Source organism: Phaseolus vulgaris, chromosome 1 (genome assembly GCF_051622355.1).
Source record: "Phaseolus vulgaris cultivar YP4 chromosome 1, ASM5162235v1, whole genome shotgun sequence".
Taxonomy (NCBI): domain Eukaryota; kingdom Viridiplantae; phylum Streptophyta; class Magnoliopsida; order Fabales; family Fabaceae; genus Phaseolus; species Phaseolus vulgaris.
In genome coordinates this window covers 32,002,509-32,074,597 of record NC_143498.1, presented here as the reverse complement: position 1 = coordinate 32,074,597, position 72,089 = coordinate 32,002,509, and the positions used below count along the sequence as shown (strand labels likewise).

At 46.6% G+C, this 72,089-nt stretch overlaps 1 protein-coding gene across 1 annotated transcript; it reads right to left on the bottom strand.

The window, feature by feature from the left end:
* Positions 1-37,584: 37,584 nt before the first annotated feature.
* LOC137813804 (histone-lysine N-methyltransferase, H3 lysine-9 specific SUVH1) lies at positions 37,585-41,883 on the bottom strand. The gene is made up of 3 exons (XM_068616233.2): positions 41,631-41,883; positions 38,917-41,305; positions 37,585-38,002 (listed from the first exon to the last, which is right to left on the bottom strand). The coding sequence occupies exon 2, from the start codon at positions 41,111-41,113 to the stop codon at positions 38,969-38,971; it is 2,145 nt and encodes a 714-aa protein (XP_068472334.2). The 5' UTR covers positions 41,114-41,305; positions 41,631-41,883; the 3' UTR covers positions 37,585-38,002; positions 38,917-38,968.
* Positions 41,884-72,089: the final 30,206 nt, after the last annotated feature.

The following is a 72,089-nucleotide window of genomic DNA, read 5'->3' as shown; positions in this document are numbered from 1 at the left end:
GGAATTCGCACCAAGAGTCTTTACGAGGCCCTAACACCTTGTCGGTCTTCGCCGGTCGCCTCAGCCTCTCAGCTATGTTAGGCATGGCGATCAAATCCTTCAACTCAACCACGAAGTTGTACCTCGCCGGTCTCGCTCTTTCTCTGGCGGGGCGTTCGCCTCCTGTTGGACCCTAGGGCTGGGGCTTTCTGGCCTCGTAGGGGCGTCTCGCCTCTGGCTTCTTTCTTCCCGTCGTGGTCTCATTGACCCTGACGGGTTGGGCTCGCGCCGGTCCCCTTGGGCGTGAGGGCACGGCGCTGGTGCGCTTCACGCATACCTCCCCTTCAGAGGCAATATGCTCTACCGCCCTACGCCGTAGTTCAGCGAAAGTCCTAGGGCGGTGGCGGATGATGGATTCTCCAAAAGGACCGGGGCATACGCCTTTCACAAATGCGTACACGATCATAGGCTCCTCTGTCGTACCAACCTTCACGACCTGGGCCCCGAAGCGATTGATATACTCCTTCAGGGTCTCCCCTTGATACTGCTTCACATCGAACAGGTCGTAAGAGACTGGCGGCGGGGCCTTGTTTGCTAAGTATTGTTCCCTGAACAATCGCGACAATTGGCGGAAAGATGTGATATGACCCTCTGGGAGGCTAATGAACCAGTCCATAGCCATCCCGGTCAGGGTGCTCATGAAGAGCTTGCACTTGGCAGCATCAGAACTGCCTATCAGGACCATCTGTGTGTGAAATGCAGCAAGGTGCGTCTCTGGGTCCTCCATCCCGGTGAAGATCACCTTGGGTCCCGCGAACGTGTTCGGGATCGCTGCGTCTAGGATCTCCTGCGAGAAAGGAGTGGAAAACTCCCTTGGTGGGGAGTGGTTCTCCATCTCGTCATGCCCAGGCCGCCTCCGATCATTTCTCAGGCCCTGGCGCAACTCCTCATTCACACGGTGGAGCTCTTCGTTCCGCTCATGCGAGGCGTCAAGATATGCCTGCATGCGTTCCTGCTCCATTTTCGACTCCGCCATGTCCTGCTGCAGCCCCCTCATTATCTCCAGGACCTGTTGCATGGATAATTCTGCTGGGGCTGCGCGTGCTGTACTCCGTCTGGTGGGGGCCATTGTCACTCCAACCTCCTTCAACGTTCAGCAGTTCCTTCAACGTTACTGTAACTTGGTAGATTTCCTCGAACTTGTGATGGGACTGATGTTTTATATCGGCCCCACGGTGGGCGCCAAATGTTCCGTCCGGTTGACCGGGACGTCTTCGTGCGCGACCTCAACCGTCAGCTAGGGACTCCTTCCCACTGATTGCCTGTGGATTCCTGCAAAAAAGAGGACAAAGAGGCGCCCTAGCTGCCGTTTGCACTCCGACGCTCAAGTCAGCCAGCAAGAAACACCAAAACTGTTCACCTCCGTCTCTGAGCACCGCGTATGGCACTCTGAAGGTGGTGAGAAATAACTGTGTATTGTGTGTCTGTGTTCTCTCTCTCAGGCAAAAATATTCCCCAGTCCCTTGTTCGTAACCTTGAAGCACGAGCAAGCAACTAGAAGGTTCTGGTAAATTTGCCAAAAGTTCGAACCCCCTTTCCAACATTCTCCGCGCTATTTAAACTACCCAAGCATTTAAAGCGCCTTAAAGCGCTTTTAATCAAACGTAACGCACTCATTAAAGTGTTTAATTAGAAAACGTAGCGCATTTAAGACGTTGAAACGCTTGGGAGCCATTATAACACCTGAATGCTCGAAAGGGAAACTGTATTGAAGGACTTTAATTACCTGGCACCTGACTAAAGGGTGTTTCTATTCTGGCATGGTTGTCGTACACGTGGAGGTCCTCACGACGCCATGACCCCATCTGGGGACGTTTCTATGTGTGAGTCCTCCTGCTTGGGAGTGCTACTGCGCTAGGGGTGACTTTTTGGGTGCCAACTCATGCCCCCAATTATCTAGTCACTTACTTTGAGAGCGTATCTGCCTTCCTCTTGTACCCTGCACCCGGCTACCCTGGGCATGACCTTCCTCTTGAGTCGTATCTATCCCACAGGCGTCTCTGGGGCGGCAGGAGCACTTCACGAGTCAGGCTGCCTTACACTGGTACTATTACTATGGCCTTGAAGCCACCTTTTCCTTCTCTTTATCACTGCCCCGGGCTATCAGGACCTGAGGCCTCCCCACGGCGTCGCTCCCTCCATGGTCTTTCCTACCCATGGGTATCGGGGAACCACACCGTGATTGCCTTGCTTTAGCACTGTTTGATCTGGCGACGCCCTGGTTGGGCGACGCCATCACCTAGGCGACGCCTTGTCCTGGCGACGCTTCCTCTTGGCGATGCTGGCACTTGGCGTTTCTCCACCTAGGCGACGCCTTGTCCTGGCGACGCTTCCTCTTGGCGATGCTGGCACTTGGCGTTTCTCCACCTAGGCGACGCCTTGCATTGACTTTGACTCTCCAGTCGTTGACTTTGACCCTCCAGTCGTTGACTTTGACCTTGACTTAGTCAACGCCCGGATACGGGACGGTACAGGTTTATTTGGGCCTTAACTATTATTATTGTTAATTTTTTGTTTTTAGAGTAAATTATACGGAGGAAGCATCTACCTTTGTGAATGGGCCAAATATGCAAAGTCCAAGTTACTTATTGAACCAAAACAGGAAACAAATTTTGAGGAGAAGAAAGAGAAAATAAAATCTACAATATCCTAGAAACAGAATTGGAAGCAAATCTTCTGCAAAATACAAGAATTATGGAAAAGTTGGAAACTTGGAAACTATTAACAAAATATAAACTACAATATTATCCAAGATCCTTGGAGCAGAAAAGCCTATAAAAGGACACATGCATCAAGGAGAAAAGGGGAGAGCTTCATAGGGTTTTCTTAGTTTACTTTCTTCTTTGTAACTATTTTGTTTTGCCTCCGCATGGAAGGCTAAACCTTTTTGGTTGATTCTTTTGTAATTCCCCATTGAATTCTGAGGTTTTGTTCAATAAAAGTTTCGATTTTTAATTCTCTATAGCAGTTGTTTTAATAGTCTAATCTCATGGAAAACTGGTTTTTGTGAGATATTGTACTTGAACGCATGATTGGGAGTCTTCCTTATCTTAAACTTTGGTTTCTTAGTTAGTTCGCATTGTTCTAATTAATTTCTTGGGCGCATGATTCAAGAGAGAGAAGGTAAGTATTCCCATGGAGTATACGCATGGAACAAAGTGGGTATTGATTAAACCAGTAGACACATGTTTTACTGGTGAGTTTCAGTTGAATTAGATTGACGCATGTTCAATCTGGTTTAACTCTGTTGGAGGATTGAGAAAGGATTAATCTTTAGAGAACCTGTGAAGAATTCAATGGTAGAAGAACTTGGGGAGCAACCGCTTTTTATTTTCTATTTCAATTTCTTTTATATTTTCTGCATAACTATCTTAACCCTCTTTTTATTATTATTGTTATTACTAACTTTTCATTGCTTGTAGATAGATTTTGAATTCGATTAACTGAATCACTATTGGATTCGTTGGGAGATGACTTGAGGTCATCTGGCCACAATTATACTATCATCTCTCTAGTGTTAGACAAGTCTACGCTAGAATCATATTAAATTGACAGCAAAACAACAGTTATCACACATCCTAAAGCTATTTCTATATTATTTACAAATTTATACAAAAGAAATTACAAAAAGAGATATTAATTGGAGCCCATTCTTGAATGTTTGTAGTCTTCTTGCTGGCTTTGGGCTTGGTCCTCTCTTTATTTAATTCTTCTTTATTTTTTAGAAGACTAGAAGGAAGAACTTTAAATGTTTGGGTGGATGGCCTCTTCCTCCATTAGTGAAATCCTCTTCTACTTATCTCCATCAATTTCTCCCTATCATAGGGGCGAGAATCCTATCCATCAACCTCTGGTAGGTTGCGTCGGTGTTCTTCAACCCAAAGGGCATAACTTTGTAACAGTAACTGGAGAGCTCCCTCCTGAACGCAGTCTTACTCTCATCGCGGGGGTGCATATGGATCTGGTTGTACCCTCGAGAATGTGTCTAGAAAATTGAGAAGTCGGCAACCCGAGGCGTTGTCAACTAGGGCGTCAATGCTAGGTAACGGATATGAATCCTTAGGACAAGCCCTGTTCAGATTTGTGAAGTCGACACACATCCTCCACTTCCCATTGGCCTTCTTAACCAACACAACATTCGCCAGCCACTCAGGGTACTGGATCTCCTTTATGTGGCCAGCGTTAAACAGCTTCTGGATTTCTTCCCTGATGACCAAGCGTCTCTCATCATTGAACTTCCTTCTCCTTTGTATGACGGGCTTGACCTTCATTTCCATCGTCAGTCGGTGGCACAAGAAGTTAGGGTCGATGTCGGGCATGTCCGAGACGAACCATGCAAAAGCGTTTAGGTGCCTCGCTATTACTCCAACGATCTGATCTTCCATCTCCTTACCCAGCGACATGCTGAGCTTGAATTTCTTTCCCCCAATCTCTTTCTCCTAAACCTCACCTGTAGGCTCAGGTCGCCTCTTGTTGGCGATCTCTACACGGGTGGTCCCTTCAGGCCCTTGTGGCTGGGTGGCGACCACACATATTCCTCTTTTGTTCTTTAGGCTGTTCTCATAACACTTCCTTGTCGTCTTCTGGTCAGACCTAATAACGATTACCCCTACCTATAGGGAGGGTAACTTCATCTTCATGTGCCTCATTGAGGCCATCGCGCCTAACCTGTTCAAGGAAGGTCTGCCCAAAAGCATGTTATAAGCTGAAGCTGCATTAACAACTAAGTACCTGATATTGATTGTGCGAGATTAGGTGCCATCTAAAATGGTCGTCCTCAACTCCACATGTCCCCTTACTTCCACCTGGTCCCCATTGAAACCAAACAAGCAACCATCGTAAGGTCTCAACTGGTTGGATGACAACTACAACTTGTTGAAAGTCACCCAAAACATCACGTCGGTCGAGCTCCCCTGGTCGATGAGGACCCTGTGTACTCTTCTTCCCACAATCACTACTGAGATCACCATTGAATCGTCCTCTTGTGGGACTACATCTCTCAAGTAAGCCTTGGTAAAACAGGGGTCGGGTTCGGCCAACTGATCAAGCTCTCGCGCCTCTACCGTCATGACTTCCCTCGCGTACTTCTTACGTTGGGAGGCGGTGCACCCTCCTCCTGAAAATCCTCCTGAGATTGTATTAATCTCGGCATGGACACGCACCTCGTGCCTTTTTTCCACTAATTCTAGCTCCTCCTTTGATCTTTCTGGCTCCCTTCTAAGTATTCCTTCACCAGTCCTGCTAACTGGTAGTCGAGGGCTATACAGTACTCCACATCATGCCCGAAGGCCTTGTGCAAATCACACTAGATCTCCTTGTGTGGCCCCAAATTCCTATCAGATTTTGGGGGGAACCTCAGCTGTTCTGCCATACCTGGCATAGCCAGCAACTCCATGTAAGACATTCTGAACTTGGGTAGAAAAGACAAGTTGTCCTTCACCTTTGACCTAGCTTGGTTCTTTCTCGGCGCATAAGGTGCTCGTCGGGTGTCTAACCTTTTCCCGGTCACAGCCTCATGCACTCTCATTGGTTGGGCTCGACCACCTTCTCTAGGTTTGGCCTGCCCTATGTACGAGCTCTCACGCTTTACTGTTACAGCTTCTTCCACGGCGATATGGGCAATAACTCGTCGTCAGATCTCCCCGAAGGTCCTTGCCCGATTTCTGATCAATGAGTCGCTAAATGGACCTGACATGATCCCTTGCCCCAAGGCATGAACCATCAAAGCCTCGTCCTGAGTCTGGAGTTTTACCATAAACGCTCCAAACCTGTTCATGAAGTCCTTCAAAGGCTCTCCTTGCCTCTGTTTCACCCTGAAGAGGTCGAAAGGGACAGGCGGTCGGGCTCAGTTGACAATGAATTGTTCCTTGAACAGAGCAAAAAAACTAATCGAAAGAAGTGATGTGGCCATCTGGCGGTTGGGCTCAGTTGACAATGAATTGTTCCTTGAACAGAGCAGAAAACTAATCGAAAGAAGTGATGTGGCCATCTGGGAGGCCAACGAACCACTGTAGCGTTGTGCCTGTGAACGTGCCCATGAACAACTTGCAATGCACGGCGTCCGTTCCTCACGAGATCATCATCTGAGCATTGAATGTTGTGAGATGGATCTCTGAGTCTTTTGTACCTGTAAAAACAATCTTGGGCATCATGAAACTAGTCGACATGACGGCGTCCATGATCGCCTGTGAGAACGGCATGGGGCGAGCCCTTTCTTGAATCGTTAGGCTTCGCTCTCCCATGGAGCATTCTCCCAGTCGTTTTAGGTCCCTACGCAATTCTTCGTTAGCTTTGCGTAGTTCCTCGTTGCTTGCTCGTGACGGATCTAGCTCCGCCCTGAACTAGTCTTGCCTAAGTACCTGTTCAACTCGAACGTCTGCCATGAGCCTTTCCTGGTCAGCCCTGGATGTCGCCACTGTCTCTTGAAGGGCGCTAACGGTCTCCATGAGTTGTTGTAGGGTGGGGTTGTCACTCCCTTCTGGTCCTGTCAGACCTTGCCTCGTATTCCTCATCATGCCTAAAAGCTTGAGCACAACTGCGGGTGGGACCTGGTTTTATCGGGCCCCACAGTGGGCGCCAAATGTTCTTGCCGGTTGACCTAATCGCCGGTTGACTCCAATCCCAAGCTCTAACTCTGTCTATCTCTGTTGGAATCTGCCCTTCCCTTTTGAACGTTGGAACGCGGCTCCATTGAGACAGAGGGGGTCATACCTATTGATTGAACTCCGACGATCAAGTCAGTACAGGGCTTATAAGAAACAAGAAGTAACTAGTTTCAGTCTTAGAACCAGCATACCTTTACCTGGGATCTCAGGTCTATTTTATAGCCTACCTCTTGTAACAACTTTCTATCACGAGAGTATCATCTAAACTGAAAGCCTATGCAATAGGAAGATATTCTGTTTTAGGGCACACTCTCTTAGCGTCGCAACTGAACATAACTTTTCCTCTTTGGAGTGCATAAAATCTTAACAGAATAACCACCAGGGTACCAACTCATGTACCAACTTCAAGGGTTCAATCTGTTTCACGTAGGCACCCTCGGCGAGGCGCTACGCATCATGCATGCAACCTAACTCATCGTGCCCTAGCACACATGGGCTTAGGTTTAGAGAAGACAGTTTTGTTAGAATATATGGCCTTAAACGAGAGGGGGGTGAGTTGTTTAAGAGGGATTTTTGAAAACTTTTTCGGCTAGAACAAAATCCTTTGTGTGAAACCAGATCAGAATTTCAGTTAGCCAAGAATTTAAGCACAAAACAGCAAAGCACCAGAAAAACAATCGGTTGTTTTTGCCAAACAAATGGTTTCTTATACCAGTAAAGCAATAATAGCTAAATTTAAAGGAGTTTAAGGAAAGAAAGATATACACAAACAGTTTATACTAGTTCACTCTTAAACCAAGAGCTACATCCAGTCCCCATAAGCCACTGGGCAATCCACTAAGCAATCAACACATATTACACTCAAACAACCAAAGTAGTGACCTTGAACCCTTCAAGAAACACACTCACTTTGGCACAACACACACCAAGAATGTTGATCTTGACCACCTCAAGAGCACACAACACTCCTTGGTAACAACACAGAAGATTCAGAACGAATTACACTTGTTTACAGAACAATCTGAAATCAATACAGATGCAATCTTATTCCACTCTTTCTTGAGAAAACTCAAAGCTTGATGTGAATGTTCAAAACTTGAAATCAATCTTTCTCACAACTAAAAAACTCAAATTTGTTTCTCTTGTTTGTTTTAAAACATAAATAAACCATTTATACTTTTCAAAGATTGGTCAAAGCATTTAATAGAGGAGCGTATTCAGTTGGAAATCATTTAAAGCACACTCAACCACCAAAACAGAATTCTGTTAGAATTTTCAAAGAAACAATCGATTGAAACCACGAAACAATCGATTGTTTTGGTGTGACAGCAAGTCAACCAACCAAAACAGTTTTCAACCTTTTCAAAAACACCCAAGAGTAAAACAATCGGTTGTTTCGACAAAACAACAGGTTGTTTTTCACTTAGTTTGAAAAACACTTTAAACTTCAAAAAGGTTTTAAAACACATTAGCTTTAGATTCAACAAAGAGTGAATTACACTTTTAAACTACCCAGATCCTATCCTAAACACAGTAGCAACTTCAGCCTTGCATCAAACACTTGGATTTGAATTCTTCAAAGCCTTTGATCACTCTTAGATCAACAATTTTGCTCGTACTAGACTCATACGCACTAAGCACACCCGTAGGTTCATTAATACCCCTTGTTGACCCCCTAGGCCTTGCACACAAGGGTTACGTTAAGTATACAAAAAAGAGTTAACACACACTTCTTGGGTCCAACCACATGGCTCATCAACTCGGCCCAAAAGTCGAGCTGATGGATATCCACTAGGAGAGGATTTTATTAATGAAGGAAGAGGATTTTCACCTACACATTTGAAGTTCTTCCTTCTAGTCTTCTCACAAATTAAAAGAAGTCAAAGAGAAGATCAAGCCTAAAGATAAAGAAGTCTACAAACTCTCAAATAATAGGCTTCATATTAAATATCTCTCTTTATAGTTTCGTTTAAATTGTAAATAATATAGAATAATGTTTAGAAAGGTGCTTAGAGGGAAACATGAGACACCTCTTTTGTAAAAGCATCTTTAGGCTTTAGTTTAGCAAATTCTAGAAGCTTGGGGAGTGAGCTTAGTAAGGGGGGGGGTGATCTTAGGAGTTTTTTGGGTAGCTTAGGGAATAAGCTATGTAAATGACCAGCCCTTACTCCTATATAAGGAGGGCTTAGGTCCTTCACAATTCAGATTGGAATTTTATAGTAGAGAGACTATACTCAAATTTGGTGAGAATTTGTGAGTTTTGAGTCTTCTTCTTCTTTGCCTTATCTTGTGAGCTATGGTGAGCTTCAAGTGGTGGCACTCCATCACTTATCTTGGTTCAAGGTTCCAAGTGGCGTGAATGGCTTCTTCCAATTCTCAAAATCCAGCAAGCATCTTCCTATAAGTGTTCTTCTTCCTTTTCTTCAATTTTCCATTCGGTAGTTTTAATGCCTAGTGTTCTTCCTTCATTTTCTACCGTTTACATTTACTTTTCAAGCTTTGTTATTAATTTCTTTTCGGTTCAGTAGCTAGCTTTTCAAAAGTCGAGCTGACCTGTCTGAGGCAGATGCTGAGCTCCGACCAACGAGCGCTGAGCTCTGAGTGCTCTGGTCCAGTACAAAAATTATAATTTTCATCTATCAACCTGATCCTGCCGGCAACTCGAACGTGGAGGAATCGCTTCGTAGCACTCTCTGCCCCGTCTACGCGACTGCGTCTTCTGCAGAATCACCCTCAGAACCTTCTCTTGCTTCTCCAAACGTGACCTGCAAAACACACAGACGGCGCCTCTAGCGGCCGTTTGCACTCCGACGATCAAGTTAGTCCACAGAACCACCAAAGACTAGAAAACTAGTAGCGTGTGTGAGAGAACTCTTGCACTCTGTTTTTCGTCTCTTTTTTTCTCCTCCTTCAGTCTCACCCTGATTCTCTCTTTTATCTCTCTTTCCCTGCTTCTGGGCATAACAGAATTCTGTTATGCTTTTCTGGCATGTGTCAGAACCCTGTTATGCTTTTCAGAGAAAGCGTACCTTCAGAATTAGCAGTGGGGAGCGTGAGAGTCTGAGCATGTCTGCGCGTCTCTGCGCTTGGCTGCGCCTGTCTGTACCTTCAGTGGTACGGAGTGCTCTCTTGTCTGGACCGCACCCCTCTCAGATGATGACACGTGGAGGCCTGCAACTCACATCTAACCACACACGTGTCACTTACTGGAAGGGCTCTAGCGCCTCTCTTTGTGTGCCTAAGTTACGCCCTTGCGGAGTAACTCGGGATGTTTCTCTTATCTGGGTAAATCGCATACTCTTAGGAGAACGTCGGGTGTGGTTGGTCTAGGCACACTCACCAAACGTTGCTCTCTGCGTAGGCGACTTACCCTTCACGATGCCACGCACGTAATGGGTTGAGGGAATCACCAATCACTGACTGGCTTACTAGTTCCCTCAGGCCATTCTCGTGCATGATTCCCTGAGGTGTGCTCATGCGAGATCCATGCGTAACGCTCTCGCTGGGAACCTCAGTCCCAGTTTAACTGCGTGTAACACGAGACCCCGATGACTGATCAGTGTTTATTCGCTTCTCGCGCTCTGCCTCCAGGCGCGAGTCTGGGAACTGGTCTGCTGGTGGCCACTTGGCTACTGACCACCGATCACCATTCTGGGTGATCTATCCCCCGACCTCTCTGCCGCCTGATCTGTCGGTGGTAACTTGGTTACTGACCACCGATCACCTCTCTTGGCGATCGTCCCCCCGATGACAATACACCCGATGACTGATCAGTGTTTATTCGCTTCTCGCGCTCTGCCTCCAGGCGCGAGTCTGGGAACTGGTCTGCTGGTGGCCACTTGGCTACTGACCACCGATCACCATTCTGGGTGATCTATCCCCCGACCTCTCTGCCGCTTGATCTGTCGGTGGTAACTTGGTTACTGACCACCGATCACCTCTCTTGGCGATCGTCCCCCCGACCTCTCTGCCACCTGGTCCACGTGTCACCCTTCGAGTGGTCCACGTGGTTCTCTGATGCTGACGTCATCGACTACCGATGACCGATCGGATCAGAAGCCCCCCAGTCTCGAGTCGAGAACTCGTTCTCAGCGAAGAGACTAAGTGGTCGTGCCCTCAGTCCACGTGGCAAGTGGGGCCGCCTCACGTGCCACCTCACGTGCTGCTTCTTTAACGTTTGGACTCCCTCTCTTAATCTCGCGACACGTGGCCCCATCAACGGCCAGCGTTGTGCGTCGCTAGCGCTTCCCTTATTCAAATTGGCGCTCCCTTTCACTGTTCCTTCATCTTCTTCATTCGACTCCCAGACTCTCTGCGAACTTCTCCTCCGCGCACCCATCTTTCTTCAAATTCTCTGCTTCCCAATCTCTTGCGATCATCCAAAGGTATGGTTTTTCTTCTTCCTGGCCCTTTTTCGGTCATCTTTACCGATTGCATTTATCATTCTAGTTATCATGCATTCATCTTCTCTATTTCCCTCTCTCGAACCCGCGCTAGGGTTTTTTCATGCTCTTACCCTGGCTTCTGCTTCTTCTTCTTCTTCTTTTCATTTGGGCATCTCCTTCTCTTTTCCCCTCTCTGTTTTCACCGAAACATTCATCATTCCCTCTCCTTCCATTCATTCTGACTTTTTTCGTTTTTCTCCATTTGCAGCTATCTCACGATGGCTCGCTTGAAACAAACTGCGTGCATCATTGCCTCTTCTTCTGGTGCACAGCCTTCCGCGAGTGCGCCAGCTCCACCACCGCCTGTGGCTACCTCCTACCACGACAATGCCAGGGTCTACGAATGGGCTCCCCTGGCATTGCTCGCTGAAACCTCCACTCTACTGCCCGAGGGCCACCTCAAGTCCCTGCTAAGTCGCAATCCTGATGAGCCTTCCTGCTCCGTCGACAGGGAGAATGACTTCAACATTCAAATCCGCATTCCTCCTCGAGGAATGCCTATCTGCGCGGATGACAGGGCCACCAATGGGGTGCCCTTCGTCTTCATCTTCTCCGCCATTTTCAAGAGACTAAAGTTGCGCCTCCCTTTCACTTTCTTCGAAAAAGAGCTGATGATGGAGTTAAACGTCGCGCCCTGCCAACTCCATCCAAATGCCTGGGCCTTCATCCGGGCGTTTCAAATCCTCTGCAACTATTTCGGGCACAACGCCTCCGTGGGCGTGTTCCTCTATTTCTTCGAAGCGAAGAACCCTGGGGACAGGTCCTGGGTCAGCCTGAACGGGGTTGCTGGACGGGTGCTCCTGGGCCTGTGCCAGCAATCCTTCAAAGATTGGAAGGGCAGATTCTACATGATATCTGCTACCCCTCAAAATCCAAGTCTGCTCGAGAGGTACCCCCTCTACTGGGTTCCTGGAGTTGAGTTCAAGAAATCCAGGGACCTCGAAGCCATGGCCCCCTATGAGCGCGAGCTGTGCGGGCTGCTCCTGGGGGCCAAGTACAATTCTGCTCGTCTCATCAAAGACGAGTTCGATGTGGTGGCCTTAAAAAAGTACATAGGTAGCTCTTTTTTCCTCTCTTAGGATACCTGCACCTTTTCATGCATGTTTTTATGTGTTTTTTAACTTACTTGCATACCTTGGTCAACTAACCCCTCCTTTTCTCGTCTATGCAGACTCAATGACGGGGAAGGACAGGAAGCTGGCCCTGCTGGAGCTTGCCAAACGTAGGGGAGCCAAGGGCACTGGCTCCTCTTCCTCTACAACTGAGCCCATCGCAGCCCCCCCACTCTCGGTCGCGCCAGCTGGAGGCCCCGAGCAAGGGAAGAAAAGGAAAAGGCTGGTGAAGGCTTCCACTTCAACTGCTGCTGCTGCTGCCGCTTCGACTGAAGAGGAGAGCTCAGGCTCTCCTCTTGTACACCGCCAGAGGAAAAGATCAGCAGCTGAGGGGGCCTCATCTCTCCAGCCTGGAGACATTGAGGTGGTAGAAGTAGAGGAAGGGTCTTCCCCTCCTCCCCGCGCTCAAACTGCCACAGAGCCCATCAACCCTCCTTCTCCAGGCCAGCAGTTGCCTCTAGCTACCAAGCTGCCATCTTCCCCCCCAGCAGGCCAATCACCTGGTCCATCCGCTCATCCTGCTGGGGGTGCTTCTGCCCAAACTGGGGGTGCACCACCGCTGCCAATTCCTACCGCCACTGCTGAATGTGGTGGGTCTAGCTCGCGCCCAAGCGCTTCTGGGGCCACCCACGAGAATTTCAGCAGGGTCATCACCCTGGTTCGACAGCTCATAAGCAACCGGGAGCTCGTCAAGTGGAATGGTGATGAGGTGGACATGCACCTGGCAAGGCAGGTAGTGCTCTCACTGGAGTTCTCCACCCAGCATCGCAAGCAAATAGCCCTGGAGAAGAGGGTGAAGGAGCTTGAGCACGACAAGGAGTCACTGCGAAGTGACTTCGAAGCCGCTCAAGGGTCCGTTGAACTGATGCGAGGCATGGTGGAGAAGGCTAGGAGGGAATACCTAGCGCAGGTCCAAGAGACCATCAAGACGGAGATCTTGATGGGCCAGATGGTGAGCTCTTTGGACTGCGAGGTAGTGGAGCTTAAGGCCGAGACTTCCTCCCTGCGCCAACAAAACACTCAGCTATTGGGGGAGCTCGAGTCCGCCAAAGAAGCAGCTGCTGCTGGGGAGAAAAGACTTGAGGAGGTGGTGGGCAAACTGTCTGAAGCTGCCTCCTCCCTTGCTGCTGTCACCACTGAGAGAGATGCTGCGGAGGCTTCAAAGCAAGAACTGGAGGTGGAGAAGGCTGATTTGATGAACGTGGGTGCTGATGCCCTTACAGACGGATTCGAGCTAGCACTCGAGCAAATCAAATGCGTTCTCCCAGACCTGGACCTCTCTCAGTTCAGCATCTACCATGAAGTGGTGGATGGAAAGCTCATCCCCCCTGTACCGCCCTGCTGGTCGGGTGTGATGACGTGGCACCCTGCTACAGTGTAGGCGTGTTAACAAGGTGCCAGGTTGGCAGATAGGAAGGAAGTCGGGAGGCACGTGTAGCCGCCGATTGTTAAGTTGGCGTGTTCCGATTTCCAGTTTACCAGAATAGGCGATCGCCAGGTTGAAGATGAAGTCGCCAGATGTAGACTCAGGGACCAAGCAGTCGGAGATCGCCAGAACAAGCACATCGCCAAAGATGAAAGAGAAGCAGATTGTGAAGGCGGCCGGCGAGACCACAGGGAAGGTGTATGAAGGCCCTAACTCGCCAGTTTCAGTAGAGATCGCACTCCTAAGTTTGCTATGCACTGGGCAGTACCATGCATACGTAACTTAGCCAAAATACGAGTAGAAGCAGCGCCAAGTCAGGGAGCCTTCAGATGATGGCACGTGTACGGTTGGATGCGGGCCACGTGTCCAAGTCTGCAACTGCCAGGAGAGAGAAAGTCACCAGGTATATAAGAGCTCTTAACAAACTTTCTGAGGTACGCACGTTCAGTTCATACACTTTACGCTTGCGAGTGACAGAGCTGTTTGTGAGAGGATTTGCACGGTTCTAGTTCTTAGTATTTGGTGATACCGTCACTGACTTGAGCGTCGGAGTGCGATCGGCCGCAGCGGCGCCGTATCGTTTCTTTGCAGGTTCTTGAGATAGATCCCGAGGAGGAACGAAGGTGAGAAGCGGTGCGCACGTCGATCCTTTGACGAGGCATTCTCCAGCGCTCCGGTCAACAGGCAGGATCATCAGGCGCCCACCGTGGGGCCGTGTAAAACTTGCTCCCATCCACAGCGTGAGTTCGTGGAAGTTTTCGAGGTTTTCTGCGCGGTTGTGTGCTGGTGCAACCGTCGTTCGCAGTTTCTTTGAGTTTCGTTCGGTGAAGTTTGCGTTTTGAACCGTTCGTTCGGCTTTTCGATCGGCGGAGTGAGGTTTTTTGTTGCTTGCACGCAATCTGTTCGGTGGATTCGAGTTCTTTCGTTTGTTTGGTTGTTCGCGGGGAAACGGTGGTTTTTGGTGAAGCTATGATTTTCTACGAAGGTTTGCGGTGTTCTCTAAGTTCTTGCGCAGTTTCTTGAGTTTTCTCCGGTTGATCGTTGCTTCGATCGTGGTTGAAGTGTTGTTTGCTGTATTTCTGTGGTTCGCTGAAGTTAATGAGAAAAATGAGAAGCAATCGTTCCAGTCCCGTGGCGCCTGTCGCAGCTGAAGGCGACGCCGCCATGACCATGGCGCAGATGGCAGAGATGATGCGCGCGTTGCAGGCAACTGTGGAAGCCTCGCGCGTCGAGCAGGCAAGGATACATGAGGACCTGGTCGCCTCTCGCGCCAGGAACGAGGAGCTCAGCAAGGTAACCGAGGAGCTGCGTCGAGCTCTTCAAGAGCAGCAGGGACGTTCTTCTGTTGAAGAGGCGGCGCCGTCGACGCCACCTCGTGTTTTCCCAATGCCTTTTGTTCAGGCGATTACCGACACGCCTATTCCCACAAGCGTGGTTCCGGTTAAAGCTGTTTTTACCGGCGTGGAGGACCCAGAGGCTCATCTGACCACGTTCCACACGCAGATGATGCTGTCGGGAGGGTCAGACGCCGTCTACTGCAAGATGTTCGTGAGCACGCTCCAGGGAACGGCGATGGAGTGGTTTGTGAGCCTGCCTAACGGCCACATAACCAATTTTCAACAATTCTCGAAAATCTTTGTCGAGCAGTACATTGTGAATAAGGCACCGCCGAGGGTATCCTATGATCTGTTTGATATAAGGCAGTACCATGGGGAGTCCCTCAGAGACTACCTCAATCGCTTCGGAGCGCAGATGGTCAGATCGCCGGCCAAGGATGAAGAAATGCTGGTCTATGCCTTCAAAAAGGGCGTGCAGCCAGGGCCATTCTGCGAGGCCTTGATCAGGGCTCATCCAGCGACGTTTGCTGAAGTCAGGCGACTTGCAGTGGCTCACATCGCCGACGAGAAAGAAGTCGCCGAGAAGAGAGGCAGCGTGGCTCCCGCCAGGCCACGCGCCCAGACCAGGATCCAACCGCAGAGGGTGCTGGAAACGGCGGCGGCGGCCAGGAAAGACCAAAGGACTCGCTATCCTTACGATAGAAGAAATAAGGGAAGAAGCCAAGCGCGCCAACAACCAGCACGCCAACAACCAGCACGCCGGGAATACAATCGCCCGCCTAAGCACAAATTTGTCATGGGACTAGCGGACCTGATCGCTATCCCTAACATATCTGCTAGGTTGAAGGCGCCCGAGAAGGTGGGAGACAAGGTGCTGGGGTCGAAGCCGGACGCCTGGTGCGAGTTCCACCAGTGTTTTGACCACAACCTGGACTCGTGTTTGTCTTTAGGATACCAGCTCGACGATCTGGTTAAGAGCGGGTTCCTAAACGACTATCTGCTGGATAGAAGGACGGGGGGAGCGTCGAGTTCCCAGCCAGCAGGTGGAGAAGCCCAGCAACACGAGATGCCTATCCACGGGGAGATCCACACCATTGCAGGGGGTTTCTCAGGTGGTGGATGCACCGCATCGCAGAGGAAAAAGTATGCGCGATCGGTGATGGCAGTGGACATGTTTGAAGATCACTCGCCGGAAGTGGACATTACGTTCACAAAGCAGGATCTTCGGGACGTTGTGCCTCACGACAACGATCCCATAGTTATTTCGTTGATAACAGCAGGGAGGAAGGTCCACCGAGTTCTGGTGGACCAAGGAAGCTCGGCAGACGTGATGTTCTGGCCGACTTTCACACAGCTGGAATTGCCCCTTGACCAGCTAAGGCCCTATGGAGGGTGCTTATATGGGTTCGCTGGTGACCAGGTCGAGGTCAGGGGGTACATTGAGCTGAGAACCACGTTCACAGATGAGGCTGGGTCGAGGACGGAGAAAATCAAGTACCTCATCGTAAACGCCCCTTCAGCATACAACATCCTGTTGGGTAGGCCCACTCTTAACAGGATAGGCGCCATTCCATCGACTCGGCACATGAAGGTGAAGCTGCCGTCCATGGAAGGGGTGGTGATCACGATCAAGTCAGATCAGAAAGAAGCGAAAAGGTGCTATGAGAATAGCCTGAAAAACAAAAGATCAGTGAGCTATGTAACAACCACCCCACCTCCCGGCGTGAAGCCCAGACCGCCGGTATCAGAGGAGGCCGCCGGAAGGGATGTGGAGATGATAGACGCTGAGCTGGGGGAAAGGAATGTTGGCCTGGAGGAGGAAGAGGCGCGGAATCGCCCCGAGGAAGCGAGAGAGCTGGGAATCGCCAAGGCGGTGATCGCCAGAGAATCCAGGCCCAAACCTGTCGAGTAGTGGCTCGAGAAGGAGATCGGAGGGAAAGTTTTCAAGCTCGGAAGATCTCTGGAGGTCGATCTCCAGGACCAGATCGCCAAGGTGATTGAGCGGCATCTGGACGCGTTTGCTTGGTCCGCTTCGGACATGCCCGGGATCGATCCCGACTTCTTGTGCCATCATCTGGCGATGGACAATATGATGAGACCGGTGCGACAAAGGAGAAGAAAATTCAACGAGGAGAGGAGACAGGCGATCAGGGACGAAACCCAGAAACTCCTCGCTGCAGGCCACATCAGGGAAGTCCAGTACCCTGAATGGTTGGCAAATGTCGTACTGGTGAAGAAGAGCAACGGGAAATGGCGCATGTGCGTCGATTTCACCGATCTGAATAAAGCTTGCCCAAAGGATTCGTACCCCTTACCAAGCATTGATGCCCTGGTTGATAGTGCTGCAGGGTGCAAGCTGCTGAGTTTTCTGGATGCCTTCTCGGGCTATAATCAGATCAAGATGCATCCCATGGACGAAGAGAAAACAGCCTTCATGACGGAGAGGTCGTGCTACTGCTACAAGGTGATGCCGTTTGGGCTGAAGAACGCGGGGGCCACGTACCAGAGGTTGATGGACCGAGTACTTGCACCAATGCTGGGAAGGAACGTACAAGCCTACGTCGATGACATGGTTGTGACCTCGCAGGAGAAGAGCAAGCACGTTGCAGACTTGGAAGAATTGTTCACGACGATCGCCAAGTTCAAGTTAAAGCTCAACCCGGAGAAATGCATTTTCGGCGTGGAGGCTGGAAAGTTTTTGGGTTTTCTCTTGACTGAAAGTGGAATAGAAGCTAACCCGGACAAGTGTGCCGCCATCTTGGCGATGAGAAGCCCGACTACGGTGAAAGAAGTCCAGCAGCTGACAGGTCGGATGGCAGCCCTATCTCGCTTCGTGTCAGCTAGCGGAGAAAAGGGGCATCCCTATTTCCAATGTCTACGGCGCAATAACAAGTTCACTTGGACGAAAGAATGCGAGGAAGCTTTCGTCAAGCTAAAAGAGTATCTGGCGAGCCCGCCGGTTCTGTGCAAACCGCTGGCGGGTACCCCTCTCAGGTTGTATTTCGCTGTGACTGAGAGGGCGGTGAGTGCGGTGCTCGCCCAGGATCAAGATCAGGCTCAGAAGCCTATTTATTTTGTGAGCAAAGTGTTGCAGGGCCCAGAAACGAGATATCAGGCCCTGGAGAAGGCTGCACTGGCTGTGGTGTTTTCGGCGAGGAGGTTGCGCCACTACTTCCACAGTTTCACAATACTGGTGATGACTGACCTGCCCATCCAGAAGGTCTTGAAGAAACCTGACGTCGCGGGAAGAATGGTGAAGTGGGCAGTGGAGTTGTCAGAGTTTGACATTAAATATGAGCCTCGAGGCCCGATCAAGGGGCAAATCTTTGCAGATTTTGTGGTCGAGCTCTCATCAGAGGCGATGCGGGTTGAAGGAGACGATTTCCGTTGGGTACTCTCGGTGGATGGATCGTCGAACCAGCAGGGCAGCGGTGCTGGAGTTATATTGGAAGGACCCAACGGCGTGCTGATCGAACAATCGTTGAGATTTGCCTTCAAAGCCAGCAACAATCAAGCAGAATATGAGGCGCTGATCGCCGGGATCTTGCTGGCCAAGGAGATGGGAGCTAGGGTGCTGATGGCTAAGAGTGACTCGCTGCTAGTCACAGGGCAAGTAACAGGCGAGTTCCAGGCTAAAGATCCACAAATGGCGGCTTACTTGGCGTATGTGCAGGAATTGAAGAGTTCCTTTGCCTCTTTTGAAGTAGTGCATGTGCCCCGAGAGCAGAATGCCCGAGCTGACTTGCTTGCTAAGCTCGCCAGCTCAGGCAAGGGGGGTAGGCAGAGGACGGTGATTCAAGAAACTCTGAAGACGCCGAGGGCATTTGTAGCAGATCACCTGGTCCTTCAGATAAGCAAGTCGACGGAGAGAGCAGCGAGTAGCCATAAGTCTTTGACGCAAGAAACCCTGAGATCGCCGAGAGTTAGAGCATGTCGAGGAGAGAAGGTGGACGTGATGCAGGTCTGCGCCACCCATGAGCCAGACACTTGGATAACACAGTACAAGCGGTGCTTGGCTGATGGCCTCCTCCCGCTAGATCCAACAGAAGCTAGGAAGGTGAAGAAAAATTCCAGCAAGTATACATTGATTGATGGCGATCTGTACAGGTTCGGGTTCACTCACCCACTCCTGGAATGTATACACGGCGAGAAGTGCACGAGAATTATGGCAGAGCTCCACGAAGGTATATGTGGAAGCCACGTCGGGGGTCGAGCTCTGGCCGCGAGGACTCTCCGTGCAGGCTACTACTAGCCATCCATGAGAGAAGATTGCAAGAAGTATGCCCAATGCTGCAAACAATGCCAGCAGCACGCCGATTGGCATAAGGCACCTCCCGAGGAGTTGAAGTCGATCTATAGCCCTTGGCCGTTTCATACTTGGGGAATCGACATCCTGGGACCTTTCCCGCTGGCGATCAGGCAAATGAAGTACTTGGTGGTGGCAATTGAATACTTCACCAAGTGGATTGAAGCAGAACCAGTGGCCCAGATCACCGCACACAAGATCGAAGGCTTTGTATGGAAGAACATTGTGTGCCGGTTTGGAGTGCCTAAGCGCCTGGTGTCAGATAATGGGGCACAGTTTGCAAGCCACCTGTTGAAGAAGCTTTGCGAAGGGGTAGGAATTCAACAAGTGTTTGCATCCGTCGAGCACCCCCAAACAAATGGCCAGGTGGAATCAGCTAATCGGGTGTTGTTGAGAGGTTTGAAGAGAAGGCTTGAGAAAGCCAAGGGAAGTTGGGCTGAGGAGGTGCCCCGTATAGTTTGGGCGTACCACACCACCGAGCAGTCAGGAACCCATGAGACCCCGTTTAGCTTGGTCTATGGGTGTGACGCCATGATTCCGGTGGAGATCCAGGAGAGCTCGCCGAGATTCCAGAACTTTGTAGAGGAAGACTCGAATGAAGAGAGAAGGCTGAACCTGGATCTGCTGGATGAAGTCAGGGAAGAGGCGAGGCTGAAGGCTGAGGCGGTGAAGAGGAGGATCGAGCGAAGATACAACTCAAAGGTGATGCCAAGGCAGTTTAGAGAAGGCGATCTGGTGATGAGGAAGGCCCACCAGTACGAGATGGAGAATAAACTATCACCCAAGTGGACTGGACCGTTCAGAATAACCGAGGCGCTCGGGAACGGGGCCTACCGCTTAGAGACGCTGGAAGGAGGGGCGATTCCTCGCACCTGGAACGCCACACACCTGAAGTTGTACTATAGTTAAGAGCTTTGTAAGTAAAGACAAACACAATGTTATATTACAATGTCTCTGTTAAAACAGTTTGAAGGGGGCACTCTTTTTTCCCTAAGGAGGGTTTTTAATGAGGCTACCCAATAAAAGAAGAGTTTTCGAAGTATAAGGTGTTTTCAGATTGCATGTGCGCTATTTTCAAAAAGTTTTGAAGAAAGACCTTGTCATTTGTACATGATTTAAGGCAAGAAAGGATATATCGCGTGCTTTCTAAAAGATTTCAAGTCCTCATCGTTTTTCGGCGATTAGAGGCACCAGTTAAGTTTTCAAGTCCTCATCGTTTTTCGGTGATTAGAGGCACCAGTTAAGTTTTAAAGTCCTCATCGTTTTTCGGCGATCGGAGGCACCAGTTAAGTTTACAAAGTCCTCATCGTCTTTCGGCGATCGGAGGCACCAGATGAAAGACCTCAACGCCCTCGCGCGTCCTGAGGCAAGTAAAAGACCTCCTCGCCGTTGAGCGAGTGCAGGCGAGAAAGAGAAAAGGTCCTCCGTGTTTCTGGGAGCGAGAAGATGTAACTCCTGGGGCAATGTAGAGGCAAGTTAAAGACCTCCTCGCCGTCGAGCGGGTGCAGGCGAGAAAGTTCCTCAGTGCATCCAGGGGGGAGGAGATGTACACCCTGGGCAAGTTGAGGCACCATATAAAGTCCTTATCGTCGTTGCGCGAGCTAAGGCCAGTTAAAGACCTCCTCGCCGTCGAGCGAGTGCAGGCGAGAAAAAGAAAGGTCCTCAGTGCATCCAGGGGGGAGGAGATGTACACCCTGGGCAAGTTGAGGCACCAGATAAAGTCCTTCTCGCCGTTGAGCGAGTTAAGGCCATTTAAAGACCTTCTCGCCGATGAGCGAGTTCAGGCGAGTAAAAAGTCCTTCTCGCCGATGAGCGAGTTCAGGCGAGTCAAAGACCTTCTCGCTTACATGCGAGCGTAGGCAAGATAAAATCCTTCTCGTCTTGAACGAGTTCAGGTGTGGCGAAGAGGGTGGAAGAAGCTTGAAAGGTGGCTAAGGTAGGTTCGAAGAGAACGCCTAGTCAGCCGATCTTTTGCTCTGAAGTTCAAGGGGGCAAAGGAAGATCCCAAAGGGCGTTTCTACCCCAGATAAAGAAACGATTGCCGAAGCACGGGGCCAGGAAAAGCTGGTGTTGCCAAGAGGTCTTGGCGATCGGGAAAAGTTCAAACACGGCGAGAAGATTGAAAGACTTGTTTGATAAAGCAGGTCGAGTGGGACGTTGTTTGAACCAATGATTGAGTTACAGTTTGTTGCTTGGAAGCTGTTCTTATGATCAGGTTAGTGCCTCAAGAGCACGAGTTGTTTAAAGCGATTATTGCTTAAGTTTGAATTGGCTCGAGGCAGTTACGTCAAAGGCCGCGTTTGCAAAATCGCTAAGTTAAAATCGACAAAGTTAAACATACAAAGAAGGCTAAAGCGCTCAAAAGAAGTCAGAAGAAAGAGTATCCTAGTTTTGTAATTGAAGTAAGTAACTGTTCAAAACACATGTGCACGAGTTTTTGTTACAAGGTGTATACAAGCAAAATTATAAAGTAGCAGATGGGGTGGAGCTGGTTGAGCCTTCGGCGGGAACGACCTTTCCATCCACTACTTCGTTGTTTAACGACACCATGCTGAGGTCGAGATCAGGGAATAGGCATGCGAATTGCTCCCGAGCGGCTTCGAATCCAGCAACCAGAATCTGAGCGGAGCTTAGCTTAAGTTCTTCAATTTGCCCTTGAAGTTCTTCAACCTGTTTCTTGAGCTCCTTGTTCTGCTGCTCCAGCTCTTCAACCTGCTTTCGGAGTTGTTCGTTGGTCTCTTGAGCGTGAAGAAGGTCGTCAGCAACCTTCTTGGATTCTGTTTGAGCTTGGGTCAACTCGGCAGCCATCTTCCCTTTCTCCTTGTTTGCCTCGGCGAGATCAGCCATGGCGTCGTCCCTTGCTTTCTCTACTTGCCCAAGTAGCTTCTCGCGTTCGACCGACCTCTGCTCCAGTTTTTGTACCTTATCGGCACTAGCTTGAATGTGAGCCTCCAGGTCGCTCGCCTTGGTGCGCAGAGGCACGATTTTGCTTTCTAGCTCAACTTTCTCTTGGGCAAGATCATGGATTCTGCGGCGGAGGTCAGTGGCCTCCTGGCGCGCCAATCTGAGCTCGGTGCTCATCGCGTCTTCTACTCGGGAGTGTTCCATCTCCGCGAGCGTCAGATTGGCAGACAATTTCTCCACCTCGAGCCTCATGGTGCTATTGTCAGTCCTGAGGTTGAAGAGATCATCTTGAAGCCTCCTGGTGGAGCTCTCCACAGCCCTCGTTATGATCGATGGGATATCCTCTGCGATGGTTTTCAGTTTAGCAGTCAGGGGTTCCCACATCCTTGTGACCTCGAGGGAAAGGTTTGCGGCTTGGAGAGGCGCCAGGGGGGCTTGTTGAGGGTTCTCGCCGCCACCTTCCTTAGCAATATTTTCAGTGGTTGCTTCTTGGCGTGGCGACGCAATCGGGGATTCGGTAATTAGAATTGGAGAGGTGTGAGCAACCTCATCCCCGATTGGAACGTTCTCTGCAGCTGAAGCGTTTGAAGGGGGGCCCCCTCCAGCTGAGATATGAGGCGTAGAGGCACTTGGGGGGTCCTCCAGAAAGTTTGGCTCTTGAGCCTCAGCTGCTAGTGGCGCAGTGGCCAGTGGAGTTGCTTGGACTGGTGGTGAAGGGGCTTGTGGTGTTGGCGATGAGGGAGGAGGAGCAGGTGTTGATGGTGGTGGTGAGTTTGGAAGAGGAGGTTGAGCAGGTGGAGAAGGTGGTGCCACCCTCTTCCTTTTCGTGACAAGGCCATCCTCTGTGACCTAGTCGTCCTCTTCTTCCTCCTCTTGGACGATTTGGGGGGCTTTCCGTTTTGGCCTCTTAAGGACCAGCTTCTTGCGCTGGGTGGGTTCCTTGGGCGGTGATCGCCCATGAACGATAGCCTTCTCGACCGCCGAGTTGGGAACCGTCTGGGAACCGGTCGCCAACCCGTGGTTTCGGGCGAGCGCCTTTAAGTCGGCGAGCATGTTCTTTCCCAACATGGTGTCTGCATGAAACGAAAATACATGAGTTAGCTCAGAGAAGAAAAAGATAAGTGCAAGAGGTAATGAAACAGCGAAACAGGTATATGCAGAAAAGGGAAAACCAAAGTCTTGTGCGTATCGCACAAGACGCCCAGAAGCAGTATCAGAAGCAATATCAAAACAAGAGTGTAGCGTCCTAACCTATTTGGAATTCCAACTGGTCCTCAAAGAACTCGAAGGAGATCAGGGTGGGGGTCAGGAATGTTATGTTGGCATCTGCCACCCTCTTCCAGAATAGACAGAGGTCTCGGTCCAAAGCTCCCATGCTATCAGGACTTCTGGGCCTCCTGAAGCAGCTCTTGGACTCCTTTTTCCCCTTGTCCACCCAGTACAAGGGGAAGCCGTCGAGAAGGGAAGTGTCTTTATCGTTTGCGCGTACTTGAATGAACTTCCCCTTCCGGTCCTTGTACGATTGCTGGAAGATGGTAAAAATGGATCTCCCAGCAATTGCGTTTAAGCTGACCCACAGGCGGTCGCCTGGGTGCTTGGCCTCAAACAGGAACAAAAACACGTCCACCGACGCGGGCAACCCCAGGTGGTCGCACGTGATTTGAAAGGCTCGAACAAACGCCCAGCTGTTGGGGTGAAGCTGGGCGGCAGCGATGTTGAGCTCGGTCAAGAGTTCCCTCTCGAATCGGGTGAGAGGGAACCTGAGTTTTACCTTCTTGAAGAAAGTGGTGTAGACAAAGCAGAAGGGCCCGTCGGCGCTTACTTTGTCATCGGCACACACTGGCAGAGCGGCGGGGCAAGGCAGCACCATCATTCTCTCATCGTGCTCCTTGTGAAATGATTGATAGGCCTCGTCCCCCTTAGTCAAGCGCAGAACTGCTCCCGCAGTGTTCACCGACGAGGTCTCCTTTAGAAGGGTTGGGTTAGCCCAGGGGTATAGCGTTTTGAAGTCTGGCAGAGGGGCGGGGGCTCCTCCAGTGTTAGATGGAGTCGCCTGAGCCAGGGCAGTTTGGGAAGATGCAGGCCTCTCAGCCTGCGAAGAGGAAGCACCACGAACTTGTGTTGAGTCGTGTGCTTGTGAAGGAGGGTTTCGCGCTGATGGAGGGGGGTTCGGGGTAATCTTGGTGCGAGTCATGATAGCAACTGCAAAGGAAGAAGAAAGAAAAAAAATAGTCAGGAGGGTTACAAAGGCTGACTCGATCAGAGTAGGAAGGTGAAAGACGAACGAACGTGAGTTCGTTGCGACGATCGACAAAGCCCTAAGTTACGCAGAAGGAGAAATGGAAAACAACCCACAGCGTATGCACCAGGCAGTTACAGGATGATGCAAATCGGTGAAAATGCAAGGAAACCCAGCAGATGAAGGAAAGTAGTTACCTTTCGATGATCAGGAAGACGGTGAAGGAAGGTGGTGATCTAGGGCGTTGAAGAGCGTCGAGAGTTTTCACAGAGGAAAGTGAGAGCGTTTTGCAAGCACGAAGAAGGTGATGGAACAGTGGAGCGTAATGGGTTTAGGGGTTTTCGAAATAAGTTAGGAAGCGCTAACGGCAGATGAAGAAAGCCGTTGATGAAGCCACGTGTCGAACGATGGGTGAAGGGTTTGGTGGAGCGTCAGAGCAGCAGAAAGTACAATCGCTTGGAATTCTGCGTCAGTGCCACGTAGATCGGTGTTAACGAAGGCTCTTTCAGTCTTTTCGCTAGACAAGTCTTCGCTTAAGACTGGGGGGCTTGTGTACCGCCCTGCTGGTCGGGTGTGATGACGTGGCACCCTGCTACAGTGTAGGCGTGTTAACAAGGCGCCAGGTTGGCAGATAGGAAGGAAGTCGGGAGGCACGTGTAGCCGCCGATTGTTAAGTTGGCGTGTTCCGATTTCCAGTTTACCAGAATAGGCGATCGCCAGGTTGAAGATGAAGTCGCCAGATGTAGACTCAGGGACCAAGCAGTCGGAGATCGCCAGAACAAGCACATCGCCAAAGATGAAAGAGAAGCAGATTGTGAAGGCGGCCGGCGAGACCACAGGGAAGGTGTATGAAGGCCCTAACTCGCCAGTTTCAGTAGAGATCGCACTCCTAAGTTTGCTATGCACTGGGCAGTACCATGCATACGTAACTTAGCCAAAATAAGAGTAGAAGCAGCGCCAAGTCAGGGAGCCTTCAGATGATGGCACGTGTACGGTTGGATGCGGGCCACGTGTCCAAGTCTGCAACTGCCAGGAGAGAGAAAGTCATCAGGTATATAAGAGCTCTTAACAAACTTTCTGAGGTACGCACGTTCAGTTCATACACTTTACGCTTGCGAGTGACAGAGCTGTTTGTGAGAGGATTTGCACGGTTCTAATTCTTAGTATTTGGTGATACCGTCACTGACTTGAGCGTCGGAGTGCGATCGGCCGCAGCGGCGCCGTATCGTTTCTTTGCAGGTTCTTGAGATAGATCCCGAGGAGGAACGGAGGTGAGAAGCGGTGCGCACGTCGATCCTTTGACGAGGCATTCTCCAGCGCTCCGGTCAACAGGCAGGATCACCCCCTGCCCCTTAAACCCTTCTTTTCTCTGTAAATTTATCTTCTTCACAATTTTTCTTTGTACTTTAAAATTGTATAAGACTTGACTGTGAATATAATATCTCAATGCTTCTTTTCTTGCATAAGTTTCTTCTTTTGCATTTTCTTTGAACTTCACTTATCTTTATGTGCGCGACTAGCTAGCTTAGGTTCAGCGCGATCTTGGGCTTTACCTTTCCTTTCGCACACGACTAAGTGTTAACCGGCTTAGGCTTAGCGCGATCTTGAGCTTCGTCTTTCACTTTGCGCACGACTAAGTGTTAACCAGCTTAGGCTTAGCGCGATCTGCTTCTCTTGTTCTTTTGCTTCTACTTGATCACGACTGGCTATTCCCTCAGCTTGGTGTTTAACAGTCCTCGTGCGCTGCTTTGCACCCCTAGCCAATTACTGACGACTCATCAGTGATCGTTCTTTAATCTTTACTTAGCTTTCTCTGTCGCTCTAGCGCTAAGTGCATAAAGGACTTTGACATCGACCGCTCAAGGTGATGCCTCGTCTTGGGGAAAGAAAAGTGTTTCTCGCTAACCCCTCTTACTTTCCCCAAGGTCATCACCCTTTGGCGGGTTGAGTCGCTCATTCCCTGCCTCACTCCTGGGGTGAGAAGGGTTTCGGACTAAGAGTCTTACTGGGCCAATATTGGTGTATGCCAAGTGGGTAAGGACGTTTTGTCAAAACCTTTCCTTTCCCTCCCTTGGTCTTACTAGCACCCCTGGCTTTTCAAACCTTTAACTGCTTGCGCTCACACCTGGGGTGAGGAAGACTTAGATCGGTGCCAGTACTTGCGCCTAGAGCAAGTAGGGCCTAACCAATCACCTGCACTTGCACCTGGGGCAAGGAGGATTTTAACTTTAATACTTGAGCACACTTGATATGCTGGAAATTTTTCTTTAATTGGGTGGCCTCGTTAAAAACCCTCCTTAGGGAAAAGAGTGCCCCCTCGTCTGTTCAACTGTTTCCACCACATACAAAGCATGTATCTTTTAGCGCGAGAACGCCATTACTGTACAACTTTAACTGAAATAAAATTTTAAATGGGTGGCGTTCCACGTTCTGGGGATTGCTCCTCCCTCCAAAGTCTCTAGGCGATAGGCTCCGTTCTCCAATGTCTCCACCACTCTGTACGGGCCTGTCCACTTTGGGGATAACTTGTTCTGCATGTCATTCTGATGCGCCTTTCTCATCACCAGATCACCTTCCTGGAAGCGCCTGGGCCTTACTTTAGAGTTGTGCCTCCGCTCTACTCTTCTCTTCACAGCTTCAGCACTGACTCTGGCCTCCTCTCGCACTTCGTCTAGCAGATCCAGATTCACCTTACGCTCTTCATTGGACTCTTCAGCAACGAAGTTCAAGAATCTGGGGGAGCTCTCCTGTATCTCCACAGGAATCATGGCGTCTGTCCCATAGACAAGGCTGAAAGGTGTCTCATGGGTGCTGGACTGTGGGGTGGTGTGATAAGACCATACAATTCTGGGGACCTCCTCTGCCCAGCCTCCTTTGGCCTTGTCTAGTCTTCGCTTCAGCCCCCTGAGCAGCACTCGATTTGCTGACTCCACCTGCCCATTGGTTTGTGGGTGCTCCACTGAAGCGAAGACCTGTTGTATCTTTAACTCTTCACACATCTTCCTCAGCTGATGACTTGTGAACTGGGTGCCATTGTCGGAAACCAGCCTCTTGGGTATTCCGAAGCGGCAGACAATGTTCTTCCAGAAGAAGTGTTCAACTTTCTGTGCGGTGATGTGTGCGACTGGCTCTGCCTCCACCCACTTGGTGAAATACTCGATGGCCATGATGAGGAACTTCATCTGCCTTGTCGCCAGGGGAAAGGGTCCTAAGATGTCAATCCCCCATGTATGGAATGGCCACGGGCTATGGATGGACCTCAACTCCTCAGGGGGTGCCTTGTGCCAGTCTGCATGCAGTTGACACTGTTTGCATCGCTGAGCAAACCTTATGCAATCTTCCTTCAGCTTTGGCCAGTAGTACCCCGCGCGGAGTACTCTACTTGCCAAAGCGCGACCACCTACGTGGCTTCCGCACACCCCCTCGTGCAGCTCAGACATGAGCCTAGTGCATTGCTCGCCGTGTACACAGATCTGCACAGGGTGAGAGAATCCAAATCTAAATAGGCTTCCATCTATGAGAGTAAACTTACTTGAACCCTTCTTTATTCTTTTTGCCTCTGCCAGATCGAGCGGGAGTACACCATCTTCTAAGTATAGCTGGTATGGCGTCATCCAGGTGTCGGGTTCCTTCTCCGCATGGACCTCCATCGACTCATCGGTCTTTGAGGGTCGCGATCTCACCCTCGGTGCTCTTAGCGTTTTTTGGGTCAACAACCGATGACCGATCGTTAGACGCTCCATTGACTTGCATACATGAAGCACCTGGTTGTCCGATACGAACGCGCGCGGCACCTTCAGGGTCTCCTGAATGACGGTCCTCTGCTTCCCCCCCTTGCCTGAGCTGGCCAGCTTAGCAAGCAGGTCTGCTCGGGCATTTTGCTCTCTTGGCACGTGCACTAACTCAAACTCGGCGAAGGACGTCTTCAGGAGCTGCACATACTCCAGGTAGGCTGCCATCTGGGGATCCTTTGCTTGGAACTCCCCCGTAACCTGCCCGGTGACCAGTAACGAATCGCTCTTGGCCAGCAGATTTCTTGCTCCCATTTCTCTTGCTAGCAACATTCCTGCGATCAGGGCCTCATACTCCGCCTGATTGTTGCTAGCTTTGAAGGCAAAACGGAGGGACTGCTCGATCAGTACCCCATTTGGTCCTTCCAGGATGACTCCAGCGCCGCTTCCCTGCTGGTTAGAGGAGCCATCCATCGATAACACCCATCGGAAATCTAGCCCTTCTGCAGGTGTCGCGATTGATGATAGCTCGACTACAAAGTCCGCGAATACCTGTCCCTTGATCGGTCCTCGGGGCTCGTACTGAATATCAAATTCTGACAATTCTACTGCCCATTTGACCATCCTGCCTGCTACATCAGGTTTCTTCAATACGTTCTGGATAGGCAGATCAGTCATTACCACCACTGTGAAGCTGTGGAAGTAATGCCTGAGTCTTCTGGCTGAAAACACCACCGCCAGAGCAGCCTTCTCGAGGGCTTGGTACCTTGTTTCAGGGCCTTGCAGCACTTTACTCACGAAGTAAACAGGCCTCTGGGCCTGGCTCTGCTCTTGCACCAGGACCGAGCTGACTGCTCTCTCCGTCACAGCAAAATATAGACGAAGAGGGATGCCTACCTGGGGTTTTCGCAAGACTGGTGGGCTCGCCAGGTACCCCTTTAACTTGATGAAGGCCTCCTCGCACTCCTGTGTCCAGAGAAATCTGCTGTTGCGTTTGAGACACTGGAAGTATGGGTGACCTTTCTCCCCTCCAGCGGACATAAACCGAGACAGAGCTGTCAAGCGACCGGTGAGTTGCTGCACCTCCTTCACCGTCGTTGGGCTCCTCATTGCCACGATCGCCGCACACTTCTCCGGGTTAGCTTCGATTCCCCGCTCTGTCAAGAGGAAACCCAAGAACTTCCCAGCCTCCACACCGAAGATGCATTTCTCAGGGTTGAGCTTCAGCCTGTACTTGGCAATGGTGGTGAATAGCTCTTCCAGATCAGCTGCATGATGCTTCTTCTCTTGGGACGTAACCACCATGTCATCTACATAGGCGTGTACGTTCCTTCCCAGCATGGGCGAGAGCACCCTATCCATGAGTCGCTGGTAGGTAGCCCCCGCATTCTTTAACCCAAATGGCATGACCTTGTAGCAATAGCAAGACCGTTCCGTCATAAACGCAGTCTTGCATTCATCCATTGGGTGCATCCTGATCTGGTTATACCCCGAGAAAGCGTCCAAGAAGCTGAGTAGCTTTCCCCCCGAGGCGCTATCAACTAGAGCATCTATACTGGGTAAGGGGTAAGAATCCTTGGGGCACGCCTTGTTGAGGTCAGTGAAGTCCACGCACATTCTCCACTTGCCGCTTGCCTTTTGAACCAGTACCACATTCGCTAGCCACTCGGGGTACTGGATTTCTCTGATGTGCCCTGCGGCAAGGAGCTTCTGCGCTTCGTCGTGGATCACCTTCCTCTTTTCCTCGTTGAATTTCCTTCGCCTCTGTCGCACAGGTCGAACCATGGGGTCCATCGACAGACGATGGCAGAGGAAATCGGGGTCGATTCCTGGCATGTCTGATGCTGACCATGCGAAGGCATTCATGTGCTTCTCAATCACACTCATGATCAGCCTTCGCTCTTCTTCAACGAGGGATCCCCCTAACTTGAACTTTCTTCCCCCGACGTCCACTTCGACCCAACCTTCAGCTGGGTGGGGCCTTCTCTCACCGGCGATGACCGCCCTCGCGATCCCTGACTCGCGAGGAGTGATCGCGCCTTCCTCTTCTTCTTCAACTTGGGCTACCTGGGAGCCCCCCACCGCAGCATCCTCCATCCTCTGAGCGTTTTGTGTCTCCCTGACCATCGATCGCTCTTCGCGCACGCCTGGTGGTGGTTTTGTGGTGACGTGGCACACACTTCTCTTTTGTTTCAAGTTGTTCTCATAACAGCGTCTTGCCTCAGCCTGATCCGACTTGATGGTTATCACGGTCCCCTCCATCGACGGCAGCTTCAACTTCATATGCCTTGTCGATGGTATCGCGCCCAGTCTATTGAGTGTTGGCCTTCCCAACAAGACATTGTACGCAGAAGGGGCGTTCACCACCAGGTACTTTATCTTTTCAGTGCGGGTTGTCGTTCCGTCAGTGAACGTTGTCCTCAGCTCGATGTATCCCCGCACCTCTACCTGATCTCCTGCAAAATCGTAGAGACAACCAGTATACGGTCTTAACTGATCAGGGGACAACTGTAGCTTGTTGAATGTTGGCCAGAACATGACATCCGCCGAGCTTCCTTGATCCACGAGTACTCTATGCACTCGTCTTCCTGCTGTGATGAGAGAAATGACCACGGGGTCGTTGTCGTGCGGGACAACGTCCCGTAGGTCAGCTTTCCTGAAGATAATGTCCACTTCAGGGTAATGACTCTCATTCACTGCATCTACCGCCATCACCGATCGAGCGTATCTCCTTCTTTGTGAAGCCGTGCATCCCCCACCAGAGAAGCCTCCCGCGATCGTCTGCACTTCCCCATGCACAGGGACTTCATGCTGTTGTTCTCCAGTCTGGGATCCTGACGCGCGATCACCGTGCGGCTCACGCAGGTAATCTGCTAGAAAACCAGACTTCACCAACTCTGCCAGTTGGTGTCCCAGCGCCAAACAGGAATGAAGCGTATGGCCAAAGGCCTGATGAAACTCACACCATTCATTCTTCTTCCTTCCAAGTACCTTATCTGTCTTCTCTGGTACTCGTAGTCTTGCTGCTACAGCAGGAAGGGCGATGAGATCCGCCAATCCTACCATGAAGTTGTATCTCGGGGGTGCGTTATTCTCCCTTGCACGCCCCCTGCTCTGGTCTTTGCCTGGTGCATAGGGACGAGGTTTTTCCCGCACCTTCTTCCCCTCCTTGGCCTCATGCACCCTTGCTTGCTGTGGCTTTCCTTGCCCTCCACGCGGTCTGGGTGGTGCAGCATTTCCACTCTTCTCAGAAACCTCTGTTTCTGCCACTATGTGCGCCACCGCACGTCGTCGAATCTCTGCAAAGGTGCTGGGATGGCTCCTGATGAGAGACTCGCTGAAGGGGCCAGGCAGCACTCCCTTCTTAAACGCGTGCACCAGCATATCTTCATCTTTGCTGGGCAGTCTAACCACTTGTGCTCCAAAGCGGTTGAGGTAGTCTTTCAGCGACTCACCTTGGTACTGGCGCACGTCGAACAAGTCCTATGACACTACTGCAGGTGCCTTGTTGACGATGTATTGCTCAATGAAGAGCTTCGAGAACTGAGAGAAAGACGTGATGTGTCCTTCTGGTAGGCTTACGAACCACTCCATGGCGATTCCGCTGAGCGTACTCATAAACATTTTGCAGTAGACAGCGTCTGAACCCCCAGACAACATCATCTGGGTGTGGAACGCCGTCAGATGCGCCTCCGGGTCTTCTACCCCCTTGAACGATGCCTTCAACCCCACCAGGTTGGGAGGCACCATGGTTCCCATGATCTCAGGGGAGAATGGCATGGGGAACGCTCTTGGAGGTGAGGGCTGTCTAGACACCCTTTCGTCAACCATGTGTTCCCTCTGCGCCTGCAGCGTCCTTCTCAACTCCTCATTGACGCGATTCAGCTCGTCGTTCCTGTTCTGCGACGCAGCTAACTCCGTCTGCATCCTCTCTTGTTCAACCTTTGACGCTGCGGCGTTATCCTGCAGCGTGCGCACCATTTCCAGGACCTGCGCCATTGTCACAGCTCCTTCGTCAGCGGATGGCGCAGGTGATGGCTGTCTGTTTCTAGGCATCTTTCTCTATCAAGGAAACTGATAAAAACTCTGGTAAGTCTTTGAAACTGTGGTATATATGGGACAACGATTCACTCGAGCCCCACGGTGGGCGCCAAATGATCCTGCAGGCAACTCGAACGTGGAGGAATCGCTTCGTAGCACTCTCTGCCCCGTCTACGCGACTGCGTCTTCTGCAGAATCACCCTCAGAACCTTCTCTTGCTTCTCCAAACGTGACCTGCAAAACACACAGACGGCGCCTCTAGCGGCCGTTTGCACTCCGACGATCAAGTTAGTCCACAGAACCACCAAAGACTAGAAAACTAGTAGCGTGTGTGTGAGAACTCTTGCACTCTGTTTTTCGTCTCTTTTTTTCTCCTCCTTCAGTCTCACCCTGATTCTCTCTTTTATCTCTCTTTCCCTGCTTCTGGGCATAACAGAATTCTGTTATGCTTTTCTGGCATGTGTCAGAACCCTGTTATGCTTTTCAGAGAAAGCGTACCTTCAGAATTAGCAGTGGGGAGCGTGAGAGTCTGAGCATGTCTGCGCGTCTCTGCGCTTGGCTGCGCCTGTCTGTACCTTCAGTGGTACGAAGTGCTCTCTTGTCTGGACCGCACCCCTCTCAGATGATGACACGTGGAGGCCTGCAACTCACATCTAACCACACACGTGTCACTTACTGGAAGGGCTCTAGCGCCTCTCTTTGTGTGCCTAAGTTACGCCCTTGCGGAGTAACTCAGGATGTTTCTCTTATCTGGGTAAATCGCATACTCTTAGGAGAACGTCGGGTGTGGCTGGTCTAGGCACACTCACCAAACGTTGCTCTCTGCGTAGGCGACTTACCCTTCACGATGCCACGCACGTAATGGGTTGAGGGAATCACCAATCACTAACTGGCTTACTAGTTCCCTCAGGCCATTCTCGTGCATGATTCCCTGAGGTGTGCTCATGTGAGATCCATGCGTAACGCTCTCGCTGGGAACCTCAGTCCCAGTTTAACTGCGTGTAACACGAGACCCCGATGACAATACACCCGATGACTGATCAGTGTTTATTCGCTTCTCGCGCTCTGCCTCCAGGCGCGAGTCTGGGAACTGGTCTGCTGGTGGCCACTTGGCTACTGACCACCGATCACCATTCTGGGTGATCTATCCCCCGACCTCTCTGCCGCCTGATCTGTCGGTGGTAACTTGGTTACTGACCACCGATCACCTCTCTTGGCGATCGTCCCCCTGACCTCTCTGCCACCTGGTCCACGTGTCACCCTTCGAGTGGTCCACATGGTTCTCTGATGCTGACGTCATCGACTACCGATGACCGATCGGATCACAACCTAATTAAAAATAACAAACTTTGCAAAAATTAATTTAAAGTTTCAAGTACGATATAATAAGTTTGTCTAAACTAATTCAAGACGTAGAAAAGAAAAGTATAACATAATTTGTCTATAAAAAAAATAAAAAAGTGAGTATTGGTTGTTTTTACTAAATTCATCACTCAACCTCTATAAGAATGAATTAGTTTGGATTAGGTTGAATTTGACGTAATCATAAATGAAATTCAACTCAATCTAATTGAGTTGAATTATGTAAAGTTGGGTTGTAATATAATCTGATCCAATAAACACTTATTAAATTTGATTTGAGATCATAAAAATATGGTATAAATTATTAAAAAGGGTTTGGAGTGGCTCTTTTAATAGCTCTAATTCTGATTATTTGGTATTGGTTTAGATAAATTTGTTCATAAGTTTTCTTATAGATAAAATTAATTCAGCATAAGTTAAAAAATAAATAAAAAATTATAATTAACTTATAAGTTAATTTTAATTTATAATAAAAAAATAATTTTAATTTTTCTTCTTATTTTTCTCTGATGTTCCGTAAACAAATATTCATTTTCTAAAAATATGTATTTCTTTTTTTAAATAATTTCTAATATATAAAAAAATTTCAGTCAACTACTTTTAAGGGGAAACAAAACTAAACCAACCTTAATCTGTCCTGGCGTGAATGCCCGGATTTAAGTCTTTCTCATAATTACAAGTTTTTAAAAAAGAAATAAACCCAAGTAAACTTCAAATAATAATAATTATAAATTATCATAAGTCATTTTGAAAGTCTTGACTAAATAGTTTAAACATTTCAACTTAAGCGCATGAATCATAATTAAGAGAATTTAAATTGTAAATAACCATAAACATCATATACTAAAATAGCTTTTCTAAATATCAAATTCAAAAAATTCTCAAAATAATGGAAATTTTAGGAGAGTTTCTTAGAAAAAATTTTAATTCTTTTATTTTGTTTCTACTTTTTGATAGATTCTTTTATAATTTAGGATTTAGGATCATCATTCCTTTACGATCCTGAAAATTATGATTTTAAAAATTAATCAAAATTTATTTAAATGGTGAGCAATATGCCTAAAACTACTAATATTGTTTCTTTAGAATTAAAGAACGATATGTTACTTTTAATAAAAACTTTCATTCTTAATCACAGTAAATAATTTAATAAAATAAGAATACTTTTCATGCAGTAAAATTTCCATTTTACTAGAAATTAAAAATTAGGATAGTCCAACTCTATCATTATCTTATGGACATGAACAAATATCATTCCTAGAAACATTATTTCTTGGAAATATTTTTTTAAAATTAAATAAAAAAAGAACATATTTTCCAAAACTTCATATTCCCACTAGACAAAAAAAAAATTACTTGATTTATAGGATCTTGTCACAACATCTTTCTTTTACAATATCTCCTACTAAAGCAACCTTGAAGATCTACAGTACACTGAAATGATTATTGTGAAAGAACTCAAGAAAATTATTTTTTTTATTATCCTCATACCAACAAAAATAAATAAAAATTAATTTGAGAACAAAAAAATTTGGATAAATTCCCTATCTAGCACTATTTACACTTTTATTTCCCTAACTAGCACTCTTTTGTTTTTATTTCCCTATCTAGCACTCTTTTATTTTTATTTCCCTATCTAGCACTCTTTTATTATTTTATTTCCCTATCTAGCACCATTTCAAAAATAAATTAAAAAATAATAAATTAATTTTTTTTAATTTTAATTTTTGAATGCATTAAAAAATAAATATTTTTAATGTTTAAAATAGTTAGAAATATAATTAATGAATAAAGAAATGTGTTTTTACAAAATAAAAATAAAAAAGTAATAAATTTAAAATGTTTAGTTTAAAAATTATTTTTTTAAGAATGAATAAAATAAAAAATTAAACTCTACAACAACATAAAAGTTAAATATATAAACATAAATTAGTATTTATTTTTATTATTATTGATGATGTAATTATGTTAATTTGAAGTAAAAAATACATGACATAATTATAAAAAAACAAAGTTAAATAAGGAATGATATGGACATAAAAGAACAACATAATCGAATAAAAAATGTTCATATTGTCAAACACCAAGACAGACATAAAGAATATGTCCCAACATTACTGGATTGTGCACTTCTCGTCATTAATTATGTTTCATTTCGCACAAACTATTTAATGTACCATTGAAGAAAATATTAAATGAATTATCATCTTTCATTTATATTCATTTTTATTATCAACATATACTTATTTAGTATCGTCTTATATCTCTAATATTTATCTTATTTGAATTTATTTTTATATATCTTTATCTTAATTTGTTTTGCCTTTATTTTATATATTTTATGTTTTTAGTTATTATATTTTTTCTACCATTCTTTTTTTTTTATTGTTGCTGTTTTTATTTTCTAGACTTTTTTTTTCATTTTTTGCTTCTCTTTTTAAGCATTAAGGGTAAAATTTGCATTAGTTTTTTTTTAGGATTTTGCATTTAGGATAGACACTTCAATATTACTTGTATATCCACTATTAATTAATACTAATTGACTTTGGTTTTTTTGTAATTATGTCATGTATTTTTTACTTGAAATTAACATGATTACATCATCAATAATAATAAAAATAAATAGTAATTTATGTTTATAGATTCAACTTTTATGTTGTGTAGGGTTTAATTTTTTATTTTCTTCATTCTTAAAAAAAATAATTTTAAACTAAACATTTTAATTTTTTTTAGTTTATTTTATAAAAACTCATTTCTTTATTCATTAATTATATTTCTAACTATTTTAAACATTAAAAATATTTATTTTTTAATGCATTCAAAATTAAAATTATCAAAAAATAAATAAATTATTATTTATTTATTTATTTTTGAAATGGTGCTAGATAACGAAATAAAAAATAAAAGGATCCTAGATAGGGAAATAAAAACAAAAGAGCACTAGTTAGGGAAATAAAAACAAAAGAATGCTAGTTAGGGAAATAAAAGTGTAAATGGTGTTAGATAGGGAATTTACCCACAAAAATTTACTTTAATTAGATCATTTTTTCATATGTGGACTTTTTTTTTCCAAATGGCATATTTTTTAATTAATTTCGTAAATAACACCCTTTTGTATTTTATTTTCTGGATAACATAATTTTTATGCATGGTGAGCATTCAGTTTTAAAGATTTGTTTCTTATTTATTTTTATTTGGTTTTGAGGAAGAAAGTCCGGGAATAATTTTTTATAATGAATGAGTGGAGAAAGTTCTTTTAGTTGGTTGTACGAATATTCATTCAAAATTAGTTATGCGGTAACCAAATTTTGATGTTTTTATTTCTTTTTACTTTGTGAAGAGTGAATAGGAAAAAAAAGAAAAGAAAATATAATATAAAATAAAATAAATTTAAGAAAAATAAAATAACTTTTAAAAACTTTTTTATAAGTAAGAAATGTTTTAAATTTTTAAATTAATTTTAAATGAGAGAAAAATTAATAAAGTTTACAAGGTTAAATTATTAAATTTTGTTTTATAATGAATTTAAATATTTATAAAATTAAAATTGAAGGAAATATAAAATTTGAAAATTAAAACTTACAAATATTTTTTGCTCCTATTCATTATCAGAAAAAAAGAATACCCACAAAATTTGGCTCTCAAAAACCAAATTCCGAAAACCTCTTATTTTACGATTTTGCGAAATAAAAAGCAAAGATGAGAGTTCGGTTTAACCAAATTCTCACCATGAACAAAAATGATGTTATCCAGGAAATTAAATATCAAATGATGTTATTTACTAAGTTAAATATCATTTGCAGAAAAAAGTGTCATGTGACACAATAACCATAAAGTAATATACCATCTCAAAATAAGACCTTATAAACCCTTATAAATTTCTTTTTAAACATAGATTTCTAGTAAGTATTCAAATATCCATTTTCTGTAGTTTCAACATCAAAAAGAGTACATCTTCAGAACTTTCTAACCAGAGCTATACTAGTAAGTTTAAACTATCGGTTATTTGTAGGATTGGATCATCAACAGGCAAAAAATGCAAAAGAATAGAAAATTAGGATGATTTCTGGAAATGATTGTAACAAACTTAAATATCCAATTCTACAGATCTAGTTCAATATGTGGACTGATAACAGCACTAGTCAAAATCCATCCCACGAAGAGAAAAAAAAAATGTATCTAACAGCAGAAAAAGAATCTACACAAACTGTGTCTTACAGTTAACTTTTACAACTTAACTTACCCACATCAGTAAATAGACAACTTGATTTTTCATGTGCCAATTTACTAGGTTTGCCAAAAAGAAAAGTTTGTCTGCTAAACATCTTTCTACATAGTTCCATCCTGATTCCTGCTGTCTGGCTTTACAGCTAGAGCTGAGAAACAAGTAGCAACGGCATAAATCATGTTCTACATTTATGCTATTTCTACGCCACAAAGACATAAATTATACACCTGAAAGGACAAGTTAAATATTGGTTAAGAATGTAAGAAACACCTTTTAGCTTAGAAAACAAATACATTGTCAGTTAGTCCTGTACTCAATCAATACACTTCAATAAGTAATAATTGATTCATTATTGCCATGGTTGGATCAAATATAGGATTTCAAGTATACATGTTATGTTAGTCATAAAAACATTCATGCATCAGGATTCAGGGATGACACAATAAAGGAGGAAAATATATTTCAATGATAATAAAAGACGGGAATAACAATATAATTAATTTAATAAACAAAACTGCACAAGCATAGTCTTGCTTGCAATTAAAAAGGGATAACTAAGGTTTTGGTACCAGCTAAATTGGTCCATATTAAAATAGGTACCTCCAAAAAACATTCAGTGATTTTGATACTCTTCAATAAATATGTGAATTTGGTCCTGATATTTATTCTGTTACTTTTAACTTAACGCACATGCCAACATTCCTTCAAATATCTTACAAGATGATTACATGTAAACACAGTTAATTCAAGAGTAATAAAGTTCCTGTTAAGAGCTTTGCATATTTATTAAATGTTGGGTATCAAAAACACTTAAAAAATATTAGAGGTACCAATTTCAATATAGACCAATTTTGAAAGTACCAAAAACTTATTTAACCCTTTTAAAATCAACGTGTATTTATCTCAAAATTACATAAATCTACTAAACACCTAGTTCTTCGTTTCAGTATTGAAAAAACGGGGGTTAGAAATTAGAAAACTGGAGGTCACAAACTTCCTGATGTCATAAATTAATAAATCACCAATACCAAAGCTTGATCACTGATCCCGAAAGATGTGAGATAGAGATAAAGGGATGGATAAGGTAAAAAGAAAAATTATTTAGTTTATAACAAAGTGATTTAGAAAATTGTAGACTAACCTTATCCTTATCATTCAGAGACCTCCTTATCCAAAATTCATTAGACAAATAATTAACAAAAGTAACCCCTGCATTTCACAGATTCACATAAGCATTTCTTTTTCCTGTGACCTGCTTTGAGAGGAAGAACCGTCCCATAATCATAGGTTAACTCCATCATAGGAGGGATATGTCTAATTGCATAGAAAGCAATGTGGAGATCTGACACATTCTTATTATCATGTATGACTGGACGCCATAATACATTTGGAGAGCAGCTGTGGTTCATAAACCGAGCAACATTCCCTTCATATATTGCTGATATATATAGAGGGGATGGGATTTTTGGAGCTTCAGTGTCAGCGGGAAAAACTTCCAGTTGCTGATAAATGCGAGTAGAATCAAAAATGTAATCGTCAGGATTTTCACCACCAAGCTCCTCCTCCACTCTGGCACTATCTATGACTTCCCCTGCATACTCACATATGAAAGATCCTGCTCGAATAGCATCCCATGATCTAAGAGCCCATCCTTTATTCTTGGTTTTATAAACCTCCAAACGAAACTTCAAGCCACCTTGAGAAACCCGGTTTCGGCAATTAGAAGGACATTGACAAGAAGGACCACACTCATATATAACAGATTTTAGGTCTGCAATTAACGAGGCTGAAGAATATGGTAAATAGCCACCATTCGTTTGAACACAAGGACAGTTAGAATTGTTAGGTTGGCATCCACCAACACAAGAACATCCAGTAGAAGATTCCAACGGAGGAGATGGCCTCAAATTTTTAAGATTTGGGAGGTAAGTGAAATATGCAGGGCCCTTCTCAGCATCAACATCATTCACAAGACAAACAGGTACTTTTTCAGCCCCAGAAGTAAGATCAGGCAATATAACCCCAGCTCTTGAAGCAGATTTCTCAGTCCATTGTTGAATGGATTTCCAGATCATATATGCTGGAGGCTGTCCAGGCAACCTTCCTAATTTATGCTTGAATACATTGAAACCAGATTTTGCTTTGTCCACCCAGGAATCTTGAATCTTGTAAAGGCCATCATAGACATATACCTTCCCAGTCGGATGATGCAAATCCTTCAAACCCCTAATTACCCTCACTTCGTTACCTCTATGGGCACTATTATCCAAAGCAAGATTTCCCCTTTCAAGCTTTTGATCACTTGCTCCCTTGTCACGGTTAACCCCACCTTGGCCACTGTAAATCAGCACATCCCCATCCTCCACATCATCTTCATACCCTCCAGATGAGACAATACTTACAGCTAAGGGCTCTTCCTCTTGACTGGTTTTGGTACCGATATAATCAATTCCAGCCATAGAAGGTGCATGTAAACCCACTAAGCACAATTCAAATCTGAAAAAGAAAATATCCCCAATCTCAACACCAGACACAGATCCAATATGTTTCTTGCTGTTGGTCCGAATCCCTTTATTCATCATAAGTGCACCTGCCTTCAAATCAGGTCGTTTTGCTCCAGAGTTAGCGGCCCTATTTGAATCCTCAATTTGTCCAAGCTTTCTTCGCATTACTTCATATATCATGAGTGTATATGCAACTGAGTCCCTGCTACCTTCCGGTTGATTTAATACCTCGAAAATCAATGGGTTAAGTGACTTGAGAATATCAGCAGCCACTGCATCTGGATCAACATCCCCAGAAACACCACTCTGCGGTCCCTTTATCTTCTTCTGCAACTTGCGCTTTGACCTTCCACTCCTAGTTCTTGCATCTGCATCAACTTCCTCTATCACAACATTACTGTAGCCATCTTCCTCTGTGACCTGTCCCCAACTTCGGGTATTTCTTCGCGATGTGCCCACATCACCATTTGTAGCTCCAGTTGGCGTCCGAAATGAATTAATTGGAACTGCAGTAGAAATCGGAGCAGCAGGAGCAGTAGAAATCGGAGCAGCAGGCACACGTTGACCAGTGGGCGTTTGTGCATTCTGCTCAGAGAGCCTCTGGGATTCAGGGGAGATGAAGAATGGATAGAAGGGTGCAACCCCAGAAGGGAAAGGACCAGAAGGTGAAACACAGACAAATGGGGCACCCCCTTGTGGAGCTGAAGATGAAGCAGGATTAGATGGTGAAGGGAACACAGGAACAAGTGTTCTTAATGGCTTCACATTCAAAACCCTAGTCTTATCAAAGGACCCAGATGCAGGTGCAGCGTCTTGACCAAAATGGTGTTCCATTGGCACAAATTTAAAGCAGTACAAAAATCTCTCGTCTACAAGCAACCTTCCCCAATGTTTAGCACCCAACAATCTCAGTGTACAGAAAAATCAATGAAATGCTAGAATAACACAAATAAGTACAAAAGATCACACTACAAGGGATCAAAGATGCAATCCCTGGAGATAACACAGGGGAAAACAACACAGTGCCTGTAACAAAATGCAATAAAATTTGGAATCAGTAGCCAGAAAAGAAAATAGAACCATAAAACTTCCTACCAGCTATCATTCAGATTTTGAAAAATAAAAATCTAACACAAAACTAACGACAAAAAACACATGCAAAACGACCACCCTGAAGGAACGAAAAGACATGAAAAGGGCACCAGAAAAACAAAAATACAAATTTTATATCCTTTCAGATCAGATCCTAGGGTTTCAAAAATGGTTAGAGAAAACAAATCCAGGGTGTGGAATCCTAGACTGGATAACAAAATTGAATCTTTCAGCCACAAAGGTGAAAACTAAAGCAAACCTGAAATGGGATTTGCAGATTCAACTGAGCTCCAGTCAGTTCATGAAACTTCCCCACCCGAAGCTCCTTGGGTACACTTTTGGTTTAGAGAGAGAAAGAGAGGGCGAAATTTCTGTCTCTCTGTCTTTATGTGGTTCATAAATGATCAGGTGCTGGTGAGCACACGATGTGGTGATGTCTGAAGATCACCATGATGACGTGGCGACATGTGGTTGGAGATTTGAGGGAAAACGTGATTATTAGAAGCTCCCAAGGTGGCCTCTTGGGTGAAGCAGAATGTTGAACAGAGAGTGGAGAAATGAACGGGTCAGATTTAGACATCTCAAGAGCTAACGATGTGGAGGATTCGTAGGAAAAGGAAAAGGGAAAGTTAGAAAATGACACGAGGTAATAAATATTAAGGTTTTCTTTATTAAACATTTCTCTTTCTTTCTTCGTCTCTTTAGCCTCCTATTTATGGATCTTTTATTCTATTGGATTCAAATTATCTTTTATGAAATAAATTTCTATTTAAACACAAAAATAAAATGTATTTTAGAATGAATTTGTGTTGTCTACGGTTTGCTACTGAAACTACAAAAAAGTTCTCTGACAATCTTCACACCGAATCATATTTGTACTAAAAAAGGAAAAATAAGATATATTTTAGGATGAGTTAGGGTTATATAGTATTTGCTTATAAACCTGCCTGCAAAATGCTATATATAGGAAGTAAACTCGGCGAAGAGTTTAATCGATTTCATTAAAATTTATATTTTATGAAAAAATAAAAAATAAGATTTATTTTAGGATGAATAAGTGTTATATGCAGTTTGCCCGTGAACCCGCAAAAATTATATAATAAAAGTAAGTACAGTTAAGAGTTTATTCCAGTTTATTAAAATTATCTTTTATAAAAGATATGTGTACTAAAATAATAAAATTAAGATGTGTGTTAGAATTAATTACTGTTGTATATTTTGCGAAATTTCGAAAGGTGTACTACTCACCTCGAAATATTTAGATAAGTGGAATGTTCTTATTATCAAACTTATTTGAAATTCAATTAAATATTTCAGTAACTAATCACATAAGTGAAATATAAGGATAGGGTCATAGAATATACTTTATGTTGCATTTTATTATTTATAGAAGTTCAAATATTTATCAACGTAAGTATTAATTAAAGAAATACTTATTTTTATTTTATTTTATTCTTGTATTATTATAGTTGTCGAGTTTTTATGGAATTTACAAGTTTTCTTAGATTGACTTTCATTTGGTACTTAGAAATTATAATCAAAGTTTGTTAAGAGAAAGTACATCTTGGATCTTCTTTCTTGCTTCCTATGTTGTAATGTTCGACATAAGTAGTTAATTCTACCATTTGGTATTGAGAGTAATTTGTTCAAACTATGATATATTGAAGTGATATTTAAATATAACATTATGTTCTTGATTGATGATTGGTATGTCATTTTATTATTAATGTTTGTTTTATCATGATTTTGATCCTTGATTTGACTAAAAAGTACTTATAAGCATCTAACCTAAATGATAATGTTTAACATATTTGAATGCTGGTAATAAATTTCAAATGTTAATTGCTATCAACATCTGCTTGTAATGATAAGAAGTTTTTATAAATATGCAATAAATCAATATTTAGGAGACTATCTTAGTAATTTTATATGCGAGAAATTGATATGAATGAATTTTATATGGGCATCAATATCAAGCAAAGATAAAATATTATTATGCTTTTCAAAATACAAAAGAATGAAAAGGATGAACCCTAATCCCAAATTTCCCAATTGAATTAATAACTCTTTACTTTTCTTTTATTTAATTTTCATGCAAACTATTGTCAATATCAGATCAAATCAAATTATTGTACATATTCTTATACTTAGTGAATGTTACTATTAGGATTTTAAATAAATGTTCCTTGTGGGTTCGATATCTGTTCTTAGGGACAAATTATTATTTCTAACTTAATACACTTGTCGTAAAAAGAGTCATCACTTGTTTGACAACAACATTAAGTCAACATCTAGCAATAACACAATGAGTGAGGTTACTCAACCAACAATACAACAGACTCCAAGTTCTAGGTGACCAACTGAACATATTGATGTATGATCGATAACCTCGAAATATCAAAGACAATCAATAGAGTCATGGTCCTCGACACATCAAGCATGTCATTAAATCACAAGTTCGAGAAGATGCCCATACAAAAAATTAGCCTACTAAGCATGTCAAAGTAGCCAACACAATTGTTTGTTGAAAAAGAAAACTAATTCATACAATATGGGATACCTTCCACTTACCACATTGTAGAAGTTCAACCAACTACCCTTGTACATAAAAATGTCCATGAGTTCCATTCTTTCTCTCATAATAATATGGTCGACATCCTTCCACCTAAGTGGAAATACTCGAGCATTGAAAGATATGACAATTGACCAATTTAGACAAATATATAAAGGCATAAATTGTTGATATAGAAGCTTGAAGTTTAAAGATTTTGTTTCGTCCGGCTGACTGGGATCGTCTTTGCGCGTGGCCTGTCCTCGCTAGCTAGGGCACCTTCGTCTTGCTCCGTCTGTGAGTACCTGAAAGAAGTGAACAAAGGGGCGCCCTCGCGGCCGTTTGCACTCCGACGATCAAGTCAGCTAGCGAGAAACATCAAAGTGACACACCCTTGGGAGGTGGTCGAAGAAACTGTGCTGAGTGACTAAAAACTGTGAACTAGAATGGTGTTGCCCCAATTTCCTTGTTCTCACAGTGAGTGCGCCGTCAAGAACAACTAGGGTTTAGTGCTCTGTGTAACTATGAGAATTAGGTTAAAGCTTGTAAAAACTGTCCCTTACTAGGGCTCTTAGTGCCCTTTATATAGGTGGAAACTAGGGTTTACCTTTGCGCTGCTGCTCTTATCTAGGGTTCCTTGGAGAAGGTCCTTGCGCCGCTATTCCTAGGATCTGAGCGTATCTGGCACATGGACTTCCCTTATCTGGAGTGCAATGAATAACCTTGTGGCCGCTTGGGTTCTAACTTGAGCGTCGTATCTCTCGCGCCATCATACTTCGTGGGTGCCCTAATTAATCACGTGTCATGCATGCAGCCTTCCTTGGAGATCTTTAATGAGCACGTGGGCATTGTCACGTGCCCCTTTGACTTGATCGTTTATTATGTGCGGAGGGTCCCACAGCGCCGCCACCCAACTTAGGGTTATTCCATCGTGTGGGCCCTCTTTTCTGCGAAGTGCTTCTGTCACGCGGGTTGAGTCTTCGGGCGATGTCTTACTTGGGCGACGTCTCGCTTGGACGACGTCTTGCTTAGGCGATGTCTTGCTTGGGCAACGTCCTGCTTGGGCGAAATCCTGCTTAGGCGATGTCTTTCTCTCGGGCGGTGACACATCTCGGCGATAACCGATTACGTATACCGCAGAACGCCGCTTCTACATACGGCGACTACGTTGACTTCTTGACCACCTACCTTTCTCTTGTCCACGTCATCATACCCGATGACCTGGTCGGTACAGATTTGATTACAAGTTTGAAGATTTGGTATTTGATGCTTCCAACCATAATATGTTAAGTTAATGACGATGCACATGTTGAAGATGTTGATCTTGTGTTTGATCTTTGGTTTGAATTGTAATTTTTGTTTTTAATCATGTTGTAAGTGTTTCCTTAACCGTGATTTAATCGTCTGTTAAGTTGGAAAGTCTTGGAAAGTGTTATGGATCTCTTTGTGGTTTGTAGTTATGCTTTAATATATTGAAATGTGTTTTAATTTGTTAAATGATCTTAGGTTTTCTAGAAAAGCAAGGAATAACATCTTAATGGATTAATATAATGATTTAATATGTTAATATCACATAAAACCTAAAGTTGTCATGTTGGCTCTATTTTAATCGATTAATCTCAAGTCTTGTTTTGTTGAGTCTATTTTAATTTGTTAATACAATGAGTTAATCAATTAATTTCACGAGTATAAGTGAAATTAACAGATTAATGCAGTTTTAATCCATCAAAATAGACTGTACCGACCCGTCCCCAGGCGTTGACCAAAGTCAAAAGTCAAAGTCAAAGTCCAACGTATGGTGGGACCCACCAAGGGGCCCCAAGGGAGGAAGTCAATAGGTTGACCACTTTGGGCGTCGCCGGGTATGGGCGTCGCCAGGTGTGGGCATTGCCATGTTGAGACGACGCCAGGTTGAGGCGTCGATAATGTCACCCCCTGATACCCACGGTAGGGAAGCCCGTGGAGGGGGCGACACAGTAAGATGTCACGGTACGGGCGAGGAGGCCTCCAACCCCGGTACCTCGGAACAGTAATAAGGAGAAGAGAAAGGTGGCTTCAAGGCCATAGTCCCAGTACCAGTAGGGGGTAACCTGACTCGTGAAGTACCCACGCCACCTCTGGAGAATCCCTGGGACAGATACGACCCAGGAAAGGGCCACACCCAGGGGTGAACCATGTGCATGGTACGAGAGGAAGGCAGATACACTCCCAGGGCAAGTGACTAGAAGCTGGGGCGCATGAGGTGGCACCCGGGTAGTCACCCCTTGCGCCAGATGCACTTCGAAGAAGGAAGACTTACACGCTGGAATTTCCCTAAGTTTACAACGTTGTAAGGCCTTTCACGTGGAGTTATGGTTAAGTCAGAAGGCCACATGGCAGTAAGCACTGAAACCCAAGGTATATAAGCTTTTCTGAAAGCTTAATAAGGTACGTTTTCACAGAGTTTACACACTTTCTGATCATTTGCTTGCTTACTCATTGTATGCACGAGTGGTTGGAGAGAGTTAGTTACGATTCAGTTACGCACCTTCAAAGCATTCAGTTACGGTGCTCCGAGACGGAGGTGTTTGGTGTTTTTTGCTTGCTTGCTGACTTGATCGTCGGAGTGCAAACGGCCGCGAGGGCGCCCTTTGCTCACTCCTTTTCAGGTGCTCACGGCGGAGTAGGGTGAAGATCTGAGTTGGAGGCGAAGGAGTCCTTGTTCGTGAGTCAAAGCTACGCGCGAAGATCTTTTCGGTCAACCGGCAGGAACATAGACAAATTGAAATTTATATATCTTTCATTTCAAATCCATTAAACATCATGAAATCAAAACTATTATTTTTGAAAACATTTTTACTATAGATTGAGACTTTGATCTGAGATTACAAAACACTTTTTTGAGCTTTCTTACCTTAATTTTTGGTTCAAATCCTATGTTTTAATAAGTTCATTTTGTAATTACCTTTGTATATTTTCTTCTCGATTGTGCTTGAACTTTTTAGGTGATCTTGTTATTTTTTTTGTAATTACTCTAGTGTGTTACTTATTATAGGATTTCATTAGTGATGGTAGAAGATATTGTAGGTTCAATATCTTATTTTGTGTGTATTGTTTTTCTTGTTTTCTAAGAGGTTATTGTAAAACTTGAAAATATAGTGATTTTGTTTAATGAAGGTATGTAACTTTTGATGTGGCCATGATGAATTTTCAGTTTGGCTTACAACTTACTCAATACACTATGGTTGGATGAACAAAAGTCACCCACTTCAATAACAAATAAAAGATGTATTTGCTTGTAATATCAACCTATTTACTTGGAATGTGACAACCATGTCAAACATTGATCTAAATTACACGTGTAAAAAATATGTCATCCTCTCTCAAGTCTAGGTAGTGGTATAAAGAAAAAAAAAAAGAGGATAAGAACATCGTAAAGCAAAAAGGTTAACAAACTGAAGATAATTTTTATAAGAAAAATCACATATACCACATAGGTCACCAATTATTTTGTTATTAGAAGTCTAACCAGAAATGAAGGATATCTACTGAGTATACCATCCCTAACAAAGCTTGTTATAAAGGTACATGTCCTCCTCCAAAAATAAATCAAATATTTGACAATATATCCTCTTCCAAATATAAATCAAATATTTGACAATATGGTAATTTTCTCCTCTTGTGAGTTTCAAATTTTATTATTAAGAGATTATTATTATCTTTTTCCTTTAATCTTCTAGACTTTATACCTTTAAAAAATTGATTTCTCTAATTTCATGAAAGTGATACTAACTTATATAATTATATAGACAAATTTATGACACATAAAATCTAGACAAATTCAAATTAATATTTAAAGGGACCAATAAACGGTTTTATTATTTCTATTGAAAGTAATTGAAGTCCATTATGTATTATTTTAATATTATATCCTATGATACTAAAACATACTTTTACAATGTTACAAGTCATATGCATGTCTTAACATGTAAAATACCAATCCAAATTAATATTAAGACAAATCTGTAGATTATTTTCATATAAATATAGGTGTTTGCATTAAAAGTAATTGCACTCCATCTTGTATTGCTTTAATTATATATCATAGTTGTTTACTAATAAAATGATAAAAATGCAATTGAAAATTTATAAATTTTCTCATAAAGTTTACTGATATTTATATTTTTGAATATATATTTAAAAAGTAGAAATGCAAAAAATATTCATGTTACGTACACCTAATGTAAATAAATTTACATTATTAATAAATTATATTGGGTATGACTTTTAAAACAATTGTGGTAAAAGTCAACAATTTTATGACAAATAATAAATTATGATTGCATGGAAGTGTATTAAATGTTTATGGTATAAATGGATGTGTTTAAAGTAAATGAAAGAGTTTACATTGTAGTATAATTATCAATAACATTTAATAAATATTAAATATATCTTCATAGAAAATAAATATTTTATTGTAATATGAAACGTGAGTTTATTTCATTATAGAATCATAAATTAAGTTTAATAAAAGTCATGATACTCCAAAACAAAACAGTTGAGCAATAATAAATAAGCCTTTAATTATATTAAAGCCATGAATCATCATTAAATAATCATTAAATAAAAATTAAATTTAAAAAAAATAATTAACTACAATATTAATTAAGCTAAATATTATTTTATAAATTAAAAAATTATTAGTATGTAGTTTTTATTATTAATTTATAAATTAGTTTTAAAACTTATATTTAAATTAACTATAAAGATTTTCACTACTCTTGATAATTAATTTAAGTATCAATTTAAAAATTAATTTAAATTTTTTTATTAATAGTACAAATTATTTTAAATATTAATATTTTTTTACTTTATAAAATAATATTTAATTTAATTAATATAATAATTAATTATTTTTATCTATAAATTTAATTATTAATTATTTTCTTATATTTTTTTATTAAATTCAATACTTATTCATTTCGAATATAAAAGCTTATCTAAAAAGTCTCACCTAAATTATACTCACTTTTTTTATAAAAGTTCTCATATTAGACATCACTATGAAATTTGACATTTCAGTTAATCCTCTACCACTACATGAAAAAAAGTATTATTAAAGAAAAATAAATACAAGTAAATATGGGGGATTAGACCAAAACTCATATATTAACAAATAGATAGCTTATACCTATTCATAAAGAACTCTAAGAAAAGAGTAGATGAAAGCCTATACCAATGAATTTGGTCTCTATGAATAAATCCTAAGTTAGTAAATTTATCAGCACAAACATTCTCTTCACGAAAAATGTGAGAAACCCGAAACCTGATTTTCCCATAGTAATTAAGACAAATGTTTCACCTATTACGAAGCATCCAAGGAACATTAGTTTTATCAGTAAATGTAGCATAAACCAAGGCAGAATCACAACCATAAATTAGTAAGACGCATCTTTTGAGTTTCTTCAATAACATGTATAACTCCATAAAACTCAACAACCAAAGCAGTTTGAACATTAAGAAAAGTAGAGAAACCACTAATAAACTCCCCCATACTCCCACGAAAAATACCTCATCAAGTAGCAAGACCAAGGAACCCCTAACAACACCATCATTGTTAATTTTAACCCAATCTGGGAAAAGAAACTTCCATCTAACAGGAAAAGGATATAAAACTTACTTTATGACTACGAGTATGAATATAAAAAAACTTAAGCACATTGAAATCAAATATATCATTGCACATAAAACTTTTAGACGAATTTTCCACTAGACAAGTGATATCTTTAATGACTGAAATAGCTACAGAAACATCCATTTTAACCTGAAATTTAGTACAATAACTCACACCCTATATCATTCAAATAAAAAAACTTATTACAATTGATCCTGCCTGTTGACCGAAACGCTGGAGCATTGCCTCGTCAAACCTGGATCGACTTCTGCGCCGTGTTAGCCTCCGTCCTTCACCGCGATCCACCTCAAGAACCTGCAAAAGACGGAACGGCGCCGCTACGGCCGATCACGCTCCGACGCCCAAGTCAGCGACTGAACCACCAAATACTAAGAGAAAACTCAAGAACTCTAAGGAACCGTGCACAAATTCTCTCTCAGCGTACTCTCGTTCTCGCAGTTGTAAAGAAGTAATCTAAACGCGTGCGTACCTCAGAAGTCCGTTAGAAACTCTTATATACCTGGGCACTTTCTCTCTCCTGGAAGTTACACATCTGGACACGTGGCTCGCATCCAGCTGTACACGTGCCATCATCTGGAGCATCCTTGACTTGGGCGCTACTTCTTACTCTTCAGGTTTTTTGGCTAAGTTACTTATGCATGATACAACTCAGTGCATAGCTGCCTTGGAGCGTGATCTCTTCTGGATGGCGAGTTCGGGTGTCTTCGTACACACCTTCCCTGTGGTCTCGCCGGCCGCCTTCATGATCTGCCCTACCTGCTTCTCCGTATATGTTCAAGTAAGCTGTCTCCCGACCTCATCCTCTGGCCAGCTGGGAAATGACTATCTGCCTTCATCTTCGGCGATGTCCTTGTTTCGGCGATCTCTAATTACTTGGTCGCCTGGGTTCACATCTGGCGACTTCATCTTCAACCCTGTGACCGCCGATTTAGGTATGCTGGAGATCGGAGCACGCCAACTTAATAACTGGCGACTACACGAACCCCCCTACTTCCTTCCCTTCTGCCAACCAGGTGTCCCATCCAACACGCCTATATAATAGCTCGATGCCACGTCATCACTTCCGACTACCAGGGTGGTACACAAGCCCCCCAGTCTTAAGCGAAGACTTGTCCAGCGAAAAGACTAAAGAAGTCACGTCACTACCAATCTACGTGGCGCTGGCGCAGAATTCCAAACATTCGTACTTTCTGCTTTCCTGACGCTCCACCAAACATTCTCCCAATCGCTCGACACGTGGCTTCATCAACGGTCATCTTTAGTTGTCGTTTACGCTTCCAAAAACCATTTGAAAAACCCTTAAACCCATTTCACTTCTACTGTTCCATCACCTCTTTGCCTTCTCAAACGCTCTGAGTTTCTTCTGCAAAACCCACGACGCTACTCAACCTTTTGAATCCTCAACTTCCTTCAGCGTTCTTCTGATCATCGAAAGGTACTCCCTTTACTTCTTCTGTTGAGTTTTCCTGCATTTTAACCGATTCACATCATCCATAACTGCCTGGTGCATACGCTGTGGGTTGTTTCTTCTGCTTCTCCCTTCTCGTAACTTAGGGCTTCGTCTCCACTACAACGAACTTTCGTTCGTTCGTTTTTCACCCTTCCTTCACAATCGAGTCAACCTCTGCAACCTTCGCTCACCTTTCCCTTTCTTTTTCCTTTGCAGTTTCCGCGATGGCTCGTTCAAAGATCACCCCGAATCCTCCTCCCTCGTCACGAAACCCTCCATCTCAAGCTCATAACCCACCGCGAGCACCTGGTGCTTCCTCCTCCCAGGCTGAGAGGCCTGCAACCTCTCATCCCAACCTTGCTCAGGCAACTCCACCCATCACCGGAGGTGCCTCCATTCCTTCCCCCGACTACAAGAAGCTATACCCATGGGCCACCTCGACCTTGCTGAAGGAGACTTCTTCAGTAAACTCTGCCGGGGCAGTGCTTCGATTGAAGAAAGGGGACGAGCCCCACCTGTCGTTCCACAAGGAGCACGATGATAAACTAACCGTGCTGCCTTGTCCCCCCAATGTGCCGGTCTGCACAGATGACAAAGGGAACAACGGCGAGGTGTTCTGCTTTGTGTACACCACCTTATTCAAGAAGGTGAAACTCAGGTTTCCCCTCACTCGTTTCGAGCATGAACTACTAACCGAGCTCGACATCGCCGCCGCCCAGCTCCATCCCAACAGCTGGGCATTCCTGCGGGCGTTCCAAATTGTGTGCGCACATCTGGGACTACCAGCCTCAGTCGACGTGTTCCTTTTCCTGTTCGAGGCCAAGAACCCTGGAGATCGCCTTTGGGTGAGCCTGAACGGAATTGCTGGGAGGTCGATCCTCTCTATCTTCCAGCAATCTTACAAGGACTGGAAAGGCAAATTCGTCCAAGTGCGCCAGAACGATCGGGACACTTCGCTGCTCGACGGCTTTCCCTTGTACTGGGTAAACAAGGGAACTAAAGACTCCAAAGGAAGCTTTAGAAAGCCAAGAAGCCCCGACAACATGGGTGATTTGGATAAGGACTTGTGCCTTTTCTGGAAAAGCGTGGCAGACGCTAACATCACCTTCCTCACCACTGCGCTCATCTCCTTCGAGTTCTTCGAAGACCAACTCGAGGCTCGTATAGGTTAGAGCTTACCTTAACATCTAAGTCATTGCCCTGTGCTGTACCTCTGTTAACTGTTGCTGGGCGTCTTGTCTGTTGTGCACAAGACTTGGTTTTTATTTTCTGCATCACTTGTTTGCCTCATTTGCATATCTACCCATGTATTTATCTTTCTCTTTGAGCTGACCTTTTGTATTATGCAGATCTCATGTTGGGCAAAGGGAAACTGGCTGAATTGAGGGCGCTCGCCCGAGCCCATGGGTTGGCGTCGGGCTCCCAGACTGTGCCCAACTCAGTGGTGGAGATCGCCGCTGCCCAGGGCAGATCGCCCCCTAAAGGCCCAGCTCCTTCAGAGGCCCTGCCCGCCCCACAACGCAAAAAACTCATCCTCAGGAAGCCAAAGAGGAAAACCCCTCAGGTGGTCCATGAGGATGAAGAAGAAGACGATGAGGCGACTGAGGACGGTCTCATCACAAAAAGAAGAAGGGTGGCGCCTTCTTCACTACCTGCTCCACCTCCTCTTCCAACATCAACACCATCCTCACCACCAGCTCCTACTCCAACACCGCCTTCTCTGCCAGCTGCAACACCGCCGGTTCAAGCAGTTCCCTTGGCGGCTGCACCCCCGGTGATTGAGGCTACTGAGCCTAACTTCATGGAGAACCCCCCAAGCGCCTCCACGCCATTTGTATCTGCTGGAGGGGGTCCTCCTTCAACAGCCTCAACTGCGGAAGCTGCACCAGGCGGGGATGAAGGGGCTCACAACTCACCCATCATCATCACCGAGTCCCCCTCGTCACCACCACGCCAAGAAGCTCCAACTCACCAACCAATTCAAAAAGGTGGTGGCGAGAACCAGCAACAGGCCTCCCCAGTGCTTCCACGAGCAAACCTTTCCCTCGCGGTCAAAAGGGTGTGGGAACTGTACCGTCCCGTATCCGGGCGTTGACTAAGTTAAGGCCAAAGTCAACGCCTGGAGAGTCAAAGTCAACGCAGGGCGTCGCCTAGGTGGAGAGACGCCAAGTGCCAGCATCGCCAAGAGGAAGCGTCGCCAAGACAAGGCGTCGCCTAGGTGAAGGCGTCGCCCAACCAGGGCGTCGCCAGATCAAAAAGTGCTAAAGCAAGGCAATCACAGTGTGGTTCCCCGATACCCATGGGTAGGAAAGACCATGGAGGGAGCGACGCCGTGGGAAGGCCTCAGGTCCCGATAGCCCGGGGCAGCGATAAAGAGAAGGAAAAGGTGGCTTCAAGGCCATAGAGATAGCATCAGTGTAGGGCAGCCTGACTCGTGAAGTACCCCTGCCGCCCCAGAGACGCCTTTGGGACAGATACGACTCAAGAGGAAGGTCACGCCCAGGGTAGCCGGGTGCAGGGTACGAGAGGAAGGCAGATACGCTCTCAAAGTAAGTGACTAGATGATTGGGGGCATGAGTTAGCACCCAAAAAGTCACCCCTAGCGCAGTAGCACTCCCAAGCAGGAGGACTCACACGTAGAAACGCCCCCAGATGGGGTCACGGCGTCGTGAGGCCCTCCACGTGTACGACAGCCATGCCAGAATAGAAACACCCTTTAGTCAGGTGCCAGGTAATTAAAGTCATTCAATACAGTTTCCGTTTCGAGCATTCAGGTACTATAATGGCTCCCAAGCGTTTCAACGTCTTAAATGCGCTACGTTTTCTAATTAGATATGCTGATTGAGTGCGTTACATTTGTAATTAAAGGTGCTTTAAGGCGCTTTAAATGCCTGGGTAGTTTAAATATCGTTGAGAATGTTGGAAAGGGGGTTCGAACTTTTGGCAAATTTACCAGAACTCTCTAGTTGCTTGCTCGTGCTTCAAGGTTACGGACAAGGGACTGGGGAATATCTTTGCCTGAGAGAGAGAACACAAACACACAATACACAGTTCTTTTTACCACCTTCAGAGTGCCATACGCGGTGCTCAGAGACGTAGGTGAACAATTTTGGTGTTTCTTGCTGGCTGACTTGAGCGTCGGAGTGCAAACGGCCGCTAGGGCGCCTCTTTGTCCTCTTTTTTGCAGGAATCCACAGGTAACCAGTGGGAAGGAGTCCCTAGCTGACGGTTGAGGTCGCGCACGAAGACGTCCCGGTCAACCAGACGGAACAGGAACCCTTCTCAGCAAAACTCAAGATGATGGCAGAGGATTTCCCCTCCATCATATCAAAAGCTGTGGAGAGTTCCAGCAAGAAACTCCAGGATGACATCTCCGTGCTCCAAGAGGAGAATCGCCTAATAAGGATCGAGGAGGAGAAGTTGTCCTGTAACCTTATGCTGGCGGAGATCGACCATTCGCGGGTGGAGGATGCTATGAGCACCGAGCTACGGGTGGCGCGCAAGGAGGCCACCGATCTACGCCATAGGGTGCACCTCTTAGCTCAAGAGAAGATCGAGCTGGAGAGCAAGTTGGTCCCCTATCGTCTCAAGGTGGCTGGCCTGGAGGCGTCGATTAAAGCAGATGCCGCCAAGGTAGAAAACCTTGAGAAGAGGTCCGTAGATCGGGAGGTCCTCTTGGGGAAGACTGAAAAAGAAAGAGATGACACCATGGCCAAGCTCGCCGAGGCCAAAAAGGAAAACGAAGGGATCGCCGCAGAGCTGGCCCAAGCGCAGGCGGAGAACAAGAGGGTTACTGAAGACCTTCTTCAAGCTCGGGAGAGGGCTGAAGAACTGAAGCAGCAGAACGAGGGGCTCAAGAAGCAGATTGAAGAACTCGAGCTGAGCTCTGCCCAAATCCTCGCTGCTGGGTTTGACGCCGCCCTGGAGCAGTTCGCCTGCCAATACCCTGATCTGGACCTCTCCACGGTGTCTCTAAACAACGAAGTGGTGGATGGGAAGATCGTTCCTTCTGAAGACTAGCTGATTCCCTCCATTCACTTATTCATTTGTTTTCTCTTGCGCAAACTTCTTGTAATAAGTTTCCTCTTTGTATATGTATTTTGAACTGATACCACTTTATTATAAAGTCTTTCTGCTTCTTCTTACAACTTCTCTGTTTGCCTTATCTCTCCTTGTACAATTCACTTCAACGAAATTAACTTGGCAATTCTGCGGGCGCAACTCGTTTATTTGCTGCTTAAACTATCAACTTTCGAATAACAGCATTCTAATAACTCGTAAACTTTTAAAAGCAGCGAACTTCGTCGTAAAACTACCCACTAAACAGCAAGTTTCACTTCAACTGACAGCTTAAGGCATATCTTACCTGATCTGCTCCATCAAATGGGCCTTTGCTCGTGCCACCGCCCGAATCTGATCGCCAGAGGGTCTTGGCGATGTAGGCTTCCTCTTGCCCTCACAACTTGGCCTTTGTTCCCTCATCTGGGGGTAGAGGCGCCTTTCGGATCCTTCTCTACCTCCCTGAGCTTCAGAACAAGGAACCGGGTGGCTGGGCGTTCTCTTCGAACCTACCTTAGCCACCCTCTGAACTTCTTCCACCCTTTACACCATACCTGAACTCGTTCAAGACGAGAAGGATTTTTTCTTGCCTGAACTCGCTCGACGGCGAGAAGGTCTTTAACTCGCCTGAACTCGCTCGACGGCGAGAAGGTCTTTAACTCGCCTGAACTCGCTCGACGGCGAGAAGGTCTTTAACTCGCCTAAACTCGCTCGACGGCGAGAAGGTCTTTAACTCGTGCCTCTACATTGCCCCAGGGGCTACATCTTCTCTCCCCTGGAGGCACTGAGGACTTTTTGCCGGTGCCTCTACATTGCCCCAGAGGCTACATCTTCTCTCCTCTGGAAGCACTGAGGACTTTTACTCTTTCTCGCCTCAGGACGCGCGAGGGCGTTGAGGTCTTTTAACTGGTGCCTCCGATCGCCGAAAGACGATGAGGACTTTAAACTTTAACTGATGCCGCCAATCGCCGAAAAACGATGGGGACTTAGAAACCTTTTAAAAAGCATGCAATCATAACCTCAACTCGCCTTAAATCACATATAAGTGACAAGGTCTTTCTTCAAAACTTTCGGAAAACCATAAGCATGCAATCTAAAACACTTCAAACTTTGAAAACTCTTCTTTATTGGGCGGCCTCATTAAAAACCCTCCTTAGGGAATAAAGAGTGCCCCCTTCAAACTGTTTTAACAGAGACATTGCAAAGCCCTTCGTGTTTGTTTTTACTTACAAAGTTCTTAACTGTAATATAACTTGAGGTGCGTGGCGTTCCAAGTGCGAGGAATCGCCCCTCCTCCCAACGTTTCTAAGCGGTAGGCGCCGTTCCCGAGCGCCTCGGTTATCCTGAACGGTCCCGTCCACTTAGGCGATAGCTTGTTCTCCATCTCGTACTGGTGGGCCTTCCTCATCACCAGGTCGCCTTCTCTGAACTGCCTTGGCATCACCGTCGAGTTATACCTTCGTTCAATCCTTCTCTTCACCGCCTCAGCCTTCACTCTCGCTTCCTCCCTGACTTCATCCAGCAAATCCAGATTCAGCCTTCTTTCCTCATTCGAGTCTTCCGCTACAAAGTTCTGGAATCTCGGCGAGCTCTCCTGGATTTCTACTGGAATCATTGCGTCGCATCCATAGACCAGGCTGAACGGGGTCTCATGGGTTCCTGACTGCTCGGTGGTGTGGTACGCCCAGACTATACGGGGTACCTCCTCAGCCCAACTTCCTTTGGCTTTCTCTAGCCTTCTCTTCAAACCTCTCAGCAATACTCGATTGGCCGACTCTACTTGGCCATTCGTTTGAGGGTGCTCGACAGATGCAAATACTTGTTGAATTCCCACCCCTTCGCACAGCTTCTTCAACAGGTGACTTGCAAACTGAGTCCCATTATCTGACACCAGGCGCTTGGGCACACCAAACCGGCACACGATGTTCTTCCACACAAAGCTTTCGATCTTGTGCGCGGTGATCTGGGCCACTGGTTCTGCTTCGATCCACTTGGTAAAATATTCAATCGCCACCACCAAGTACTTCATCTGTCTGATCGCCAGCGGGAATGGTCCCAGGATGTCGATTCCCCATGTATGAAACGACCAAGGGCTGTAAATCGACTTCAACTCCTCGGGAGGCGCCTTGTGCCAATCGGCGTGCTGCTGGCATTGCTTGCAGCACTGCGCGTACTTCTTGCAGTCTTCTCTCATTGTTGGCCAGTAGTAACCTGCACGGAGAGTCCTTGCGGCCAGAGCTCGACCCCCGACGTGGCTTCCACATATCCCTTCATGGAGCTCTGCCATAATTCTCGTACATTTCTCGCCATGCACACATTCCAGGAGTGGGTGAGTGAACCCAAACCTATACAGCTCGCCATCAATCATCGTGAACTTGCTGGAGTTCTTCTTTATCTTCCTGGCCTCCGTCGGATCCAGCGGGAGAAGGCCATCCGCCAGGCATCGCTTGTACTGTGTTACCCAGGTGTCTGGCTCAAGGGTAGCGCAGACCTGTGCCACGTTCACCTCCTCTTCCCGACGTGCCCTTATTCTTGGCGATCTCAAGGTCTCCTGAGTCAAAGACCTGTGACTCCTCGCCGCTCTCTCTGTCGACTTGCTTATTTGAAGAACCAGGTGATCTGCCACAAATGCTCTGGGCGTCTTCAGATTTTCTTGGATCACCGTCCTCTGCCTACCCCCCTTGCCCGAACTGGCGAGCTTAGCTAGCAAGTCTGCTCGGGCATTCTGCTCCCTGGGCACATGCACCACTTCAAAGGAGGCAAAGGAACTCTTCAACTCCTGCACATACTCCAGGTAAGCCGCCATTTGTGGATCCTTGGCCTGGAACTCGCCTGTAACTTGTCCTGTGACCAACAGCGAATCACTCTTAGCCATTAACACCCTAGCTCCCATCTCCTTGGCCAGCAAGATACCGGCGATCAGCGCCTCATATTCTGCTTGATTGTTGCTGGCCTTGAAGGCAAACCTCAGGGACTGCTCGATCAGCACGCCGTTGGGCCCTTCCAAGATGACTCCAGCACCACTGCCCTGCTGGTTTGACGATCCATCCACCGAAAGCACCCAACGAAAGTCATCCCCCTCAACTCGTGTGGCTTCTGACGAGAGCTCGACCACGAAATCTGCAAAGATCTGTCCCTTAATCGGACCTCGGGGCTCATACTTGATGTCGAACTCCGACAGCTCCACCGCCCACTTCACCATCCTCCCAGCTACGTCGGGCTTCTTCAGAACCTTCTGGATGGGCAAGTCGGTCATCACCAGGATCGTGAAACTGTGGAAATAGTGGCGTAACCTCCTCGCCGAAAAAACCACTGCCAGTGCAGCTTTCTCCAAGGCCTGATATCTCACCTCCGGGCCCTGCAACACCTTGCTGACAAAATAAATAGGCTTTTGAGCCTGATCTTGGTCTTGGGCGAGCACCGCACTCACCGCCCTCTCAGTTACAGCAAAATACAACCTGAGAGGGGTCCCCATCAGCGGTTTGCACAAAACTGGCGGGCTTGCCAGGTACTCTTTAAGCTTGACGAAGGCTGCTTCACACTCCTTCGTCCAGGCAAACTTGTTATTCCGCCTTAAACACTGGACATACGGATGGCCCTTCTCTCCGCTAGCCGACACGAAACGAGACAGGGCGGCCATCCGACCCGTGAGCTGCTGCACCTCCTTCACGGTCGTGGGGCTCCTCATCGCCAAGATGGCGGCACACTTATCAGGGTTGGCTTCTATTCCTCTCTCAGTTAGGAGGAACCCCAAGAACTTCCCAGCCTCCACGCCAAAGATGCACTTTTCGGGGTTCAGCTTTAACCTGAACTTGGCGATCGTAGTGAATAACTCCTCCAAGTCCGCAACGTGCTTGCTCTTCTCTGGCGAGGTCACGACCATGTCATCTACGTAGGCTTGCACATTTCTTCCCAGCATTGGTGCAAGCACTCGATCCATCAACCTCTGGTACGTGGCCCCCGCGTTTTTCAGCCCAAATGGCATCACCTTGTAGCAGTAGCACGACCTTTCGGTCATGAAGGCGGTCTTCTCTTCATCCCTAGGATGCATCTTTATCTGGTTGTACCCCGAGAAGGCATCCAGGAAGCTCAGCAACTTACACCCTGCAGCATTGTCGACCAGGGCATCTATACTTGGCAAAGGATATGAATCCTTTGGGCAGGCTTTGTTCAGATCAGTGAAGTCGACGCACATGCGCCACTTCCCATTGCTCTTCTTCACCAGCACGACGTTGGCCAGCCACTCAGGGTACTGCACCTCCCTGATATGGCCTGCAGCGAGGAGCTTCTGGGTTTCGTCTCTAATCGCCTGCCTCCTCTCCTCGTTGAACTTCCTTCTCCTCTGTCGTACCGGTCTGACCTGGTTGTCCATCGCCAAATGATGGCACAAGAAGTCGGGATCGATCCCGGGCATGTCTGAAGCGGACCACGCGAACGCATCCAGATGCCGCTCTATCACCTTGGCGATCTGGTCCTGGAGCTCAGCCTCCAGAGATCTTCCCAGCTTGAAGATCTTTGCCCCGATTTCCCTTTCGAGCCACTGCTCGACGGGTTTTGGTCTGGTTTCTCTGGCGATCACCGCCCTGGCGATTCCCAGCTCCCTCGCTTCCTCAGGGCGATTCCTCGCCTCTTCTTCCTCTAGACCGGCGTTCTCCTCCCCCAACTCGGCATCCACCATCACCACGTCGCTTCCGGCGGTCTCCTCTACTACCGTCGGCCTGGGCTTCACACCGGGAGGCGGGGTGGTTGTCACGTAACTCACGGACCTCTTGTCTTCAGGCTATTCTCATAGCACTTTTTTGCTTCTTTCTGGTCGGATTTGATGGTGATCACCACCCCCTCCATAGATGGCAGCTTCACCTTCATGTGCCGGGTTGAGGGTATGGCGCCTATTCTGTTGAGCGTGGGTCTTCCCAACAGAATGTTGTATGCTGAAGGAGCGTTCACGACAAGGTACTTGATTTTCTCTGTTCTCGAGCCCGCCTCATCCGTAAACGTAGTCCTCAACTCAATGTACCCCCTGACCTCCACCTGGTCGCCAGCGAAACCATACAAACACCCTCCATAGGGCCTCAGCTGGTCAAGGGGTAGCTCCCACTGCGTGAAAGTCGGCCAGAACATCACGTCTGCCGAGCTTCCTTGGTCCACCAGAACCCTGTGGACCTTCCTTCCTGCCGTGATCAGCGAGATGACTATGGGGTCGTTGTCATGAGGCACAACGTCCCGAAGATCTTGCTTTGTGAACGTAATGTCCACATCCGGCGAGTGGTCCTCGAACATGTCCACCGTCATCACAGACCTCGCATACTTCTTCTTCTGTGATGCGGTGCATCCACCACCCGAGAAACCTCCTGCAATGGTGTGGATTTCTCCGTGGGTAGGCATCTCGTGCTGCTGAGCCTCACCACCTGCTGGCTGGGAGCTCGATGCGCCCCCTGTCCTTCTATCCAGCAAGTAATCATTCAGGAACCCGCTCTTGACCAGGTCGTCGAGCTGGTACCCTAAAGCCAAACACGAGTCCACGGTGTGGCCAAAGCCCTGGTGGAATTCGCACCAGGCGTCCGGCTTCGGTCCCAACACCTTGTCGCCCACCTTCTCGGGGGCCTTCAGCCTAGCTGATATATTGGGAATGGCGATCAGGTCTGCCAACCCCATGACAAACTTATGCTTCGGCGGGCGATTGTACTCCCGACGTGCTGGTTGAGGGCGCCCTGGGCCCCTGCCCTTGTTCTTCCTTGGATCATAAGGATGGCGAGTCCTCTGATCCCTCTTGGCCGCCGCTGTCTCCAGCACCCTCTGTGGCTGGATCCTGGTCTGGGCGCGTGGCCTAGCGGGGGCAACGCTTCCCCTCTTCTCGGCGACCTCACTTTCATTGGCGATGTGGGCCACCGCAAGTCGCCTAACCTCAGCAAACGTGGCGGGGTGAGCCCTAATCAACGCCTCACAGAAGGGTCCCGGCAGCACGCCCTTCTTGAATGCATAGACCAGCATCTCTTCGTCCTTGGCCGGCGAGCGGACCATCTGCGCCCCAAAACGATTCAAGTAGTCCCTGAGGGACTCTCCCTGGTACTGCCTTATGTCGAACAGATCATAAGACACCCTAGGCGACGCCTTGTTCACTATGTACTGCTCGACGAAGATCTTCGAAAACTGTTGGAAGTTGGTTATGTGGCCCGTAGGCAGGCTCACAAACCATTCCAGTGCTGTTCCCTGGAGTGTGCTTACGAACATCTTGCAATACACAGCATCCGATCCTCCTGACAGCATCATCTGCGTGTGGAACGTGGTGAGATGTGCCTCAGGATCCTCCACGCCGGTAAAAACAGCCTTCACGGGTACCACACTCGCAGGGATTGTCGTGTCTGTAATCACCTGAGCGAAAGGCATAGGGAAAACGCGAGGCGGCGTTGACGGCGCGACCTCTTCAGCGACTGGACGCCCTCGCTGCTCCTGAAGAGCTTGACGCAGTTCCTCAGTCACTCTGCTAATCTCTTCATTCCTGGCCCGAGAGGCGACCAGGTCCTCGTGCATTCTTGCCTGCTCTATACGCGAGGCTTCCACATTCGCCTGCAGCGAACGCATGATTTCCACCATCTGTGCCATAGTCATGGCGCCTTCAGCAGCAACGGGCGCAACTGGACTTGAACGGTTGCTTCTCATTTTTCTCATGAAAACCTGACAGATCACAAAGAGCGATGAACAACACCTTCTTCAGCAACGATCAATTCAGCGATCAATCGGTCAGAACTTCACAAAACTCCAACGAGCTTCAAGAACACAACTTCGACAGCAAAACCTTCACAGAAACTCGCGACTCCACCACAAACCACCGCTTCCTCCGCGAAAATCCAAACGAGCGGCGAAACTTAGATCTTCACCGACTGAAATTCGCGTAAGCAGCGAAAAACCTCACCTCACCGAACAAGAAGTCAAGCGAACGGTGGAAAACGCGAAACTACCGAACAAAACTTAGATGAACAGCGGAAAATGGTTGCACCAGCACACAACCACACAGAAACCGCAGAAACTTCCAAGAACTCACGCTGTGGATGGGAACAGGTTTTACACGGCCCCACGGTGGGCGCCTGATGATTCTGCCTGTTGACCGAAACGCTGGAGCATTGCCTCGTCAAACCTGGATCGACTTCTGTGCCGTGTTAGCCTCCGTCCTTCACCGCGATCCACCTCAAGAACCTACAAAAGACGGAACGACGCCGCTACGGCCGATCACGCTCCGACGCCCAAGTCAGCGACTGAACCACCAAATACTAAGAGAAAACTCAAGAACTCTAAGGAACCGTGCACAAATTCTCTCTCAGCGTACTCTCGTTCTCGCAGTTGTAAAGAAGTAATCTAAACGCGTGCGTACCTCAGAAGTCCGTTAGAAACTCTTATATACCTGGGCACTTTCTCTCTCCTGGCAGTTACACATCTGGACACGTGGCTCGCATCCAGCTGTACACGTGCCATCATCTGGAGCATCCTTGACTTGGGCGCTACTTCTTACTCTTCAGGTTTTTTGGCTAAGTTACTTATGCATGATACAACTCAGTGCATAGCTGCCTTGGAGCGTGATCTCTTCTGGATGGCGAGTTCGGGTGTCTTCGTACACACCTTCCCTGTGGTCTCGCCGGCCACCTTCATGATCTGCCCTACCTGCTTCTCCGTATATGTTCAAGTAAGCTGTCTCCCGACCTCATCCTCTGGCCAGCTGGGAAATGACTATCTGCCTTCATCTTCGGCGATGTCCTTGTTTCGGCGATCTCTAATTACTTGGTCGCCTGGGTTCACATCTGGCGACTTCATCTTCAACCCGGTGACCGCCGATTTAGGTATGCTGGAGATCGAAGCACGCCAACTTAATAACTGACGACTACACGAACCCCCCTACTTCCTTCCCTTCTGCCAACCAGGTGTCCTATCCAACACGCCTATATAATAGCTCGATGCCACGTCATCACTTCCGACTACCAGGGTGGTACAACAATAATTATTTATACTCACTTTAATATTAAAAATAATTCAATTATATATTGTAAGATATATAGGTTAAGTTTTTTCTCTCTCATTATTTTATTCTGATCCTCCTTTCCTTTAAAACTATCTCTAGCTTTTCTTTTTTCTCTCCAAAATTTCCTCTTCATTGTTGGTTATCATATTCCTCATTTCTATCAAGAACACAATTTGTAATACAAACTTTATGTACATGTGTTTTTTTTTTTAATTTTGTATTGTATATATTTGATTATGTATAAATCATATATATATATGTATATATATATATTAAACTTAATATTTTTATAATATTAAAATAGATTATTTATTATTGAAAATTATAACTTATCATAATTTTTTTTATATAGTTTATTAAAATTGTTAGAACAAATTGTCTGTTTTAAAAAATAAAAAATACATGTCCAAGCATAAGAATACAGAAAAAAAAATATAATTGACTTAAAAAGGGAAATAATGGCGTGGATGAGTTGTTTTTCATTAGTAGCTTTGAAGAAATATAATTTTTCTACTTTCTTAGTTATGAAAAAGTTTCAAGAGATATTCGCGTGACTTGTGAAAAAGTAAAGATTTTTCTTAGATTTATCTTCTTTACTACTTATTATATTTGTTTCCTACTATGCTTTGGATATTTTAAATTTGTACATGAAGGTTTTATTTAATAGAAAATTGATCCGATCGGTCATCGGTAGTTGATGACGTCAGCAGTAGGGGACCACGTGGACCACTCGCAGAGCGACACGTGGACCAGGTGGCAGAGGGATCAGGAAGGCGATCGCCAAGAGCGGTGATCGGGGGTCAGTAACCAAGTGACCACCGACAGATCAGGCGGCAGAGAGGTCAGGGGACAGATCATCCAGAACGGTGATCGGTGGTCAGTAGCCAAGTGGCCACCAGCAGACCAGTTCTCAGACTAACGCCTGGGGCAGAACGCGAGAAGCAAATAAGCACTGATCAGTCATCGGGTGCATTGTCATCGGGGTCTCGTGTTACACGCAGTTAAACTGGGACTGAGGTTCCCAGCGAGAGCGTTACACATGGACCTCGCATGAGCACATCTCAGGGAATCATGCACGAGAGTGGCCTGAGGGAACTAGTAAACCAGTCAGTGATTGGTGATTCCCTCAACCCATTACGTGCGTGGCACCGTGAAGGGTAAGCTGTATACGCAGAGAGCAACGTTTGGTGAGTGTGCCTAGACCAGTCACACCTGACGTTCTCCTAAGAGTATGCAATTTACCCAGATGGGAGAAATATCCTAAGTTACTCCGCAAGGGCGTAACTTAGGCACACAAAGAGAAGCGCTAGAGCCCTTCCAGTAAGTGACACGTGTGTGGTTAGATGTGAGTTGCAGGCCTCCACGCGTCATCATCTGAGAGGGGTGCGGTCCAGACAAAGTGCACTTCGTACCACTAAGGGTACAGACAGGCGCAGCCAAGCCAGAGACGCGCAGACATGCACAGACTCTCACGCTCTCACTACTGATTCTGCAGGTACACTGTCTCTGAAAAGCATAACAGGGTTCTGACACATGCCAGAAAAGCATAACAGAATTCTGTTATGCCCAGAAACAGAGAGAGAGACATAAAAGAGGGAATCAGGGAGAGATGGGGGATACGAGAAAAAAGAGAGCAAGAGTTTTTCACACACACTGCTAGTTTTCTCATCTTTGGTGATTCTGTGGACTAACTTGATCGTCGGAGTGCAAACGGCCGCTAGAGGCGCCGTCTGTGTGTTTTGCAGGTCACGTTTGGAGATCCAAGAGAAGGTTCTGAGGGTGATTCTGTAGAAGACGCAGTCGCATAGACGGGGCATAGAGTGCTACGAAGCGATTCCTCCACGTCCGAGTTGCCGGCAGGATCATTTGGCGCCCACCGTGGGGCACGAGTGAATCGTGGTCCCATATACACCACAGTTTTGAAGCTTACCAGAGTTTTATCAACTTCTTTGATAAGGAAAGATGCCAAGGAACAAACAACCATCACCTGCGCCATCTGCTGACGAAGGAGCTGTGACAATGGCGCAGGTCCTGGAGATGGTGCGCACGCTGCCGGATAACGCCGCGGCGTCAAAAGCTGAACAAGAAAGGATGCAAACGGAGTTGGCTGCGTTGCAAAGTAGGAACGACGAGCTGAATCGCGTCAACGAAGAGTTGAGAAGGACGTTGCAGGCGCAGAGGGAACACGTGGTAGACGAAAGGATGGCTAGGCAGCCGTCACCACCAAGAGCGTTCCCCATGCCAGTCTCCCCTGAAATCATGGGAACCATGGTGCTTCCCAACCTGGTGGGGGTAAAAGCGTCGTTCAAGGGGGTAGAAGACCCGGAGGCGCATCTGACGGCGTTCCACACCCAGATGATGTTGTCTGGGGCTCAGACGCTGTGTACTGCAAAATGTTCATGAGCACATTGAGCGGAATCGCCATGGAGTGGTTCGTGAGTTTACCAGAAGGGCATATCACGTCTTTCTCTCAGTTTTCAAAGCTCTTCACTGAGCAATATATCGTCAACAAAGCACCTGCAGTGGTGTCATACGACTTGTTCGACGTGCGTCAGTACCAAGGTGAGTCGCTGAAAGACTACCTCAACCGCTTTGGAGCACAAGTGGTTAGACTGCCCAGCAAAGATGAAGATATGCTGGTGCACACATTTAAGAAGGGAGTGCTGCCTGGCCCCTTCAGCGAGTCTCTCATCAGGAGCCATCCCAGCACCTTTGCAGAGATCCGACGACATGCGGTGGCGCACATAATGGCAGAAACAGAGGTTTCTGAGAAGAGGGGAAGTGCTGCACCACCGAGACCGCGTGGTGGGCAAGGAAAACCACAGCAAGCAAGGGTGCATGAGGCCAAGGAGGGGAAAAAGGTGCGGGAAAAACCTCGTCCCTATGCGCCAGGCAAAGAGCAGAGCAGGGGGCGTGCGAGGGAGAGTAACGCACCCCCAAGATACAATTTCATGGTGGGATTGGCGGATCTCATCGCTCTTCCTGCTGTAGCAGCAAGACTACGCGTACCAGAGAAGACTGATAAGGTACTTGGTAGAAAGAAGAATGAGTGGTGTGAGTTTCACCAGGCCTTTGGCCACACACTTCACTCCTGTTTGGCGTTGGGGCACCAACTGGCAGAGTTGGTGAAGTCTGGCTTCCTAGCAGATTACCTGCGTGAGCCGCAGGGTGATCGCGCATCGGGGTCCCAGACCGGAGAACAGCAGCATGAAGTCCCTGTACATGGGGAAGTGCAGACAATCACGGGAGGCTTCTCTGGTGGGGGATGCACAACGTCACAGAGAAGGAGATACGCTCGATCGGTGATGGCGGTAGATGCGGTAAATGAGAGTCATTACCCTGAAGTAGACATTATCTTCAGGAAAGCTGATCTACGGGATGTTGTCTCGCACGACAACGACCCTGTGGTCATTTCCCTCATCACAGCGGGAAGACGAGTACACAGAGTACTCGTAGATCAAGGAAGCTCAGCAGACGTCATGTTCTGGCCAACATTCAACAAGTTACAGTTGTCCCCTGATCAGCTGAGGCCATATACCGGGTGTCTCTACGGTTTTGCAGGAGATCAGGTAGAGGTGCGGGGATACATTGAGCTGAGGACAATGTTCACTGACGGAACGACAGCCCGCACTGAAAGGATAAAGTACTTGGTGGTGAACGCCCCTTCTGCGTACAACGTCTTGTTGGGGAGGCCAACACTTAATAGGTTGGGCGCAATACCTTCGACGAGGCACATGAAGTTGAAACTGCCGTCGATGGAGGGAACCGTGATAACCATCAAGTCAGATCAGGCTGAGGCAAGACGCTGTTATGAGAACAGCCTGAAGCAGAAGAGAAGTGTATGTCATGTCACCACGAAACCACCACCAGGCGTGCGCGAAGAGCGATCAGTGGTTAGGGAGACACAGGAAGCTCAGAGGATGGAGAACGCTGCGGTGGGGGGCTTCCAGGTAGCCCAAGTTGAAGAAGAAGAGGAAGGCGCGATCGCTCCTCGCGAGTCAGGGATCGCGAGGGCGGTCATCGCCAGCGAGAGAAGGCCCCACCCAGCTGAAGGATGGGTCGAAGTGGACATCGGGGGGAAAAAGTTCAAGATAGGGGGATCCCTCGTCGAAGAAGAGCGAAAGCTGATCGTTGGTGTGATCGAAAAGCACATGGGTGCCTTTGCATGGTCAGCATCCGACATGCCAGGGATCGACCCCGATTTCCTTTGCCATCGTCTGTCGATGGATCCCAAGGTTCGACCTGTGCGACAAAGGCGAAGGAAATTCAACGAGGAGAAGAGGAAGGTGATCCACGATGAAGCACAGAAGCTCCTTGCTGCAGGGCACATCAGAGAAATTCAGTACCCCGAGTGGCTAGCGAATGTGGTGCTGGTTCAGAAGGCGAGCGACAAGTGGAGAATGTGCGTGGATTTCACTGATCTCAACAAGGCGTGCCCAAAAGATTCTTACCCCCTACCCAGTATAGACGCCCTAGTTGATAGCGCATCAGGGGGAAAGATGCTCAGCTTCTTGGACGCTTCTCGGGGTATAACCAGATCAGGATGCACCCCATGGATGAGTGCAAGACCGCGTTTATGACGGAACGGTCTTGCTATTGCTACAAGGTCATGCCATTCGGGTTAAAGAACGCGGGGGCCACCTACCAGCGGCTCATGGATAGGGTACTCTCGCCCATGCTGGGAAGGAACGTACATGCGTATGTAGATGACATGGTGGTTACATCCCGAGAGAAGAAGCATCATGTCGCTGATCTGGAGGAACTGTTCACCACCATTGCCAAGTACAGGCTGAAGCTCAACCCAGAGAAGTGTATTTTTGGTGTGGAGGCTGGGAAGTTTTTGGGTTTCCTCTTAACAGAACGGGGAATCGAAGCTAACCCAGAGAAGTGTGCAGCAATCGTGGCAATGAGGAGCCCGACGACGGTGAAGGAGATGCAGCAGCTCACTGGTCGCTTGGCAGCCTTGTCCCGGTTTATGTCCGCTGGAGGGGAGAAAGGTCATCCATACTTCCAGTGTCTCAAACGCAACATCAGATTCCTTTGGACACAGGAGTGTGAGGAGGCCTTCATCAAACTGAAGGAGTATCTGGTGAGCCCACCAGTCTTGCGAAAACCTCAGGTAGGCATCCCTCTGCGTCTATATTTCGCTGTGACGGAGAGAGCAGTCAGCTCAGTCCTGGTGCAAGAGCAAGACCAGACCCAGAGGCCTGTTTACTTCGTGAGTAAGGTGCTGCAAGGCCCTGAAACAAGGTACCAGGCCCTCGAGAAGGCTGCCCTGGCGGTGGTGTTTTCAGCCAGAAGACTTAGGCATTACTTCCACAGCTTCACAGTGGTGGTGATGACTGATCTGCCTATCCAAAACGTGCTGAAGAAACCTGATGTAGCAGACAGGATGGTCAAGTGGGCGGTGGAATTGTCAGAGTTTGACATTCAGTATGAGCCTCGAGGACCGATCAAGGGGCAGGTGTTCGCGGACTTTGTAGTCGAGCTGTCGTCGATCGCGACGCCTGCAGAAGGATTAGACTTCCGATGGGTATTATCGGTGGATGGCTCCTTTAATCAGCAGGGGAGCGGCGCAGGAGTCATTCTGGAGGGCCCAAACGGGGTACTGATCGAGCAGTCCCTCCGCTTTGCCTTCAAAGCTAGCAACAATCAGGCGGAGTACGAAGCCCTGATCGCAGGAATGTTGCTGGCAAGAGAAATGGGATCAAGAAATCTGCTGGCCAAAAGCGACTCTTTGCTGGTCACCGGGCAGGTTACAGGGGAGTTCCAAGCAAAGGATCCCCAGATGGCAGCCTACCTGGAGTATGTACTGCTCCTGAAGACGTCCTTCACCGAATTCGAATTGGTACATGTGCCAAGAGAGCAAAATGCCAAAGCAGACCTGCTTGCCAAGCTGGCCAGCTCAGGCAAAGGGGGGAAGCAGAGGACCGTCATTCAGGAGACCTTGAAGGTACCGCGAGCATTCGTGTCGGACAACCAGGTATTCCATGTGTGCAAATCAATGGAGCGTCTGACGATCGGTCATCGGTCGTTGACCCAAGAAACGCTGAGAACACCGAGGGTGAGATCGCGACCGTCGAAGACCGATGAGTCGATGGAAGTCCACGCGAAGAAGGAGCCCGACACCTGGATAACGCCATACCAGTTGTACCTAGAAGATGGTGTACTCCCGCTCGACGTGGCAGAGGCAAAAAGGATAAAGAGGAGTTCAAGTAAGTTTACTCTAATAGATGGAAAACTCTTTAGATTTGGATTTTCTCACCCTGTGCAGATCTGTGTGCACGGCGAGCAGTGCACCAGACTCATGTCTGAGCTGCACGAAGGGGTGTGCGAAAGCCACGTAGGTGGTCGTGCTTTGGCAAGTAGAGTACTCCGCGCTGGGTACTACTGGCCAAAGCTGAAGGAAGACTGCATAAGGTTTGCTCAGCGATGCAAACAGTGTCAACTGCACGCAGACTGGCACAAGGCACCCCCTGAGGAGTTGAGGTCCATCCATAGCCCGTGGCCATTCCACACATGGGGGATCGACATCCTAGGACCTTTTCCCCTGGCGATAAGGCAGATGAAGTTTCTCATCATGGCCATCGATTACTTCACCAAGTGGGTGGAGGCAGAACCGGTCGCACACATCACCGCACAGAAAGTCGAGCATTTCGTGTGGAGGAACATCGTCTGCCGTTTCGGAATACCCAAGAGGTTGGTCTCCGACAATGGCACCCAGTTCACGAGTCATCAGCTGAGGAAGATGTGTGAGGAGTTAAAAATACAGCAGGTTTTCGCTTCAGTGGAACACCCACAAACCAATGGGCAGGTGGAGTCAGCAAATCGAGTACTGCTCAGGGGGCTGAAGCGAAGACTAGACAAGGCCAAAGGAGGCTGGGCAGAGGAGGTCCCCAGAATTGTATGGTCTTACCATACCACCCCGCAGTCCAGCACCCATGAGACACCCTTCAGCCTTGTCTATGGGACAGACGCCATGATTCCCGTGGAGATACAGGAGAGCTCCCCCAGATTCTTGAACTTCATTGCTGAAGAGTCCAATGAAGAACGTAAGGTGAATCTAGACCTGCTGGACGAAGTGCGAGAAGAAGCTAGAGTCAGTGCTGAAGCCATAAAGAGAAGAGTAGAGCGGAGGCACAACTCTAAAGTGAGGCCCAGGCGCTTCCAAGAAGGTGATCTGGTGATGAGAAAGGCGCATCAGAATGACATGCAGAACAAATTGTCTCCAAAGTGGACAGGCCCGTATAGAGTGGTTGAGACGCTGGAGAACGGAGCCTATCGCCTAGAGACTTTGGAGGGAGGAGCAATCCCCAGAACGTGGAACGCCACCCATTTAAAATTTTATTTCAGTTAAAGTTGTACAGTAATTGCGTTCTCGCGCTAAAAGATACATGCTTTGTATGTGGTGGAAACAGTTGAACAGACAAGGGGGCACTCTTTTCCCTAAGGAGGGTTTTTAACGAGGCCACCCAATTAAAGAAAAAATTTCCAGCATATCAAGTGTGCTCAAGTATATAAGTTAAAATCCTCCTTGCCCCAGGTGCAAGTGCAGGTGATTGGTTAGGCCCTACTTGCCCTAGGCGCAAGTACTGGCACCGATCTAAGTCTTCCTCACCCCAGGTGTGAGCGCAAGCAGTTAAGGGTTTGAAAAGCCAGGGGTGCTAATAAGACCAAGGGAGGGAAAGGAAAGATTTTGAGAAAATGCCCTTACCCACTTGGCATACACCAATATTGGCCCAGTAAGGCTCTTAGTCCGAAACCCTCTTCACCCCAGGAGTGAGGCAGGGAAGAAACGACTCAATCCGCCGAAGGGTGATGACCTTGGGGAAAGGAAGAGGGGTCAGCGAGAAACACTTTTCCTTCCCCAAAACGAGGCATCACCTCGAGCGAATGATGTCAAAGTCTTCTACGCACTTAGCACTAAAGCGGCAGAGAAGCTAAGTGAAGACTAAAGAACGATCACTGATGAGTCGTCAGTGATTGGTTAGTGGTGCAAAGCAGCGCACAAGGACTGTCAAACACCAAGCTAAGGGAACAGCTAGTCGTGATCAAGTAGAGGCCAAGAACAAGAGAAGCAGATCGCGCTAGGCCTAAGCTGGTTAACACTTAGTCGTGTGCGAAGGGAAAAATAAAGCTTAAGATTGCGCTGAACCTAAGCCAGCTAACAGTTAATCGCGCGCATAAAGAAAAGTGAAGCTCGAGAAAAATACAAGAGAAGAAGCTCATACAATTTTGAGAGTTTATATTCACAACCAAGTCTTATACAATTTTTTAAGTACTAAGAAAAGTTGTGCAGAAGTTAAATTTACAAGGAAGAGAAGAGATTAAGGGGCAGGAGGGATGAGCTTTCCGTCTACCACTTCGTGATAGATGCTGAACTGCGAGAGGTCCAGGTCTGGGAGAACGCATCTTATTTGCTCGAGTGCTAGCTCGAATCCATCAGTAAGGGCATCAACACCCACGCTCATCAAATCAGCCTTCTCCGCCTCCAGTTTTTGCTTTGAGGCCTCCGCAGCATCTCTTTCAGTGGTGAGGGCAGCAAGGGAGGAGGCAGCTTCTGCTAGTTGGCCCTTGGCTTCAGAAAGTTTGCCCGCCACCTCCTCAAGCTTTTTCTCTCCAGCAGCAGCCGCTTCTTTGGTGGACTCGAGCTCCCCCACTAGCTGAGTGTTCAGTTGGCGCAGGGAGGAGGTCATGGCTCAGGAGAGAGGTGAGATGACCCTGTGGTAGCAGGGTGGATGTTTCTGCCAGCAACGCCAGGGGGGCCCAGTCGTAGACCCTGGCGTTGTCGTGGAAGGAGGTAGCCACAGGCGGTGGTGGAGCTGGCGCACTCGCGGAAGGCTGTGCACCAGAAGATGGGGCAATAATACGCGCGGTTTGTTTCAAGCGAGCCATCGCGAGATAGCTGCAAATGGAGGAAAAACGAAAGTCAGAATGAATGGAAGAAGAGGGAATGATGAATGTTTCGGTGAA

Bases quoted from the DNA above. Each gene is read 5' to 3' on its own strand.
- LOC137813804 (XM_068616233.2), bottom strand. From the start codon at position 41,113: ATGGAACACCATTTTGGTCAAGACGCTGCACCTGCATCTGGGTCCTTT.